The sequence below is a fragment of the Vitis vinifera genome, chromosome 13 (assembly GCF_030704535.1).
Source record: "Vitis vinifera cultivar Pinot Noir 40024 chromosome 13, ASM3070453v1".
In the NCBI taxonomy this organism is placed as follows: domain Eukaryota; kingdom Viridiplantae; phylum Streptophyta; class Magnoliopsida; order Vitales; family Vitaceae; genus Vitis; species Vitis vinifera.
In genome coordinates, this window is record NC_081817.1 from 10437329 (window position 1) to 10509417 (window position 72089).

The window sequence follows — 72089 nt, forward strand, 5'->3', positions numbered from 1 at the left end:
AGCTTTGTAAATACCTATTTTACCCTTGTAATCAACCAATGAATAGGTTGCTTTTGTAATAGCTCTTGTAATTTAGCTTGTTATTGTCTTTAAATAGAGGTGAAGAGCCTCAGACAAGGATCATCGAATCTTGTAACCTGTAACTTTATAAGTTATAAGAGCTTTTGTTCATCCGTTTCTTTTCTCTTTTCTTTCTCATTTTCTTAGTAGCCAAACATCCTTGGAGGATGAAATCCCCAAGGATGAGAGGCTAAAACCTTTTAGTTTCTTGAAGTAATGGATGTCATGTGAAGCTCCCGTGTCAGGATGGAGATTTCCAAGCCATGAATGTAAGTAGCTGAGCGTCATAAATGTTTTCATTCAAAGTAAAGCTTTTAATCCCTCTGACTTGCTTTGAATGGCCAATACTTGATAACCTTTTGGTCTCACTGGATTCTTATTGTTAGATCCACTGATGTTCATTAGTTATCTCCTACGAGCCATTGTATTGCAAGTCGAGGAGATGGCCTATATCAATAAAAGAGCATTTATGAGGTTCAACTACCCTTTTTGTAAGTTTTCAAGGACTAAAACTCAGTTGTTAAACTCATACCGGTTCGGGAAGTAAGCATCACCTTAGTTGCTTCCCCAACTCGAGGTGAAAAGTCCCAAAATCTCCATTTTTACACAGTGAGTTAAGCATGGCTATCCAAAGCTTTGAGAAACTTCTTTTTCCATCTTTTAACCTATTTTCATGTTAGTTTAGTTTACACACCTTCATCTTTATATGTTTTCATCTTAACTTAATTTTTATTAAGAAAAGTTCACTCCATCCTCCGAACTTCACCAGTTAAAGTAAAAACCCTTCCCAGTGTTCGATCCTAGAGCCACTATGCTATAGTAGCTTTGCTACTTTAGTGTAAGGACGTTAGGTATAAATTTTGTTGATACCCTTACATGCCAAGCTACCAAGAGTCGGGTTATCAGTTTTCCATCAACATGTCCCGTATGACCCTGAAATGAACCAGCAATCAATCTCGCTTTACTATATTGTGACAATGGAGGAGTAATCCGAACGATGTTATTCTTAATTGCATCTATAATAAAGAGTTCACCATCCTCAGACACCCAGATTGAGTGAGAAACAACCCCAAGCTCATTTCCTTCCACAACAGTTTTGACCAAGTACCCATCTTCAAATTGGATAACATGACCATTACCTAAATAGGGTGCTTTGGAGGAAGACCACCAAACCTAAGCTTTAGAAAGAGACTATAGCAGAACCCCGGACTGGACTTTCAAGATGATCTCATCCTTGCTGAGACATCTTGTATTGGGGTTTTCAAGTTATGGCACTGTGCTATGCTCTCACCGCTTCCCTGAATATGACAATCCCCATTCTAAGCAGAATATTCCAGCGATTCCATGAGCAATGCAACGACATCTTCCCAGATTCACAAAATGTGCCCATACCCAAACCAGGAGCAGTACTAGCCAAGACTCTTCTCCTCGGGCGTACCAGTGACCACCGAGAATAGAGAGTAAACAACAATGAAGCAAGGACCAAAACATAGTATAAAATGAACCCCCCGGAAAACAATGGCCCGAGCCTAGTCTTATATTGAAGTCATAGGGCTTATGTATGGGTGGAAAAAGAAACCAGATGGAAACGAGATTCAAACCAAATGGAGACTAGATTCAAGGATATCACTCAAACACACAAAGAAGAGCAAAAGATGAATTCTCATTCTAAATCAAACTTCACATGAAGAACAGGGAGCGGATATATTACAACACAGTCACAACAACAACAAAAAAAACATCAATGGCAATCAAAATATGGTCTAGCAAACTTACCTGAGAACGTTCCCTCTCTTTCTTCTGTTTTAGCTTTCAGTTGTTTTTCCTCTCAAGCCACCAGTCACAAGAATCACATTCCTTCAAGCAACCTGCAACTCCCAGTTTCTCCCCCTCCTCTCTGATTTTTCTCTGTAACTTGTTTGCCTCTCTAGAGTCCGAACCTCTTTGCTTCCTCAAAACTCAAGAACACCTCTCATCTAAAAACAATATCCTCCTAAACGGTCAGAAAAATCACCTTTTCTCCTCTCAAGCTAAACTCCACTCCTCTGCAGCTCCTCGGAATCTCTCTTCTTCTCTCGCTCCCTCTGCTTTCTTTTTTTTTCTCTCTCTAGTGTCCCTCTGTAACCAGCCTGCCCAGAGAGCTCCTACCAGCAGCCCAAGTACCTCCCTCCACTATGCCAGACGACACCACCTCTCCTGCAGCTGGCAACCTCTCCAAAAGCACCTCACCTCCAGCTGCCAACATCTGCTCCTCTAACGGCCAGTATATTCCCATGTACGCGTCACCTCCTGATTGGCTCCCCAAACCACTATTATGATTCTCTCATGGCTTCTCAGGTGCTGACACGTGGCTGACCAAGGCTCTTTCGCGTGGTAAAATTGGGTTGCAAGGTAGGAATGACTTAAAAAGAGGTCTACAAATATCTAATGTTTACAAAAAATAATAAATCAAAATTGAATTATTATAAGTCATAACTTTATTATTTCTTTTATAACTTACAACTATATTTTATCAAGGTAAATATATTTTAAATTAAGTGAGATATAATCAATAATTTAAATTCTTTAATAATTCTTCTAATTTTAAGAACAATTTAAAATTAAAAAAAAAACCAATCCAACTAATTGCATATTAAATCAAAAGCATTTTATAATAATTTGTTTATAATTGGGTACTAAATGTGTAAATGTAACAAAAAATTTGACCCATTTATATGTTAAAAAAGTTAAATATTATTTTTTTTAAATTCATTTTGAATAAAAATATTATTAACAATTATTATTATTTATTGTTAACAAAAAATAAATTATCATTTTTGAATATATTAATATCCATATTTTCATAGCATATATTAAAATGTTTTTCTTTTAAATTTTTTTATTTTGTAAAAATGCAATATAAATTTATGATTTTATTATAATATTACTAGTTATAAATTACTAAAAACTATTTCATTTTTAATTATAAAATTATTTTTATTCTTATTAAGCCTTAAATTAAATTTTGATTAATATTATATAAATTGAATTTACAATTTTTATAAAATCAAAATAGAAAAATTATTTTTAAAAATAATTTATCAATTTTTTTCTTTTTTATTTTTAAAAAATAACTGAAAAACACTCTTGTCTTTATTTTTATTTTATAAAATACTAAAACAATATTTTTTATTATTTAACTTAAAAATAATTTTTAAAAATAAGTATAATAAAAATAATTTTTTATTTTTTACTTTTATTTTTTCATCAGTAATAAAATGCAACATTATTTTTAATATATATATATATAAATATATATTTCTCCTTAAGAATAAAATAAGACCTTTTTCTCCTTAATTTTTTTCCTTTAGACTTTGAACCAAATATAGCTTCAAAGCAAGGATTGAAATGTCTGGTTTTTTTATGTCGAGATATCGGCGAAATATCGATGGTGTCCGAAATGATATTGAGCATTGACCGATTATCGGCAAAATCGTCAATATATCAATGAAAAAATTGAGTGCAACGGTAAGTAAGAGAGAACACAAAAAATTGCTAATAATTTTTCGAAAAGATCGTCGATTGTTTGAATTTTTTTTTAAATTATATATATATATATTGAGAAAATAAAGGTTATGCTTAATTAAGAAAAACACCCAAAGGGGGGGGGGGGTTGAATTGGGTTTTTTTTAAATCTTTTCAAAACACAACAAGTTCAAGCACAATATAGACAAAAATAAAAAGATAGAGTTAGAGAATTCAAACTCGGGTTTATAGTGGTTCGACACTTCCTTGCCTACGTCCACTCTCCTCAATCTCCTAACCGAGTGAGGGTTCCACTAACTTGAAGCTTCAACCAAGCTTCCAATCTTCTTACACTTGGATTTCGATTCCAATATGCTCTTACACAATCTCTTCAAGATTCAAACCTCTTGAAGGCTTTAACACTCAGTTTTTATAAGAATGAATCCCTCAACCTAGCTTAAGGATAGTTTAAATACATGACAAAGCTAGGATGACATACAAGAGTGCACTAAAGGATATGCAAGTGATGATTTAATGCACTAAAAAGAAAAGAGAGCTTTTTGGTCAAGAACAAGTAGGTCGATAATTGATTGCAAGTGTTCTCTTGTTCATAAATGAAGTGGAGCTCTCAATTTATAGGTTTCTAAGCTTGGGGGTCAAAAACAACAAAAGGGAGCCTCGACCGGTCAAGCTAAGGGTCGACTGGTTCACTAGCCATTGGAGAATTTAATGCTTGACAGGTTACCGTTGCCTCGACCAGACATCGACCGGGAAGGGGTGAACCTCAATCAGGAAAAGGAAGCTACTGGATGAGAAAGAGTTTTTTTGGCACTCCTCGATCGGACAAGGGCAACCAATCGACCGGTTCCCCAATCGGTTGAGCCGATTGGCTAGAGCCTCGACCGGTTCAGCCTTTTGGCCCCGAAAACCTATCTTTTTCAATTTCTTTCTTTTCTAACACTTAGGCAAGGTCTTTAGGTGAAATAATATGTCAATTTTAAAAGGTTTTGCCTAAGGTACATTTGATAAAACTCGGGTTTTAATGAAATCGAAGTTTTAAAGGATAAACCGAGTTTTCTAAGATGCATGAAACGGTATGAAAATCCTAAGTGCACCTATGCATTCATCTTATATTCGTTTCCTATGATCAAAAGTCTTCCCAAAGTCTTGATCTTGTATCCATTTAGTCATTTGATGAATTTCCAAATTTATACTTGAAATTCTTTACCATTTAAAACAATAAGTCCCTTAACCATAGTTTGTTATCATCAAAACCCGATTAAGAGAACCCTTGGGCTAACAATCTCCCTCTTTTTTATGATGACAAATCTCGGTTATCTAGGAGAAAAAGAAATCTCCCCCTCAAACCAATCATGGATCAATCAATTCAAAATTTATGAATTTAAAACCGAGATAAACAAGACATGCAAATTTTCAATAGGAAACAATGTAAAACATGAAAATAGCATATCATATATAGTAAAATCAAATGTACACGAGACAAAGCTAAACCAAGCAGATGCTATGATAATGATATGCAAGTATAGGTCTCCTAGATCCTAAAAATCTCTCTCTCTTTGGCAACATAAAAAAGAAATGAAGGGGGTCTCGATGCTGAATCAAGGCTGAGGAGGTGGAAACATGGAGCGGAGGTAAGCCATCATCTCCTCATGCTGACTCTCCTGGTGACTCTCAATGAGCTCAATACTTTGCTGGAAATGCTCGAATATAGCCTACTGCTGATCCATACGCTCAAATCTCTGCTGGAAATGCTCAAACTGAGAAGTGAAGCCAGACTGATACTGATCTATGTGATCCTCTATAGAGTAGAATCGAGTATCACTAACTACAGCAAGCTCCTCTATATGAGTGCCAAGTGAGCTGATCTGAGTAGATAAATCCATCCAAGGCGCATGATCAGGAGCGTGAGGTGCCTAAGATGGTATCTCTGTGTGAGAAAGCTTGATGAATGATGGCTGAGAGGATGGTCCCGCTGTGTAAGATGACTCAGTTATCATAGGCTCTAAGAATGTGGCCTCAAAATGAATACCCTCTAATTGAGGTGGAGAAAGAATGTCAAGCTCAGGCCCTCCCTGCTCAAAGTCCCTCCAAGGGTCTAACCCACCCTCCATCTCTCTGATATCGGCCTTCTCCTCTACTCCAGGATGCATCTGTCCCTATCCCCGGGCCTGTGCTAGAGGTCGCTCAACTCTCCTAATCCAGGAGCCATCGGGGCCTTCTCAAACTTCATCCGCCCTAGGGACTGCTCATCATAAGTGTCATAAACGGTAGGGGCCTCGAAGTTTGTCTCTCTACTCAAATCAACCCTGGAATCCTTGAATACTCTGGTAAGAAAGCGGCCGTAGGGGAGTACTCGGATTGTGCTCTCACAACAAGAGAGCATGTGCATCATCATCAGATACCCCACATGAATCCATCTCCCTGTCAGAATCGAGTCCACAATGAATGCCTCAAGGTAGGAGACCTCGTCTCGATGTTCGCCTCGTGGCAATAAGATGGAGCAAATCATGTGATGAAGGACTCAGTTGGTCACGGTCAAGCTGTGTGTCGATGGTTTGCAAATCCCCTGGGCGTCTGCAAGGCTGTACAACCTCTGAATAGCCTCTCTAGGCTCGAAACCTGACATAGTGGGCCAAACCTTGGACTCATACACCCGGAGTCCAACTGAAGAGATGTCGAAAATGCGGCAAATGCTCTTTGGGCTCAGTCTGATCTCAACACCTCTAACAGTGGACATGATTGGTCCTCCAACTCCATAGGTCACCCGTGAATAAAATGCACGCACTAGAGTCAGGAAAGTTGGCTCGAAAATCGTCACAACTGGCAATCATCCCATCTGACTAAAGAGTTTCTCAAACCCGAAGTATTGAAGTTGGGAGAAATTGATACTTCTCCCTGGAACGACTTTCCTTTCGGCGAATTTTTGCTTATATCTCTGATACTCTTCGACAAAACTGAATAGGGTCATGTCATACCTTACCTTTCGGCGAGCCTCCGTCTGATCAGGTTGAGATGGCTCAGTAGGGCGTTTGCCCTGAGCCCTAGAGGCAGCTATCTCTCTCCTAAGCGCCATTAGAAAAGCAGAAAATGAAGAAATGAAGTTAGAAGAGAGAACAAACCCAAACAAGAGAGAATGAAACCCAACCAGAAGCCCTAAGCGCACGGAAATGGAGCTGAACCTGGATGAGGCGCGCGATCAGAGAGGAATCATTCCCAAAACGGAAACCCTAGGTTCTAGATCAAAATCCTAGCCTAAAAAATGTCCCAAAATCAACTCTAAGGCTTGAAAATGGTCCAAGATCTTGCCCAAACTAGCCTCTAGAAGCGGGAATGTGAAGAGTCTTCAAGAAAGTGAGGAGAATAGTGGAGAAAATGAAGCGCAAGAGGCTCTTTAAATTCCCAGCCCCGACAAACTGGTCGACCGGTCCATGATCCGATCGACCGCTTGGTCAACTATTAACGCTCCATTTTTTGTGCTTTTTCTTATCTCGTGATCATCCCCCTGACATTTTCAATTGAAATCCACAATTTTTTATATCCAATGCCAAGAGAATTTTGATTTTTGGTAAAAAAATTTGACCTTTTTCCTAAGAGTATTTGATATGATGCATATGATATGAAATTCATGCAATCATAAGGTATATTCAACAAGAATTCATCAAGCAATCATTTGATCAGAAAGAAATTACCCCTAATTGTCTTCTAATATCAATAAATTGCTCTTCACTTAGAGGTTTTGTAAAAATATCGCTAAGTTGATCTTTTGTGCTTACAAATTCAAGTGTAATGTCACCTTTTTGTGCATGGTCTGTAAGAAAATGGTGTCTAATTTCTCTATGCTTAGTCCTAGAGTGTTGCACGGGATTTTTTGAAATGTTTATTGCACTAGTGTTCTCACATTTAATAGTAACATGCTCAAAAAAAATTTTGAAATCACTAAGTGTTTGTTTCATCCAAAGAATTTATGCACAATACAAACCAACTACTATGTATTTGGCTTTCGCCATTGACAAGGCTACCGAATTTTGCTTCTTGCTATACCATGAAACAAGTGAGTGTCCTAGGAAATGACAAGTGCCACTAGTGTTTTTCCTTTCAACTTTACAACCGACAAAGTTAGCATCCAAGAATCCAATTAATTCAAAGTTATCACCCTTAGGATACCATAAGCCTATGTCCATTGTCCCTTTCAAATATATAAGAATTCGTTTTCCGGCACTTAAGTGAGATTCTTTAGGACAAGATTGAAATCTAGCACACAAGCATACTCTACACATGATGTCGGGTCTACTAGCGGTCAAATATAGCAAGGAACCTATCATGCCTTTACACATAGTTGAGTTGATGGACTTACCTTTCTCATCTTTGTTAAGCTTGATGGATAAGCTCATTGGAGTCTTCATTGTTTTGGCTTCTTCCATGTTGAACCTTTTGAGAAGATTTCTTATATACTTTGCTTGATTGATGAAGGTTCTTTCCTTTAGCTGCTTGATTTGAAGTCCAAGGAAGAAGTTAAATTCTCCCATCATGCTCATTTCTAACTCACTATGCATGCATTTAGAAAATTCTTCACAAAGAGAGACATTAGTAGCTCCAAAAATGATATCATCAACGTATATTTGCACTAAGAGCATGTCATTTTCTTTAGTTTTTATGAAAAGAGTTGTGTCAATTTTTCCCATTTTAAAACCATTTTTCAAAAGAAATTTACTCAATCTTTCATACCATGCTCTAGGTGCTTGTTTCAAACTATAAAGTGTCTTTTAAGTTTAAAAACATGATTAGGAAAGTTAAAACTTTGAAAACCGGGTGGTTCTTCAACATATACCTCTTCATTTATAAAGCCATTTAAGAAAGCACTTTTTACATCCATTTGATATAAAACAAAGTCTTTAAAACATGCAAAGGCAAGTAGCATCCTAATGGCTTCCAATCTAGCTACGGGAGCAAAGGTTTCTTCATAATCTATCCCTTCTTCTTGATTAAAACATTGGGCTACCAATCTTGCTTTATTTCTAACAATTATGCCATTTTCATCCATTTTATTTCTAAAGACCCATCTAGTTCTAATAACACTCTAATTTGAAGGTCTTGGCACTAATTCCCATACTTCATTTCTTTCAAATTGATTTAATTCTTCTTGCATAGCAATCATCCAATTTTCATCAACTAGAGCATCATTTATATTTTTAGGTTCAATTTGAGAAATAAAAGCAAGATTATTGTAAGTATTTCTAAGAGATGATTTAGTTCTTACCCCACTAGATGGATTACCTGTAATTTGATCTTGTGGATGGTTGATGACAAACTTCCAATCTTTAGGAAGGTATTGGCTTGATTCACTTTGCACTTGTTGAGGAGGGGGTAGTGCCAATGGTGATTCTTCTTTCTTAGGATCCTCTCCAATTTCTTCTTATTATCTTCTATCATCAATTTGTAATTTTCCCATGGAGGTCTCCAAGCCTAGATCATCATCAAAACTCTCTCTTTCTTGGAAAGAATTGTTATATTCATAAAAAATAACATGGATGGACTTCTCTACAACCATGGTTCTTTTGTTAAAAACTCTAAAGGCTTTACTTGAAGTTGAGTATCCAAGAAAAATTCCAACATCCGATTTTGCATCAAATTTTCCAAGATTGTCTTTGGTCTTTAATATAAAGCATTTGCACCCAAAGACTTTGAAATAGCTAATGTTGGGTTTTTTGTTTTTCCAAAGCTCATAGGGAGTTTTCTTAAGAATGAGTCTCAATAATATTCTATTTAAAACATAACAAGAAGTGTTAACCACCTCAGCCCAAAAATATTTTGGTAAATTGTTTTCATTTAGCATGGTTCTAGCCATTTCTTGAAGAGTTCTATTTTTCCTTTCAACTACCCCATTTTGTTGAGGAGTTCTAGGAGCCAAAAAATTGTGGTTACTACCATGCTCATTGCAATAGTCTTCAAAATCAATATTTTCAAATTCTCTCCCATGATCACTTCTTATACAAGTAATTGTAAAACCTTTTTCATTTTGAACCTTGTTGTAAAACTTTGAAAACTCATAAAAGGCTTCATTCTTTTGACTTAAAAACAAAACCCAAGTATATCAAGAGAAGTCATCCACAATAACATATGCATAAGATTTTCCTCCAAGGCTTGGTGTCCTAGAGGGACCAAATAAATCCATATGTAACAATTCAAGAGGCCTAGTTGTTGAAATGAAGTTTTTGTTTTTAAAAGAATTTTTTATTTGCTTTCCCATTTGACAAGCTTCACAAACTTTGTCTTTTTGAAAATTTATTTTGGGAAGGCCTCTAACAAGTTCATCTTTGTTGAGTTAGGAAATGAGGTCCATGTTAGCATGTCCCAACCTCCTATGCCACAACCAACTTTGATCATGCATGCTTGAAAAGCATCCATCATGGCCATCATATTTTGAAATATTTATAACATAAACATTATCACATCTATGGCCCATGAAGATGGTTTTATCATTTTGAATATTTTTGATGATGTAATGAGATGCTTAAAAAATTACTTTAAAACCTTTGTCACAAAGTTGACTAATGCTTAAAAGATTATGTTTTAAACCATCCACTAATAAAACACTTTCAATAAGAGAGGATGTGTCATTACCAATGTTACCTTGACCAATGATCCTTCCTTTTGCATTGTCTCCAAAGGTAACGTATCCTCCCTTTCTCTTTATAAGGAAAGCAAACTTGGATTCATCCCCGGTCATGTCTCTTGAGCATCCACTATCCAAGAACCACATTTCCTTCTTTTAACCCTACAAAATAAAATTCAAGTTGATTTAGGTACCCATATCTTTTTGGGTTCTTGAGGGTTAGTGATCTTGGATTTCTCAATCCAAACATTTTTAACCTTAGCATTTGAATTCTTTTGAGATCCATTTCTTAAGGGACATGCGCTACTAATGTGCCCTCATCTTCCACAAAAGTTGCAAGTAGTAGAAGGACTTGCACTTAAGGATTCTTTTACAAAATAATTTTTAAAATACTTTTGATTCTTTGAGGATTTGAATCCTAGTCCTTGTTTATCAAAAACACATTTTGGCTAGCTAAGATCATTTCAAAAGATTTTTGTCCACAAGAGAAAATTGAAAGAGAGGAGGTCAACCATTCATTTTTCTTTTTCAAAATCTCATTTTCACTTCTCAAATCTCATTTTCTTTTTCAAGATGAGTTTTAGATATTTCAACAATTGAAAATTTTTCTTTCACTTCTTCAAGTTCTTGAATTTTCTTTTTAAGAGAATTATTTTTAAACTAAGTTTTTCAAAATCCTCACATAAGTCTTCAAAAACATCATGCATATTTTCATCACTAAAGTTAGAGTTTACCTCATCAAGATCATCTATTGCCATGAAGCACATGTTTGCCACTTCTTTCTCATTTTCTTCTTCAGAGGATTCTTCACTTTCACTCCAAGTAGCCATCATTGCCTTTTTCATTCTTCTCTTGGCTTCACTTTTGTAGAGATGACAATCACATTTGATATGTCCCAGTTTTTTGCATTTGAAACACACCAAATCTCTTTTCTCTTCCCATTTTTCCTTATCACCATGAGATGAGGATTCCTTTTTAGAAAGGTCTCTTCTAGAGGTGAATTTTCTTCCTTTAAACCTTTCAGTCCTCATGTATTTGTTAAGTTTTCTTGTGATGAGGGCTAAATTGTCATATTCCTCACTTGGTTTTTCTTCTTCAACATCTTCTTCTTCCTTGGTTGTAGCTTTGAGAGCTATGTACTTCTTCTTTTTGTCTTCACCCTCTTGTAGCTTCTTTGCCAAGTTAATCTCATATGTCATCAATGACCCTATGAGCTCTTCCATAGGTAGCTTAGTCAAGTCTTTTGCTTCTTGAATTGTGGTGACCTTGGTATGCCACTTTGATGGGAGAGACCTCAATATCTTCATCACCTTCTCAGATTCCCTGTAGGTTTTTCCCAAAGCTTCAAGACCATTGACAATGTCGGTGAACCTAGTAATCATCTCAACAATAGTCTCATTTTGTTTCATTGAAAACAATTCATAGTTATGAACAAGTAAATTAATTTTTTACTCTTTCACTTGATTTGTTCCTTCATGAGTTATCTCAAGTAATCTCCAAATTTCTTTAGCTGATTTGCATTAACATATTTTATTATATTCATTTCTATCCATAGCACATTGCAAAGTAAAACAACCTTAGCATTTAATTGAAAATTTCTTCTATCAAACTCATTTTATTCTTGCTTGGGTTTTGGAACCAAGACTCCATCAACTAGTTTAGTAGGAAAAGTTGGGTCATCTTCAATGTCATCCTATACGTCTAAATCGATTGATTGTAAAAACCAAGTCATTTTAGTTTTCCAATAGGGATAGTCGGTTCCCATAAAAAATGGAGCTTTATGTTTTGCAAAAATTTCAGTCTGAGATGAGCTTGATGGAATAGACGTTTCCTCTTAGACTGTTAGGTCTCAAACAAGAGGTCTAGCTTTGATACCAATTAAGAAAATAAAGGTTATCCTTAATTAAAAAAACACCCAAAAGAGGGGGGGGGTGAATTGGGTTTTTTAAAATCTTTTCAAAACACAACAAGTTCAAGCACAATATAGACAAAAATAAAGAGATAGAGTTAGAGAATTCAAACTCAAGTTTTATAGTGGTTCGATACTTCCTTGCCTACGTCCACTCTCCTCAATCTCCTAATCGAGTGAGGGTTCCATTAACTTGAAGCTTCAACCAAGCTTCCAATCTTCTTACACTTGGATTCCGGCTCCAATGGACTCTTACACAATTTCTTCAAGATTCAAACCTTTTGAAGGCTTTAACACTCAGTTTTTACAAGAATGAATCCCTCAACCTAGCTTAAGGATAGTTCAAATACAAGACAAACCTAGGATGACACACAAGAGTGCACTAAAGGATATGCAAGTAATGATTTAATGCATTAAGAAAGAAAAGAGAGTTTTTTGGTCAAGAACAGGTAGGTAGACAATTGATTCCAAGTGTTTTCTTGTTCATAAATGAAGTGGATCTCTCAATTTATAGGTTTTTAAGATCGGGAATCAAAAACAGCAAAAGGGAGTCTCGATCGATCGAGCTAAGGGTCGATCGGTTCACTAGCCGTTGGAGCATTTAATGCTTGATAGGTTACCGTTGCCTCAACTGGACATTGACCAGAACTCAACCGGGAAGGGGTGAACCTCAACCGGGAAGAGGAAGCTACTAGATGAGAGAGAGTGTTTTTGGCACTCCTCGATTGGACCTCGATCAAACAAGGGTAACTGGTCGACCGGTTCCCAAACCGGTTGAGCCGGTTGGCCAGAGCCTCGACCGGTTGAGCCGGTTGGCCAGAGCCTCGACCGGTTAAGCCTTTTGGCCCCGAAAACCTATCTTTTTCAATTTCTTTCTTTTCCAACACTTAGGCAAGGTCTTTAGGTGAAATAATATGCCAATTTTAAAAGGTTTTGCCTAAGGTACATTTGATAAAATCGGGTTTTAATGAAATCGAAGTTTTAAAGGATAAACCGAGTTTTCTAAGATGCATGAAACGGTATGAAAATCCTAAGTGCGCCCATGCATTCATCTTACATTTGTTTCCTATGATCAAAAGTCTTCCCAAAGTCTTGATCTTATATCCATTTGGTCATTTGATGAATTTCCGAATTTATACATGAAATTCTTTACCATTTAAAACAATTAGTCACTTAACCATAATTTGTTATCATCAAAATCCGATTAAGAGAACCCTTGGGTTAACATATATATATATATTATTTTTTTATTTTAAAATTATTCATTTTTAATTCATCTTTTATTTTAAATTTATATTATCTTTTTTTTATATTATCCTATTATTTTTAACCACTTTCATATTTATCTCATTAATTCTATTTTAAAAAATTACTATCACTTCACTTTTTATTTTTTTATTTATCCTTTTAATTTTAAATGTTTTTATTTTAAAATATTAAAAATATAATTTTACAAAAAAATTGCTACAATATAAAAAAATAATAATAAAGTCCTAATATTTTATAAATTTAATTTAATTTGATAAGATAAATTATTAATAATTTTAATTATTTAAATAAATTAATGTTAATAGAAAAAGTTGACACCACAAATTTATAATAAAATTTTAGAAATTAAATCTCAAATAAAATATTTTATATAAATTAATTAATTTATTTTATTTAAAATGTAATAAAACATATTTTAATAGAAATACATTTTAATTTTTAAAATAAATGAATATAAATATATTAAAGGAATTTAAGTTAATTTTTTTTATTATAAAAATTTGATAAATATTATTTTAAATCATATTTAGGTTAATTATATTTATAAAATAACTTTAATATGTATATTTTTACTTATTTTATAATTTTTAAAAAATTTTATAAATGTTTTTATGAATTTTGAACTATTTTTTTTATCGGTATTTTTTTTTATATTTTTGATATATTTGTAAAATTTAAGTATAGACCGTGTTTACTAATATTTAAAATCTTATTTGAAAGTATATTTGCTGCCACACGAAAATAGGCGTACTCGCTTTAACGGGAGGATCTAGCTGATCTACAGATTCTACACAGAATAAAATATCTACTTCATATATTATCATTATAAAACCCTGATATAAAACATTATTTTATTCATTAGCTCCCCCTCAGCCGCCAAATGTGAAATCAAATAGGTGATCAGGCACTTTCCTCTCTACAATACTCTCCCAAATTTCACAATTCGTTCTTTTCCCACAAAAAGAAAAAAAAAAAAAAGACCAAAAAAAACCAAAAAGAAGATCCTTTTGGACCCATTGGTTTTTCCATAGACCAATATCTGTTCTTTGATTTCCGGTTTGAAATTTCTTCAAAATTTTAATTTGGAGGGTTTTACATTTTTGAGGTTTCAGAATCCGACAAGCATCGCGTGAATGATCCTTTTGGGTTTGATTTGTTTATCATTCTGAGTATTGGGTTTCTCGATTTGATTGAAGCCAAGGTGTTTCAAGGGTTGGGTGGGTACGATCTCGTTTGAGATGTTTTAAATTTTTTGGTTATCTTTTTTTTTTTTTTTTGTGCGTTTGATCCAATCGATGAGCTCTTAGAATCGGATTGTATTCGAAGTATTAGAATTCTCAGGAAAACAATGGAAATGATGATTTCTGAGTATTGGGTTTTTGGATTTCGATTTAGTTGGACTGTTTAAGGCATTCTGCTTATTCATAAAAATTTTCTATCAATAATTAACAATTTTGATTATGGGTCTGATCGTGCAAAGCTGTTTCAGGTTTGATTTCCATGCATTTAATCTAATTGGAAGATGTATAGCAATTTTAAGGAGCAAGCTATAGAGTATGTTAAGCAGGCAGTTCAGGAAGATAATGCTGGCAATTATAGTAAGGCGTTTCCGCTTTATATGAATGCCTTAGAGTACTTCAAGACGCATTTGAAATACGAGAAGAATCCTAAGATTAAGGAAGCTATTACTCAGAAATTCACTGAATATTTGAGGCGGGCAGAGGAGATCAGGGCTGTTCTTGATGATGGGGGGACTGGTCCAGCCTCAAACGGGGGGAATGCATCAGTGGCTGCAAAACCGAAAACGAAGCCCAAGAATGGAGATGGGGGGGATGGGGATGATGCGGAGCAAGCCAAGCTTAGGGCTGGGCTTAATTCTGCTATAATCACTGAGAAGCCAAATGTGCAGTGGAGTGATGTGGCTGGGCTTGAGAGCGCCAAGCAGGCACTGCAAGAGGCTGTCATATTACCTGTTAAGTTCCCACAGTTCTTTACTGGTTAGTTCCTCAATCCTGATATCTGCCTTTTTGTCGGTCTGTTCTATATACTCGTTTTCCCCATGTGGCTATCTGAGAAGGGGATATCAGTTTGGTACATGCGTGCACAGTCACATGTGTATAACAATATCAGGGAGCACCATTGGCAGAATAAGTACAACTAGTGGTAATTTTCCTTTTTCAGAACTGGGTGCCATATGGTTTTCTTGTGTGGTTCGAGTTGAAGTGTGAAATAGCCATTGGGTTTATAGCACACTCCGACCAGAAACTCGTGGATTATAATGGGAGAATTCAAAATTAAATTTCCTTTCTCTTACTTGTAAAATGTTAAAATCTGATTTCTATACTGTTCTTAATTACTTGGGATCATGGATTATTAAGATGGGTTATTTAGGTGAAATTAGATGTCGTTTTAGTTCATGTAGTTGCTATGCATTTATGTTATTGGGCATATTGGTTAGTTAAAGGGATAATGCAAAATGCTGGCTTAAAAATAATGACTGAGAAAGTGAAATTTAAAATTGTTTTATTTACAAAGAAAAAACAAAGAAGCAAAACAAATTTAAACTGGATCCGCAGATGATAATGATTATGTTGTAGTGTGGTGTTGTAGCAAGACTATTTGCTTGCTATCATCTGTATAATTGGCTTTATTGTGTATACTGGAAGGAGCATATACTGCATGTAAGTGGCCATTGCAACAAAATTCATGGCAATGGAAGTTCTATAAATTTTTATGCTGACAATTGTGAAATATGAGTAGGTCGAAAACCATAGTGAGGAGCCAATTCAAATTGTCAGAGACATGGGATTATTAGAGGTTTCCAAGTTTTTTCAATTTGAATTGAAAACCTATTTATCAGATTATAGTTTCAATCTCAGTTCAGTTAATCACATGAAAGATCCCTTATTGATATGGGTGTATGCTATGACACTTTCCTAAAAAGACAATCATAGATATGATTGATTCATAATAAGAAGGTATTTACTACCCTCCATGTTGACACTGCTAGTGAAGAAATGTTTCATTCATCAGCTATGCATTTTAAGTTCTTCACAAGCAAACGCTTCTCAGGTTTTTCTCCCCTTTCAATCCAGTCTCTGGGCCTTGTTTTTCTAAGTATAATCTTTATGCAAAGAAGAGGATCTGCTTCACCTATGACCTTAGGGCATGCTATCTTTGCTGACATTTGTACAATGAAATTTGAAAGAGACAAGATACCCATTTTTTGCATTGTTATGCTATCATTTAAGCTATCGCCTGGTTTCAGTTGCTTCATCTTTATCATCTGTTAAACTTAAAATGCTAAATGGTTATTATTTTTCCTTTTCGTGTTCAACAATTTGCTTGATCTCTTACTCAAGTTTAGGGAAGAGACGGCCCTGGAGGGCTTTTCTATTGTATGGTCCACCTGGAACAGGAAAGTCATACTTAGCCAAGGCTGTTGCAACAGAAGCAGACTCAACATTCTTCAGGTAGCATATTCATAATCATCTAAAATTAGCCGTTTACTTTACTATAGCAGATACAAAGCTAGTAAGCATCTATTTCATAAGCAATCCTGGACTCCAGTTAACATTTTCACCTCATTGTCATTGTATTTTTGTTGCTTCATTCAATTATCCAGCTCACTTCTCCATCTTATGTTCTATTTTTTAATTTGGTATCTTTTCCATGCTTCTCTTTCAAGTTCCTTTCTTTTATGGAATTCTTTAGCTTGTCTTTCAGTTATGGTTCATAATGTCAATATCATAAGGAAATTAGATTATGAGGGTTCTTATTGATAGTTTCAATTTAAAACTGCATTGAGGATGGTGTGGATGAAAAATTAGAATTAAACCTGATTGTTTATTCATGATTTTCATGCCTATTGGCATCTCATGATAACCATATAGCATGGTAGTGTGTTCTAAATAGTGCATTTCATCCTCGACATGAAAGGGAAACTATTGCATGCCTATTGACATCTCATAATAACCATATAGCATAATGTGTTATAAATAGTACATTTCATCCTTGAGGAGCATTTGCTCATGGAAGTAAAACTATTCCAGAATGTTTGCGATGTATTTAAATTCACAAGTTGTTCAATTGGAGGAGTAATCAGCTTATTTTTCTTTTTGTTTTTGATAGATAGGATTAATCAGCTTAATGATAATAACAAAATAAAAATGAGGTTGATTTTTGAAATATTGAAGTAGCAAATAAAAAAGTTTAAGTGCCCTAGAAGGCACAGAATGACACCTTTGGTTTTGATTAAAAATCCTTAGATCTGAAATTTTAAATTCAGAAGGGTTTAGTGCATTAAAGTGCTACTAGAGTTTCTTGTCCAGAATTTTTTTTTTTTTTTTTTGGTTTTTGTTTTTAAAGGTACTTGAGTTTTAAGTTTCTCTGTGTTGTTTTCACTTTGTGAGAAATTGTACTAGACTGACCAATGGGAATAGGACTTTGCCAAGTGATTGAAGAACTTGAGTTATCAAATAGGTAAGTTTGACAAAGAAAAACAAATTGAAATGTAATTGTATTATATTTGTTATTTGTTAACAGCCAGCAGGCTGACAGGTTGTACTGGTTTTGGCTGAGATCTAGTGGTGGTGAAAGCCTTAACATTTTCCCTTCTTTTTTCTCCTTCTTATTTGATCAATTAATACTTCATTGGTGGTTGGATTTGTGAAACTTTAAGAACAAGTATAGTTTTCTGGTAGATATTCAATGTTTTCCTCTTTTCAATATAGAATTTTTTAAAAACATGGGGAGTTGCTTTTCTTTTCTTATCTATTCCCTTTTTAATTCCTTTTTCTTTGTGGTAAAGAGAAAGAATATTATTAAAAGTAAAGATTAGTTACACTTTCTCGATACCATAGTACCTCAGCTTCTTCACATGTATTACCTATAAAATTATTCCTTGGAAAAATGTCAGCTGCAATAATATCATGATCTGCTCTAGCTGTACTATCAGGTAGTTTATTAGCTTCTTTGAAAACATGCCTACAAGTTATTTATTTATTTTTTATAGGAAAATGAGAATATACTAAAAGTTCTAGTCAGACAAAAGGGTGCACATCCAGTACACAAAATGTATACATCTAAAAAGAAAAAAGATACAACCAACAATCACAACCACAACCATGTTTTAATTACTTAAGAGCACAACCACTGAATGAAGTCTAGCGGGAATGGGAACCAGCTTGAACATCATCTTGAAGAGACCCTCATGACCACAGGTATAGGTTACTTATAAGGGAATCCTTAAGAGATTGATTCGAGTGTTGCACCTTTTTAAAGGTTGGTTGATTATGCTCCTGCCAAACTGTCTAGAATGGGCAAAAAGCAGTTGTTCTTCAGGCCTTTCTTCTCTTATCCACAAAACTCACATGCCAACCTACTAGCAATTCCTTCACTGAAGAAGGAAGAATCTGTAAGGTGCCAAATGAAGAGAATAAAAAGTGCCACGGTATCCTAGCTTTCTGCATATTGGATAAGGAGATGGCCAATTCTTCTGCATTTTTATACATATGTCAATAACTCGCCAAGAACCATCCCCTTTTTTGAGTTGGTCTATGGTTAGGATCCTTCTCCATGCAGCCTCCACATGAAGAAACTCACTTTGGTTGGAGCCCAAGAGCCTTACACTATCTTTGAGGTAAAAGAGTTTTCCCCCACTAACTCCAAGGTAGAGTAAAAGACTTAATGGAGAATTCTCACTCTCCCTAGCCTTTAAATGCTATTCTATCCTCCTCCCTACTCTTCCTTCCTAACACATGAAGCTTTCAAAGGGGCATTTAAAAATGTTATCCATCTCTCAATCTTGGAAATGTCTTAAAAAACATGGGTTCCACAAGACCAGCCTGCCCTCTATAGCTTGAACATCATCCACCCAAGCCTCCTTGGAAGTTGCAAAAGAGAATAGAATAGAGATGGAAAAGAGTCCTTTAAAGGAACATTACAACACCACACATCTTGCCAATATTTGATTCTTTTCCTATTGCCTACCTCAAACCTTGTCCTAGCCTTAAAAACTTCTCATCTTTTTCTTATTACCTTCAACAAGCCAACACCATACCCTTTCCCCTCAATCTAAAAGTGCCATCTTCTTGGCTTTTCCCCAAGCTTTCCCACTCAATCTAAAAGTGCCATCTTCTTGGCTCTTCCCCAAACTTTCCCATTATGACCTTTCTCCATAGGACATCCCTTTCCAAAGCAAATCTCCCGCACCATTTTCCTGGTAAGGCTTTATTGAGAATGGATAACTCCTTGATACCTAGACCCCCCTTCTTTTTATCTTTGCAAATCAACAACCAATTCAGTAAATGTGGTTTCTTATCAAGTTATGAACTCAAATGATTTAGAATGTTCCAGATGTTGTACACTAAAATAGAGATGCTATCAGGGACCTTTAATTGAAGCATTTATAACTATCCTGAGGAAACATTTTACAAGAAATCTCTTAATCCCATAGCAGACTGCCCAAAAGAAGACCATCTCTAAAAGTCACAGTCAGTAACACCACTGAAGCATCTCCCATATATTTAACTCCTGCACTGCAAATACAGCAATCAGAATTTCCAACGACCTAACATTACAGCATGCAAATTACTTATGGAGCCATCAATATTGAGCTTAAAGCTGTCTATATCTAGAGGAATATATCAAATCTATGATATAGCTGGTCATGACCGAAGAAAAAACTTCTAACTACACTTGAACTATAAATTAAAGATAAAGAGAAGAAAACCCCAGTAGTTTACTTTCAATAAATGAACAATGGTTCAGTGCAGTAGCCTGATATAGTAGCAAACTGTTGCAGTAACTACTTGCTAAACCTTAAAACTTGTCTAGCGTGCTCTTCTATTGACTTGCTAATTTGTGACTAATTAATTTATGCCTACTATTTATATATGTAATATTTTTTTTGATAGGAATATTTATATATGTAATATAAATGACAAAACTTTACTGGCAAACTTATTTGCTAGTCATAGAAAAAGATTTCCATGGGAAATCTTATTGAAGCTATTCATCCATTTGATTTTGTTTTCCTGGAAAATGCATTTGCATGTTATTTATGTCTTTAAATGCATAAATTGGTGAAATGCATATGATATATTGGCATTGTACAAAACAAACATGTTTGGCAGTCTTTTCATGCATGCAGCGATTGTATAATAACTTTAAACCCATATCCTGCATATTTGTGCTTTGCACCTTCTGTAGAGACAAATCCATAAATACAAACGAAAGAAGGGTTGGCTTAATATCATAGATACAGGTTTATTTTGATAGACTTGAGCCTACAAAGTCACAAATGCCAAATATTGTCTTTCCACAGTGTGTCTTCATCTGATCTAGTTTCAAAATGGATGGGTGAAAGTGAAAAGCTAGTCTCAAATCTGTTTCAAATGGCTCGTGAAAGTGCTCCTTCCATCATTTTCATTGATGAAATTGATTCCTTATGTGGCCAACGAGGTGAAGGCAATGAGAGCGAAGCCTCCCGACGTATTAAAACAGAGCTTCTTGTTCAGATGCAGGTACTCTTATAATGGATAAGAACAGCCTTAATCTTCCTTCTGTTTACAAGTATTATGCTTAGACCTCATTGATATAATTTGTATGTAAATGCATACTCATTTGCATGTGGAGATTGTGGAGTGCATTTGAGGGTTGGGGTGTTGAGATGTAGTTGTTTGGAGATATATTTGCAATCAGTTTCACTGAATTTTATTTCATGGACTGGTACAATGAGAAATTTTTATTGTATCTTAAAAATCATGTATATGTATTACTGATGGGTAGCGAAGTAAGGGCTGCTGATTTCATCTTCCAACTTTGTGCAGTCCATGACAATGTCCACTTAGGTTTCTGAACTCTTTGGTTTGCTACATATGAGTTAGGTTAATGTTGGTTATTTTTGTTATGCATCTTTAACTTAGAAGAGCTCAGAAACCTCTTCTTGATTAATCAGAAACTCATCTATGGTCCAAGTGTCTCTTAAAATCTGGTTTATGACCCTACTGAAGAAGCCAGGATTGAAAAGATCTTGTTGATGGAGTCTTTTTTTTTTCATTTTACAGACATTAATGATTATGAAACTGCAAAGGATCTATTACAGTAGCTTATGATACCACATATACTAAATTTCTAGCATAACGTGATCCCTTGACTTATGTCTTCTTAAGATTTGGTTTCTGACCTAACAGGGAACTGGGATTGTGAAGGTTTGGTTAATGGATTATTTGTTTTCTTCTCACTGGGATGTGCAAACTGCAAAGGATGTACTACAGAAGTTTTGATATAAGTGTACCAACTTAAATTTTATGCTCTCTACTTCACACATGCCACATGTGCATGAACACATGCGCACATGTGTGCATGGCACACACACAGATATGCAAACTGCAAAGGATCTATTATCTCAGCTCCTGATTTCAGTATACCACATATTCTAAATTTATAGCATATCAAATGAATGACTTAAATTTTAGGCTTGCTCTCTCTCTTTTCACACACTTCTATGCTTACTTCACCCTCCTCCCCCCAACCCTCCTTTCTCTCTCTCTCTCTCTCTCTCTCTTACACACACACACACACCCATGCATACTCATGTAAAGATTGATCAGGCTCTTTGCTTCTCATTTACACACACACCTATGCATACTCATGTAGAGATTTTTCGGGCTCTTCGCTTCTCATTTTCAAATGGGGTTTTATCTATTTACATTTTAGGGTGTAGGGCACAATGATCAGAAAGTTCTTGTTCTTGCAGCCACAAACACTCCCTATTCCCTGGATCAGGTGAGAAAAATCTTATCTTGTAGAACTAACTTTACCTATCTGAGATTGTCAGAATTGCTACTTTTGGGCTAAAGTTAAAGTGACTTGCAGGCCATCCGACGGCGATTTGACAAGCGAATCTACATTCCTCTTCCAGATTTGAAAGCAAGGCAGCACATGTTTAAGGTAATGGGATTTTATTAATGCATTCTTCTTAGACAACCAGAGCAATAATTTCATCATGACATAGTTCTGTATTATGTTACTGTATGTTTCTACAGAACATTATTTGTTTGACCGGTTGCCTTATGGATCTTGATGGCTATGTGTAGGTTCATCTGGGAGACACCCCTCATAACTTGACTGAACATGATTTTGAACACCTGGCTTATAGAACTGATGGATTCTCTGGTTCAGATATTTCTGTTTGTGTAAGTTTCAGGTTTTGTATCAGATGCAAACCCTTTTTCTTGCTTAGCAGTTTCTTACTGAGTTATGTGGCTGAAAGTAGTTGGCTGATCCTCTTTTCTTTATTCGATAGGTCAATGATGTACTATTTGAACCTGTTCGGAAAACTAAGGATGCTTCTTACTTTGTAAAAACTTCCAATGGCATCTGGGTCCCTTGTGGCCCTACTCAACGCGGAGCTGTTCAGGTTACTTTGCAGGAACTTGAAGCACAAGGCCTTGCTTCAAAGGTATGGATTGGTGGAAAACTGAAACTACATTCACCTCATGTTGGGTTATTGGAAAATTGGAAATTTTGAGGGAAAATGCAGAGAAAATGAAATATAGAGAAAAATAGGGGGAAAAAAAAGTGAAAGAAAATTAAATACAGATTTAAAGCTAATAAATTATTTTTACATGTTTCCTCAAACTCCAAACTTATTTTACTTATTTTTCTTATTTTTCTTCTTGTATATAAAGATTAATTAAATTTGATTTTCTTTCGTATTTTCCATTGTAAGCCAAACAAAAGAACGTCTTTTGGCTTAACATTTTTTTTTCCTTTTCTTAGTACTTTCCTAGAATGAAACTTAGCATTGGAGCTTCAAAAAATCCAGTGCCAGATATTATTCCCGAAAAAATCACATTGTTCTTTCTGTTGATTAATTTCACAATTTCTTAGGATGACAGGAAAATGACATTTTTTGCAGTAAGTAGTTGTAGAAAGGTCTGCATAATATGCCTTACAATCATTGAGCACACATTATTCACTACTTTGACAGCAATAGCATGCCTGAATAAATAAATAAAAATGAAATATATACATTTTCTTTCCTCATTATTTTTCTCAGGAAAGGGATTTCTAAAGAACTGCAATTTCTAGCTTCAGCTAATTGCTTGGGTTCTTTCATCCTGAAAGGTGACTGAATTTATCCTTGTTGGTTACTGATGACTTGGCAGATCCTCCCTCCGCCCATCTCAAGGACTGATTTTGAAAAAGTACTAGCAAGACAGAGACCAACAGTGAGCAAAGCAGATCTGGAGGTGCACAATAGATTCACAAAGGAGTTCGGGGAGGAGGGATGATGCCCCTTTTGGATCTTAGTCACAGGACTCCTCATTGATTGAGCCCTTTGGCTGCCATCTGGGTGGCATTGTAAATCCTGCCAGCCCTTCCAAGAGGGGGAAAATACTTGTGTGTTAATGTTAATTTTTGCCTGTTTCAAATCAGGTGGATGTTGTAAAGTGGTGATACTGATTTCAGCATGATTAATAATGCCAACAACTTTGGCTTTTGTCAATGTCCTGGAAACTACTGCTGGATTATTTGATCATTATCTGTCACATATAATGAAGATGAGTCAGTCCATGGACTATTCCTTCCCCACCAATACCATTGGAATATTTTTGAATGCTTGGTCCACAAAACAGAGCTATGGGTTTCATCATGCAGGAGCTTCTGACACAAAAGGGCATCAGTTGAACAGTTCTATTGTCATCAAAGACAGTAGGAAATTACTTCATTTTTTTCTTCTTTTGCAGGGAATTGTCAGGAAAATAGGCCCGGTACGCTATAGCATTACTGTACCATATTACACTCATTTCCCGTCAAAACAGACTGTCATAGACGAACAGACAAGTAGAGAGTCCAACCTCTAGGTTTATTTCGTGGCCAAGAGGTGACTGAATGTGTCAAACCAAACAGATTATTATATAACTGGTAACAGTAACAGTAAGTAGCATTTTCTAGCTTTAGTCAACCTATACCTTTTTTGCATTCCTTCAAAGCAAAGCTGTAGGTGCATGAAAGATTCATGAATATGGGGAAGAAGACTGATTCCAAAATCCAAGACCCAGTTTTCTTAGATAGTGAGCACTTTAAAATAAGAATGTATTAGCAATAGAAATGCTATGGAATCTAAACTGATGAATCTTCAATTAGACATGTGAAAGGCAATGGACAGGTAGGCTTTAATAAAGTGCACAAAATTCTCCACCAAGGTATGAAGTTCAAATCTTCAATAAAATATGTGAAGGCTTAAGGCAGATGAAGGTTTTTCCAACTACTCAATTCACAATTAATCTGGTGAACAGCCAACAGTCCTGCAAAACCAGCAGCCAATTCAAAGTTAAAAATCATGTATAGCCAGCACCCCCCAACCCAAAAGAAGAAAAAAAAATTCCAGTTCTCACTCATCACTGAACCTAGCAATCTTAAGATTTTCCTCATGCTTTGGTTCTTTAATTCTGCTTACTACAGGATTAGTATGTTCTGAAAAATCCGTACAGCTGATGATACTGACCTTTTATCAGATTGCCTATACTAGTAGAACCCTCTTGTTTTGGCAGGGATTCGCATGTCAGACTGCTGGTCTTGGACGGCTCCTGCTGTACTTTTGTGGGGTTGGCTTGGCAACATCAACAACTATCATCCACCCATTAATAATCTGAAAGCACCACCAACAGAAAGTTGGAGTCAAGTCTTTCTCTATCTTGAAGAATCAGATTTGAGTTTACAATCACACAAGGGCTCATCTCTGAACCTACCTTGCCATTCATTTCTTTGAGAGCTGCACTAGCAGCCTCTTCAGTTGTATACTCTATAAATGCATAACCTTTGGACCTTTTAGAAATTTTATCCATTATAATCTTAACTGTCAAGAAAAGAAATCCATCAGCTCATTTTTGCTACATGAATCAATAATTTATTTTGATGGGTGGAAAAAGGTGAAAAATACCTTCAACAAGTTCACCGAATCCTTCAAATGCTCCGCGTAAGGTTTTCTCAGATGTATAGAAAGATAGCCCTGTCCAAAAATAAGTATTTCCAGCACTGCTTTAAGTGGAAAGGAAAAAAGGAAAAAAAAAACAAAGAAGGGGGGGGGGGTGGTTTGTTCGTCTAAGCCTTAAATTCCAACTTCAATCAAGGGCTTACTTTCTAGGATTTAAAACTTTGGAAGATACTAATAGTTCTGATGTTTCAGAGCTTTTATTTTTTGGTCCACCCACGCTAAACATCATTCACATTATTCAAAATATAGACTTGTCAAAACATCACAAGTACATGCAGATATAATTCATATTTAGAAGACTAAAAGACAAATACCAACAAAGAGCAAGGAGAAGTAAAATAAACCAGCAGAAAATGTCTTAAACTAGATACTTGCAACTTACCAGTTACAAAAAGTTTCTTAGTTTTTATATTTGTCGGTTGATTTGCTTCCATAGAATCCAGTGAATCTGTAGAATTCTGTAAACTACCACCTGGAAAATGCATATTTTGTTACTCTACAAGGTAAAATTCATGGAATGGTATAATATTAAATTAAACTAAGATCCCATTTACGAGTGATTTTAAAAGGGGTTAAAAGTGCTTTCTAATACATGGAAGCACTTTCTTACAAAAATTAGGTGTTTGACAAATTTTTTAAAATCACTTCCAAAAATCTAGAGAATCACTTGAATTGATTCCTAGACAATCACTTGGAAGATGATTCTTCCAAAAATGACTTTTTTTATTATATAATACATCATCAAAAACACTATCAAAGCACTTTTTTTTTGTTCATCTCCAAGCACTAAGCAATTCTCTCTAGAAGTGTTTCTCATGGAAGTGTTGCTAACCAAAGTGCTACAAAAGAAAAATGCATTAACTAGAATCACTCTCACACGGCCTCTAAAGGTTATTGAAATGAAATACATGACAATTTGCATGTACAAATAAAATAAAAATAAGAATAGTAATTCAGAATATTGAAACACACAAATTTTCCACTAAGAACTCAGATATTAAATGCAACTTTTTACAAGGTACTAGAACAAACTTCGTCTCCCTTAAAATAAAATAAAAAAGCTTAAACAAAAAAAGTTGCAATAAAAAAATATAAATAAACAAGTACTTATGCTGGCTATACTATTTAGCTGAACATGGCTGAACAGTTGAATCCATATTAATTAACAAAAAGATTATCCTTGTGTTAAACATGTCTAGATCTTTTTCCTCAACAACTTAATGATCATGGCCTCTTTCTAGAAGCAGTCAAGTTCTATAGAACTTAATTGAACCTCATCATAATTTCTGGGGTTGACAACACAAGTTCTGTTTTCAACTTTCCAGGGTTTATATAGATGACAGTTTGACGGATGGATTTACATTGGCTGTCAACCTAAGACAACCTCCACTTTATTGAGTCCCGTGCCAACCACATAAAAAAGATGATCCGCTATGTCCAATACTGCAGCAACCAAAGGACGAATCTTTATTGAGTCTTGTTCATCATCCTACTTTATGTCCAATACTGCAGCAACATACTCATGAATTCATATAGATAATCTCAGCTACTGAGAAAATGTAGCTGATGGCTTCTTGTATGCAATTATGGCAGGTAAATATAGCCGGTGGATTTGTTCCACTTTGACAGCCTGAAAATCAGGCTTTCAGGGGACTTTAATTAATGAGTTAAAAGTTATATTCAGGTTCATCAAACTTATGACTTTCTAAAAGTCCTCGTGAAGAAACTCTAGAGCCTTAATGTTGTGAAAAACCACAACAAATAATAATAATATGGAGAAGAAAATAAGAAAATGAAAAAAAAAAAAAAAAGAGCAAAGCACACAACGATTTACGTGGTTCAGCCTACAACCTACATCCATAGGCAAAGATAAAGAAGAACTTCCACTATTATATAAGGAAATTACAACCTAGGGCTCTCAAATCTCAAAGTCCCAATTACACCCAAAAAGAGACTTTCTCTCCAAGTCAAAATCTCTTCCACATATTTTCCTAATTACACAGGAAGATTCCATATGAGAAACTAATTGTATAATTGTTAAAGATACCTATTTCTAAAAGCAGATCTCACAATAGGATATTTCCTTTATGATAATAGGAAACTCCCTTACAAGAATATGTCCTATTAGGAAACTATTAATGATTTTCCAATTGACTCATAAACAAAATCTCAGACCCTTTCCAACACTTGATATGTTAGATCACTTATAAGGCATTCTAACTCAGATCAACACTTAAAGCAATCATGAATTGAACCAAGTCACTTATCAGTGTTGTGCATAATGTGCGCTCCACATATTCATTGCCTATAGAAATATCTTTTCTTTAAACAGATGCATTCTCAGTAAAAATGGTGATGAATCAACTGATCATATCTTGAGCCATTAAAATGTTCAGGTTTCTATTAGCAATCATTTGGTCTGAATCAGATGCTTCTAGTTTCAGTGAAAGATCTTCTCCTCGGGTGGAAGTTTAAGGGCTTGGATAAGAAGAGAAGTAAGGTTTGGTACATGTCTCACTTATTCCTGTTTTGATGCATGTGGAAAGAGCGTATTCAAAGGATTTTCAATGAAGAAGAGCTGTCAAATCACAAATTGAGGGAAATCTTTATTAAATCCCCATTAGAGTGGTCCCATGCTTTGTTGGGAATGGATAATTATGCATTGTTTAAGGGCATTCCTCTCAATGTTATTCAACTTGACTGGCTTTCAATGTTTAAGTCATAAGGGTTAGTTTAGAGAGGAGAGGGGATTTGTTTCGATTTCTGTTTGAAGGAGCTGTGTTAATCTTGATGGAGGGGTGGGAGGTTTTTGTTGTATATTCTCATATGGTTCTATATAGATGTATAGGTCTTTTTATTTATTTTTTATTTTTTGGAGAAGGCTTAATCTTCCATTTCTTTTATTAGTTTTTTTTAAATTTGGGGAGGATTTCTCATCCTTCTCAAATACTTGCTTTACCCAATTTCTAATACATTTTGTTTAGGATAAAAAACAACAACAATAGTATTAGTAGTAGTAGTAGTAGTAGTAGTAGTAGTAGTAGTAGTAGTAGTAGTAGTAGTAGTAGTAGTAGTAGTAGTAGTAGTAGTAGTAATAATAATAATTACACATTGTTGGACAACAACAACAACAACAACAATAATAATAATAATAATAATAATAATTACACATTATTGGATTTTTTAAATAGCCTCAATTGTGGATAGTTATGTCTTTATGAAGGTTGTTTTGGGTAGATGCATTTTATTTTGCTTCATTCAGTGCCTTCTGTATGCTATCTGTGTACTTTTGCACAGCCATACTATCTCCCAATCCTCCCTTACTCATCAACAAGTTGGATACTCTTGCTGGCTTGCTTCAAAACTTTTGGATTCAAAGCATCACTTTATTTTTTTTGGTATCCATCTGCAACTCCATTTTTGTGCGACATTCCTCATCTGACTCCAAGGGCATGTAAATGAACCATAAGCTAGAAATAATACAACAAACGTAGCACAAAGTGAATATTTCATATGAACCAACTTTTATAAAAAATAACCTACCCTTCACCAAATGTTACCATACTAGGTAAACCCTTAGTGTGTGTGAACAATCTCTCTTTCTCTCTCACTCACACACACACACACATACACACATACATCATAACCAAATATCCATTATCAAAGTCTCTTGGCATCATAAAAGCAGTGTGAACAATACTTCCTTCCTATTAAACCTCTCTATAACAATTATTTCATTCCACTTTTAGAATGGCATTTGTATCCTCTAATCCCCTAAAACCTAATTGCCTGTACCTGAACTTGGTCTCCCTTGGATGGTATTATTTAAGAATATTATGAAATTGGACCCAATCTATAATCTTGCATCCCTTACAAAGATACACTGCATATTCCTCAGGGGCAACTACAAAAGATTAATGCATCCACTGCTATTCTTCTCTCATTCCAGAAACTTTTCCAGCATTTTATTACATTCTCTTGCGTTGTCAGTGGTGATTAACATGCTAATCCTATAGATCCCAGTGTAACCCTTATGATTGCCTTGATTTACCACTTCCTTATCTTGGTGCTCCACCGGCCATCAGAAATTCTCTCTTTGTAAAAACTGCATACTAAGCCACATAGCAGGAATTCTTTTAACCCCTCCAACAGTCTACAGAATTTTTGAAGAACACTATAATACTTTACTTTGAGAGTCTCGCCTTAAATAAATAGCTTAAAAGGTTTTGAATTTTTTCAACCATTCAAAGCTTTTCACAAATTCAAAGTGCACTGTGGAAGTTTGGCACACACCTGTAATAATTCATCTTGTCATTTGAAACTTTGACAAATTAAGACCAGTTATAGATTGCTCAACACATAATCCAATGTTTAACCTGAAGTTATGAAGGTTTTACCTCTATGGCTGCTCTTAAGTACAAGTATTGACCTTAGAACTGGTCATGAGACTAGTGGCTTATGGGGGTGGGGGCTTGGAGTTTTGATCATTGGATATGGAGAAGTTTCAGAAATGTTAGATGCAAAGAGAAGCTTAGAATATGAAGCCTTGGGTGCAAGGGACTTCAACATAGCTGGTCTAAAAACAAATTGGTACATACTGACACATGCTGAGACTTGCAGATAAGTTGGTCAGATTTCTTTACACATAAAAATAAGTAATGAAACTCATCCAGGAGCTTGCACCAAAATTTGATGTCATGGATATTTTAGTGGTCTGGAGAATCAGGGTTATTGTCTTTAAAACCATACACTTTCTATGATATTAACAGGCATTTGTGTGTATGTTTAGACCCATATGACAACAAAAGACCATTAAGCTGTGATAGCCTAACAACATAGGAAACGAACTGTTTCAGATTTGAAATTATCAATGACAACAGAATACCCAGAAGATATCATCTAGAAACTTCTAAACTAAGATTTGAAGTTCCAAGCCGGAAAAAAGAGCAGAGAAATAGAAGACATAATTTTTGCTGGATTGCTACCACAAACAGATGACATGTCAATTCACAGCTAAGGAAATAAAACCAAAGGACAAACCTCCATAATCCTTATTATTGGACTCAAAGTTCTCATCTGGGCGAACTGATAAAACACCAGGCACACCTGCAGTCATAGGAGCATCTCTTCAAGTGACAGTATCTACCTATAATAAATTGGAAATACAAAAAAAAAATGATAGCATAAACTAACCTGCCAGTTCTCTTGCACACTCCTCATCAAGTTCACAACAAAACCCAAAATCAGATTGCCAGGAAATGTGATATATACACATTTGGGCATCCTTCTCACTACAGAAGAAACTCTAACTTCTCAGGAAAACACATATAAAATGGCACAGAAAAACAGAGTAAACAGATCTTCAAACAATCAATACTTACTTTCCCAAAACCTTGGTTAGTATTTGAGCATAAAAATCAACCATCTGCGCCTTGGTAACAACTCCAACTGTTGGTCTGTCCATTTGAACAAGCCAGTACTTGGAATTCCCCGCAGGAAATAATTGAGGACTTCCAATGTCTGAGTTTGACACACTACCCAGTTGAATATTCGAAAAGGTATAGTCCTTTTTCACAGAGTTAAAATTGGGGTCGGGTTTAACAGATAAAACCCCCTGTAAACCTGCAATGCACAAATCCAAACAAATTAATTAAAGCCATTTGGCATAAAAGCAAAGCATTTGAGCACTCCCTATGCTGTAATTGAATGATTGAGGGTCCTATACAGAAGCTGTGGAAGAAAAGAACAGTGAACAAGAACTAGAAACAAACCAGAAAGCTCGCGAGAAGTTTCTGCATCGATATCGCAACAGAAACCAAAAGGGGCATCCCAAGAAGCATCATATATACACATCTGAGCATCCTTCTCGCTGTTCAAACCACAATTGAAGCACAATTCAGGCCCAAAACAGAAGAGAAACGAAATGGGTTCGATTAATTTCACAAAGAAGAACACAAACCCACCTGCCCAGAACCGTTTCAAGGGTTCTGACATAGTAATCAATAATCTCAGCTTTGGAACGAAGCACTTGTGGAGGAGCCTCCATTTGCACCATCCAGTGGCGCTGCCGCTCGCCAGCTGAAGCAGAGAAAGCAAGGGAAGTGGAAGTTGTAGATGCTGATACTGCGTTTGTTGCTGTTGATGAAGATGAAGAAACACAAGAAATGGAACAAGAAGAAGAATAAGATAGATTCAAGAGATTGTTGTTGTAGTTGTTTTTGAATGGACTGGGAAATGCAAGGGTTGTGTGGAAGAGAGAGGAAGCTTGAGACTGAATTTTGTGGGAGAATTTTCTGGTGATGTTGAAGGTGGTGGCTGAGGGACAGAGAGTTTCCATAGCAGACTTCAATGTTTCATTTGACAGCCCACACTCACCCCTCACAATCTACTCCACGCTCTAAATATCTAAACGCCCTATGGTTTTGGAGGGGTTGAGTTTTGCCTCCATCTCACGACCTTCTTTATTTCTTTCTCTTTTATTTTTTATATTTATTGTTGGTAATAAAATAAAATATAATTTATCCATATTTATCAAAACTAGCTTAAATAACATAATTTTTTTAATTATTTAATAAAATTTATAAAAAAATAATAATTTAGTAAAAAATAAAACAAAATTTAAATTTTTTTTAAGTATATGTATTTAAAAAGATTCTTATCATCGTAAAATTAATATGTATTTCGTAATAAAAAAAATCTATCATTAAATTAAAAGTAATTAATACCATAGGTTTAAATCCAATATTACATTAAATCAAAGATTAAAAATAAGTTACAATCAAAGAAAATAAATTTAAGACATTACAAAACAACTAAAATGTGCAAAACAATAGGTAAAAGAGTGTGACAATCTAAACTCCAACTACAATAAGTTTTTCTTCCCTAAAACTCTCTTAAGGAAGAAGAAGATGCTCATGAGGCATAGAAAAAGGTAAGAGATCCAATGGTGGCTAAGTAATTTTATTTTATTTTTTTAAAATACGGTCCCTGCATGTTCTCGGAGCTCTAGAGCAAAATGACAACAAATTTAGGCAATGACATGAGACTATAGGGTGACACCATCCTAGTGCTAATTTTTCTAGCAAGGGGGTCTTCCACATCTCAAAATGGTGGCACCACTAGGGAGAATGGTGCCAAGCAATAAGGTGGCACCATTATCTCTAGGATGCTCCAAAACTCCTTCAACATTTCTCTTATTTTTTACCAATCTTGCCTAATTTTTCCATATAGAAAAATGATGTCCAAATCTTATAAAACTTAGTGAGCTTGATTTTCAATAAATCTAGAATTTTTTTTAAAAAAATTATTTGAGCATAGTTGAAAATATGTGACTCCCTTAGCCAACCTAAAACTTTTTGTTTGAAATAGGTAGCTATGGATCTTCATGTGACTTTGATCATTTGGCTTCACTCATACCCACCCTTGCATTCTACATGTTCCAAGATATTTCTAAGATCATAATTATTCAAGAAAATAGTTGTAAACATAAGAAATAATGGAAATGTGAGAAAATTGAGCATACACAAGGTAGTATACAATTGACTAGCTAGGGAGTGCTTTCAATGTTAAAATCTAGCTTAACATGTGATTTTTTTTATCCTCATTATCATGCGATATATGACATCTATCAATCGGTATGATGAATTAATCTATAAATTAATATAGTAGGGTAAGACAATACTTCTAATGGTATTGGGTTTGTTCCAAGATGTAGATATAACAATGTAGACCCCAAAGTTTGACCAAAGTCCTTTCCACTTTTTTTATTTTATCATTTCATTTTATTTTCTTTTTGTTTTATTTATTTATTATTATTATTATTATTTCCTTCCTTATCATCCCTTCATTTGGGAAAGTTGTGTTTGGAGCCACCCATTTGAAGGTAATATGGAAATCAAACCCAAAGAAACTAGAATATGAGATTTAACCGTTAATGAGAAACCTATTATTATTCTTGTGCACTATATACTGTTTAGGTAAGCATTTCCAAAATTGCCCTTTAATTTTCTTTGTCAGCAGCCACTGATGGTCAATAGGCAGGTGCGCAATTTAATAAACATTAAAATTTGAATCTTGAAGTTATGAAATCTGAAACTCGCAAAACACCCGATCCGATAAACATTTGAAAGTTGGGAACTCTCTCTATCACTCGCTCTCGTTTTGCCCTAACCCGATCTCAGAAAACAACCATTTTCATAGCTCGTTTGAAATAGCTGATCTGTTTATTAAGGTCTCGAGCAGGCGATTTGTTTATTGAGGTCTTGAGCAGCCAAAAGCCGTCTTCATCTGATTTTGCCCTAACCTTAGCGTGTCTCTTCATGAGTTGACTACCCAAACCTGATAGGTTTCTTCCGAAAACCTTCTACAAAGCCAAAGTTGAGGCAAATCTTCATATTTCTTCATCAAAGGTTGATTTTTTAAAGGTTTCTGGAAACCGAAGTGGAGCTTATTCAATTAATCATGGGTGAGTTTTCCATTTAAGGATTCGTTTGGGTGTTGAGAAAATATTGGGGCCGAAGGTGTTATATTTTGGGGTTTATTGTATTTTGATTAATTTTCGCATGAATGAAGATGAGGGAAAATTTGTTTTGGTTAAAGAAATTTTCAGATGGACCCACTTGTTTTTTAATCGGTTTCTTTATGAATTGAAACCCACCCCGTTTTCCTTTTTGTTTTTTTGGAATTTTTTTTTCAATTTATTTTGCTTATTTTATTTTGGAAAACTATCTCACTGTACTAAGAACATATTCTAAGCCTTAAACGTCTTATACTTTGTTGGAAAGCGTTTTAAGCTTATAGGTAATAAAAAGCTGGCACCAGCAGGACTATGGCCATTAAAGTGCTTTATAGTTTGCTTGGTTAGCAACCAATCACTTTAAGCTACAAGGGTTTTGGCTCAATGTGATCCAATAATATGTTTTTGAACCTTTTTGTTAGCCCAAGGGTTCTCCTAATTGGGTTTTGATGATAACAAACCATGGTTAAGTGACTAATTGGTTTTAATGTTTAAGAACCTCAGGTATAAACTCGAAAATTCATCAAAGGACCAAATGGATACAAGATTGAGATGCTTGGAAGACTTGAGATCACAGGAAACTAATGTAAGATGAATGCATGAGTGCACTTAGGACTTTCATACGTTTCATGCATCTTAGAAAACTCGGTTTATTCTTTAAAACGTCTATTTCATTAAAACCCGAGTTTTTAACTAATTTACCTTAGGCAAAATGTTTCAAAATTGGCTTAATAATTTACCTAAAGACTTTGCCTAAGTTTTAGAAAAGAAAGGAATAAAAAAATAGGTTTTTCGGGGCCCAAAAGGCTCAATCGGTCGAGGCTATGGCCAACCGGTCAACCGATTGAGGAACTGGTCGACCGGTTGTGGTTGTCCGGTCGAGTATCGGTCGAGGGAGGTCAAAAATCTTCTATCTCTCCCAATAGCTTTCTCTTCCTGGTCGAGGTGATTCCCTTACCGGTCGAGGACCGATCGAGGTCCGGTCGAAGCAACGGTAACCTGTCATGCATTAAATGCTCCAACAGCTAGTGAACTGATCAACCCCTAGCTCGACCGACGAGGTTGCCTTTAGCTATTTTTGACTCTCGAGCTTAAAAACCTATAAATTGAGAGCTCTACTTCATTTATTAACAAGAGAACACTTGCATTCAAAGCCCACCTACCTGTTCTTGATAAAAAAGCTCTCATTTCTTTCATAGTGCATTAAATCACCACTTGCATATCCTTTAGTGCACTCTTGCTTGTCATCCTAGCTTTGTCTTGTATTTGAGCCATCTTTAAGCTAGGTTGAGTGATTATATCTTGTAACAATCTAAGTGTTAAAGCCTTTAAGAGGGTTAAATCTTGAAGAGGTTGTGTAAGAGCCCATTGGAGTCGGAATCCAAGTATAAGAAGATTGGAAGCTTGGTTGAAGCTTCAAGTTAGTGGAACCCTCACTCAGTTAGGAGGTTGAGGAGAGTGGACGTAGGCAAGGAAGTGCCAAACCACTATAAACTCGAGTTTGAATTCTCTAAACTCTATCTCTTTACTTTGCTTATATTTTGTTTAAATTTGTTGTGATTGAAAAGATTTTAAAAACCCAATTCACCCCCCATTTTGGGTTTTTTTCTTAACTAAGCATAGCCTTTGTTTTCTCACTTTTGAAAGGACCTTTCCTGTTTCTTCTGAATTAATATTTAATTAAAACTTGATGAAATCTCTCTAATGCTTATGTGAATGTCTCACATTGCCCTTGCTTTGTAATTTCACTACAGGAGAACAGAAAATGGATAAACTTCCAGCTATCAGATTGACTTGGTATGCTGCATATTGACTAATTTTATCCTTGGAAATTGAATTCTAATACCTTTAGCAAGATATTTTGGAACATTTGAATATGTGAAGTATTTGGAGCCTTTAACTAGGGCCCTCTGATCGCTGATATTGTATCTTGCAACTTCAATTGATTAAAACCCGAGTTCATAAAACAGGCTTGGATTTGGCAACTTCGGTTGAGTTGGGTTTTAGACAAATGAGCTTCCTGTTTAGATTGAGCTTGGATTGATTGCCAACTTGATCTGACCCACCAGAATTGCAGCCTAAATTTTATGCCATCTTATTAGTAGAGTTGTCATTCATTTTCTTAAATCAGTTCCAACTTTTTCTATCAACTGATAAACGAATTGATCAAGAATTCCTATCATTAAAAAAAAAAAAAATGAATTGATTGAGAACAAGACTATTTATTGGCCGTTTATGTTGTAGTTAGTTATCTTGGAAGTTTAGAGCTTTCCTAATCTTCTCGTTGAAGAGGATTGATTGGTGTGATATATTGATTAGTATTAGGAATTATAGTTGTTTAAGGATAAGTGTAAGACCTTGAGTGGGGATTTTAGAATCAGTCAATGCCTTTGAAAATGCTTTATCTTTGACTTCTTTTTTTTCCTAATAGGTTATGCTTGACTATAAAGTTAATGCCCATCCAATATGAAATCAGTTTACACATATAAACAATGTAAGCTTCTTAGTTTCTTAAAATAAAAAAAAACTCATTGACCAATTATTAATCACTCAAGGAAAAGAAAAATAAACCTAAATAACCAACTTTTCAATTGTTTAAACAAACATAGTTTTATTTATTTATTTTTTGTTTGATAGATTTAAACAAGCATAGTTATAAATTTGTAGTTATTCTGAGAGGATATGGACTTGTATGGTTCTGCTGGCCTTGAAAGCGTCTTTCTGCTGAAGTCTGAAGGTTGTGTTTCACTTCAATGGTTGTTTCTAATCCACTTTGCTTTTGTAAACTTGAGCCCAACTAAACTTTGTTAAGACTTGAGTCAATTTTCCTTAGTAATTAGAATGGCTATTTTATTTTTTAGTGGAAAAAAACCTAAAACCTGCATAAGATTTTTCAGTAGGAAGCCTCCTAAAATATCCTTCTACCTGAAAATGTATTTGAGAATTACTCTTGAGTTGGGGAAACAGGAATGGAAAAGAAAAACCACAATCATCATCAAAATTTATTCATTTAATTATTTTGCCAACTTTAAAATTTCCCATGCCCTCAAGTTCCTTACAAAATGCAGTGAGGAGGCTTCTGATATAGCTATGATCACTGTTCTAGTTCATTACCATAATCTATAAGCTGAAGATTGTAACAAAACATTGATTGAGGTTGGCAGACTCCGGAGAAAGTACTAATCTGCAAAGTGATATGCATGGGTGTCGCTTATTTTTATTTTTTTTATGAGTAAAGCAACCGTATTACAAACAAAAAGTGCCAAAACAGTGCTCTGAATTACACATGGGTCATACAACAAATGCTTAAAAGCGCGATACTATCATCTTGGTTGTTGTATTACCTTCTTTTTATCCTCACTTTGTATTGGTAGAATTTGATACCATAGGCTGAAGATTTCTTGAGATTGCAATTTGTTTTCTTGAAAAAGAAAAATTTACTAATATTATCATATGAATTTGTAGTTGGAAGTGGTAAAAAGCAAAATCAAGGCCAGCAAATCCAAAGAGGAGGTTGATTCACTACAATTTTCTGAAAAACATCTTATTAATAAGGTATATACATAACTTTTATCCATAACTTTTCATATGTGTGTGTTTATTTATATATTTATATTCTATATGATGTGTGCTTGCTGGAGATGTTTATATTTTGTGACATGTCATAGAATTTTTTAGGAAAAAGAAAAAGACTTGTTTGTTGCACTTCAATGCTATAAGGCTACATTTGGTTGTTCCCTATAGGACTCTATTTGAAATTCTGTTCCATGGGCATTTATTTATTTATGTATTTTAATATGATGCTGGAGATAAAGGGGCTAGTTGAATTGAATTGAAGTCTACTCCCATGTTTTTTACAATTCTGTAATCACTCTCAAATTAAAATGCCTGCCAACTACTCCTGATGTCGACAGTAGTTGTTGAAAAGAACCACTTAAGATAGTTAGGGTCCATTTATCATGCTTGTAGAAACATCTATTCTTGTGCACTCTATGATTAAGCTTGTCTACATCACTCAACAATATTACTATGGTAGGTGGTTAAGAAAAAGTATTTACTAAATCATTGGTTCCAGAACTTAAACATTATAGTGTTGTATAATTGAGGGGCCGCAAGGAGGAACTATTAGTTGAAACTTTCCACAATACGTTACATGCCTACCATGTGTGTCTAAACCTTATCTAATTTCCTTGGTTGAAAGATGATGTTACTGAAGCGGGCAATATATTTCATTCTCTATTAAGAGTTTTGTTTCCACATTTAGAAGTTCTGGTTTTAGATTGCCTGAGTTTATCATGAGCATCAGAAGAGAAACTAGTCTAATAACAAATTGAAACTAAATATTCTTTTTTGTGATGATTAAATATCAACCTTTTTACTATTTGCATCTATGATCCTTATGATTCTATATTCGGATACACCTTCAAGGAAGAAAGACTTCCTTCTTAACTTTTATGAGCAATTTCTATGAACTTGATAATTGCACGTTCTAGTTTAGTAATATCCACAAATTTCACTTATAAAATGAAGCCTAATTAACAAATTTTCTAATTTTTTTTAGGCAACTATGAATGGTCTTAGGGGTTGAGGTTGCTCAAAAGATAGTTAATCTGTTCAGTTCCCATGCCCAGGGACAGTCCATTTGTACTCTTTTTTTCCTTGAATGATTAGTGGAAAGAGGGGTCATTAGCCTGCATTCTTCCTTCAATAGCTTAATATAGCAAAGTATTTACCTCTACATAGTATATAGGTTCCATAAGTCGTGGAGTTTCCATAAAGAATGCAGAGTAGGCCCACCTGCTGAACTGTAGGAATGATCTGACCAGTTCCTTGATGCAAGGGCTTAGGTGTAATCCTTGCATCGACTATTTTGGACTTAACATTTTAGATGGGCTCATCACATAGGGGTCCTTCTCGGGCACCCCATTGAAATCTATCCAGAACAACACACACCCTTAATAAAAGGCAAAAACAATAATAAATGACAAAAGAATTTAATGACAACATAGTTTACCCTTGAACAATGGAATCTTTGATAGCATTTCGTAAGTTCTTATCAACTTCACTAGAGAGAGTATCATCTAACAAAATGTTAGGCCCCTGCAAGTAGCTCATTGGTTAGACATAAACATGGCAATCATACATATAAGAGCTAGATTGGAAAAAGATCTGCAAGAAGTTAGGAATATATCAAAGGAAGCAGATGGGATAACAAGCTGAAGTTAATTTTTTTAAAAGGGAGATATTGATTAAACAACGGTTGGGTTGTATCACTATTAGAAGTTGAAACTTTTTCCAAGTACATTACTTGCTTATCTAACCCAAATACTCATATGGACCTTGCAGCAAGCAAATCCCAGTCATATTTTGTTTGTAAAAAGTCACCAAGTTTCTTTCGATGCCAATCAATGCTTACAACACCACTCTCAATATCCTCTGCAAGTCCTTTCTCCAATGGCTCTGCAATCTAGCAAAGAAAAAAAAAAACAGAAAAAAAGTTGTTTAAATAGTTAATATACTGCATAAAATTGAATCATATATGATTACTACCAAAAAGTGCTATTTTGTAGACCTAATTATAATGGTTTTAAGCACCTTTGAGTAGTAATCATATTCATTTAACCCAATTAATTCATTAAGGTCCTTAGTAATTGGTTTTAACCATTTTGTGGCAAGTTTACATGTTTTTATCAGCTTATGAATCAATTCAAGCATGCCAAATGATGGAGGAGCTACTTGGACAAGTTATGGAAAAGCTTTTGGAATCTCAAATTCATGAAGAACCAAGCTTTGGAGCTCCATAGCCCTTTGCCAAAGTCGTTCAAAGTATGCAAGGAAAGAACAATGGAGAAGAGGAAAATAGAGTGAAGAAAACAGAGGACAGCAGCTGCAGTCTTTTTTCCCACTTTTGGAGCACTTCCCGAAGTCCATTTTCTACATGCTATATACCATTTCAAAGCTCAGGAAGTCAAGAATCCAACGCTTCAAACCGTGTCGATTTGGAGCTGAAATGAGGAAGATATGGCCTTCGGAAGACAACTACTCCAGGCTTGTACGAAAATTTCGCACAACACCTTCCAAATTCGCACAGCCCATGCGTGGTGCGAATTTTCCTCTGTTTTTGCCGACTCCACTTTAGATATTTTCCTATGTATTTTTTGATGTAATTTCCTTTCTTATCCTTGTAACTAACCAATCACAAGCTTTTGCTTTTGTAAAGACTATATAAGGGGTGGAAATCACCTCTTGGAAAATATAGAACATGCGTGTTACGTTTTACACTGAGTGATATACAGAGCTCTCTCGTTTCTCTTTTCTCTTTACTATTTTATTTTCTTGGAAGCCAAACAGCCTCTGAGGGCTTTTCGTCAGAGGATGATTGGCTAAAACTTTTAGTTTCTCAAAGTATGGATGTTATGTGATGACTTGGATGCAATCCCATGGAAATTTCTCGCACCTGGAAGGTAAGGTAGTCGTTTTTCATTAAAGGTTCATTAATGCATAGTTTGGTTTTTATTTCCTTTGGACAACTTCCAACGGCCAATACTTGATAAGCTTTTGGATTTCTATCCATTAGTTATCTCCTACGAGCTATTGGAAGGTGAGGTTTTCAATTCCAAGTTTTGCATTAATCCGTTAGAACCAATTTCAATGGCCATTGAAAGGTGAGTTTATCACCTGGAATGACTTTGAGTTGCCAATATTTGGTAAGCTTTTGGCTTTAGACCATTAGTTATCTCTTACGAGTCATTCAAAGGAAGTCTAAGGTGAATAACCATTGATGAAATTCACTACCATCTGTTTTGCCATTTTAAAGGATTAAAACTTGATTTGCTAAATCCATACTGGTTCGGGAAGCAAGCATCACCATAGTTGCAACCCCAACGTGAGGAGCCTATCCTGAGATTTCCAATTTGCATAAGAGTCAGAGCATAACTATCCTATCTTTGAGAAACTTGTTTTTACACCCTTTCATTTTAGTCTTTAATGTTAGCTTAGATTAGTTTAAATCTTTCTAAAACATTTACATCTTCTTTTAAAGCTAACATCCATAATAAAATCACCTATTTTCCTAATTTCAATATCACTTGTGTTTGTGAAAACCCTTCCCAGTGAACGATCCTAGAACCACTATGCTATAGTAGCTTGGCTACTTTAGTAATAGTATTCAAGGTATAAATTTTGTTGATACGCCTTTAAAGCCAAGCTACCATGAGTCGAATCAATATATGATTCTTAATAGCCACAACATCAAGGGAAGGGGAAAAAAAGGCAATAGATGACTTCCCTACCATGGTTATTTTATTCTTCTTGTTCGGTGTTTCAAAAAAAACATTTCATTCATAAAGACTCCACCACAGTTTCACAAAATGATTCAACATGATTTGCCACCTATATTTTAAGTAAAACACAAGAAGCGAAAGCATGCTCATCAACAAAAGGCACATCCCTCCATTGAAAAGGCAAAAAGGTTACTCACATGAAAGTTAAAATCAACCATAAATCAAATAAGAGATCAATCTGAAATAGATACCTTGACATCAACTTCAAAATACAACTCTCTAAGGTCCTTCATGATAGAATCTAAATACAACTCCCCATTACCTAAAATAGTGTGTTATCCAGACTCCTCAACTTTAGTAATTGCTAAAGAATAGCTCTGACTGATCTTCCTAAGTCCCTCTACCATTTTGGGCAACTTACTTGGATTTAAAGCCTCAATAGCTGTTTTAACTACTGGAAGAGTATTAAACTGAAAGGGTTGGAATATGTATACATCCTCATCATAATCCAAATTACAAAGTGTGGCAGTCTTCATAATTGAAACATCCACACCTTGAATGAGAACCCAAGAACTAGGAGGAGTCTTGCTTATGGGTATTCTATAACGAGATTGATAAACCCATAATTTTCTAACTTCCTTCACTATCATATCCTTTTCGTCTTCTGCTGAATAGCCTTATCCCAGCACACGTAAGGTTTGCCCTGTTTGGATTTCACCACTATAAACCCTACCAAAAGCATAAAAAACACTACAATTAGACATTGGATACAGTTTATTCATATTTACCATTAAGTTGTATTCACTTTGACTTGCATAACTCACTAAGTTAAGAATTAATATGGCATCTCTATGATCCACTTAACCTCTTTAAAATTACAAAAATTACAATCTAACTTGTTTTTCCAAATGATTATAGACAAATAAAAAACAGAATAATATAAATTATTGATAAAAGTTACCATTTTTTTTATACTTTAAAAATAGACAAGTTGCAATCCTTTCTAACATGACACCATAATTAAACAGAACACAAACATAGTGAAATCCCATTCCAAACATGACCTTTTTTTTGGGACAGGTAAAAATGACTGTATTAAAAGCAACCCAAAGTATACATGATGAAACACGACCTATTTAAGACATAGGTTAAGTGGGTACAAGTCAACCCAATTTTTTAATTTAATGTCATCTTTGAGTTGTGATTGTAGGCTATGTTGAGAGTTACAACTCCAGTAAATGCAGATAATCCAATTTATTCTTCTAACATATAGCTTATTGTTAAACAATTTGGTTTACCTGTTCAATTGTTTAGTTTTAATTTGTAAGGTGTTTCCTAGTGAAAACCCAATTAATTTGTTCAATACTTTTGTTCTAAATTGGGCTTTTTATTCATTTTGGCTTATTGTTGTCATATATATATATATATATATATATATATATATATATATATATTCGAATTATTTTTTAATTCATTTAATTTTAGTAGTTGTTGCTTATGTATTTGGATTTGTAGCTTATTTGAGAACATTCACGACTTCTCTTATATATTCATAGATTCACCATGTTCATTCGGTTTGCTCAAAACATTGTGCCATTACTCCTCTTTAACTTTTTCATTATGTATTGGATCTAAGATTTTAAAATCCTGCCCTATCTCTTCTTCTCTTCCCATTCTCTCCTTCTCCTTTTTGGACTACAGATATATACGGACTTTGCAGAAGCCAAGATTCCAGCATTCAAAGATTACCTGGGAACTGTTGTTGAGGTATTCTCTTTTTCCTATGTTGCTTCTTCTTTGTTCTCTGTGTGTGTGTCTGTGTCTCTCTCTCCTTTTTATGCTAGAACATAATGTGAATCTAGGGAAAAACTACTAACAAATCCATGTGAAAACATCCTTGATAAATGATGTATTTTGGATCTCATTCTGGTTGAACAAACTAAGGTATCATTGGTTTCCATGATTCTACAAGATACATGTTTGCACAATGTGCACTACAAGAAAAAAGAGATATGGTGACATTTATAATGAGTCACTATAAACATAGGGTGTCGCTACAACATAGCATCACCTTATCCACTGACACCATAGAGGGTACCAATTGATGACGTATTTGGAAGCGACATCAAAGCAGATAAATGGTGACATATTCAGAAGTGACACCATATATTTTTAGTTATACTTAATTTGATATAGAGTTGCATGAGATATATAAGGTGTCATATTAAATGCATCCCTTTTTAGTTATGGTGTCACGTTAAATGCATCACCTTTGAGTTATGGTATCACATCATTGTAAATGATTATGGAAGATATGGTTGTTTTTTATTAATTAGCCTGTTGAATTTTGTAATGCTTATTAACAAATAAGATCAACTTGTGTATATTTTGTCCATAAATATAATAATCATATCACATTTAACTTATATTTTCGTAATGCTTATGGATTAACCTGTAATACATTACATCATCCAGTAATATTTGTATATCAAATGTTTACAAAATGATAGTACATCAAACCCACCAAAACTAAAAAAGAAAAGTGAATACATATTAAAATATGATTTAAAAATGTTAAGCATTCCAACATTCATGTATACCTGCATTTCATATGCATAAAATCGGCTAATCATAAAATGACACAAGAGTTGCATCCAAAAACCCAAAATTCTCAATACCAAATAAAGTAACATTGATGTCCTATAATGTATGGCATAAGAGTCACATCTAACAACCCAAAATGTTGTTGTTTTTTTCTCCTTTCTTTTTATTCTTCATAATGTCTTCCCAAGAGTGTATACCTGCATTTCATAGTTTAATGAGATTTAGAGTTTTATTGAAAATAATAATTAATTGATGTTATAAAAAATAAACAAATCTAAGTACTAATGTTTTCTTTTTTCTTTTTCCCATTTTGATATAAAAATAGTTTGTAAAGAATAAGTAATGTTATACAATACCAATGGAAAATTCATATAACAACTAAGGGACTCACCATGCATGATCATGATTTATCAATATGATTCATGATTAGTTATAACACAAAAGAAGTTAATTCTCCTCTAATTTCATCAAATTCTACCTGATAATATGTTTTTTTTTAAATCATAAAACTGAAATCAAATGAGAATAATATTAATATCATAATAATTGGAAGTATGAAACTAAGTACAATTCATTAAATGAGTAAAACCTTTAATACAATAATTGTAGAATCAGCAATTATCTCTTTAATGAATCTCATAACAAAGCAATCACATTTGAACTCAAATAAAAACAATTCAAGAAAATAAAAAATAAAGCAAAACTAGAAAATCAAAAAATAAATCTAAAATTTTAGAAAATAGTAATCTTCCACTTAAAATCTGCACTTTTTAAATTTATTTTTTTTATAATTCATTGTGCTTTTAAAAATCATTTTTAACATTTAATTCTTTTTATATATTTTTTTATTTATTGGAAGGATTTTTTTTATTTCAATATTTTTTTAATGTTCATTTTGTGAAGTAACAATTTCCATTAAATTTCATCTCAATTATATAAAATAAAATTTTAGTAACAAAATATAAAAATGTTTTCAACTACTAATATGAGAGGACATGATATTATAACAAGCTTGAAGATTGTGTATATAAGACAAAAAAACCTAATTCATTATTAAAAAATGTTAAGAAAAAAATTAGTATGAGAAAGAATTAAAGAACCTTTCATAAAAATTATTAATTTTTCAGTCATAACTCCAATTAATATTTATTTTTTCTAATTAAAATAATTAATAAAAAAATCAGGATATGAAAAATATGTTCAAATAAAAATAATAAAAGATTAAAAACATCAAAGGAAAAGATATTCAATATTTTAAATTTTACTTTTGATATTCTTTAGATCAATAAATTATCAAATATCATTTTCAGAAAAAAGAAAAATGAAGAAAATGAAGAGTTTTATGGAAGGGATTGGAAAATTTTTTGTAATAAAAGGATTTTATAGAAATTTCCTAACCTTGAAAGGAAAATTTCATCATCAATCTCAAATTATTCCAAAATTTGGTCAATGCATATAAAAACAATAAGAAAAGAAGACAAAAATAAAACATATTTTTAGAATCCTTTTGAGGGAGATGACAATATTGAGAATAATTTTCTCAAAAATTATTTTCCAAATATTACCAACCAATATCTTCATCACAACATATTATAATATTCTTAGAAAATAAACAAATTAAAGGAAATTTCATAGAAAATCAAAAGAAAATTATAAAATATCTTTTTCAAAAATAAACTAGTGTATCTCAATGGATGGAGACCACTTGCCTTATCAAGTGTTGGCCCAGGTGAATTAAAGGCATTTTAAGTTAACTAAAAAGATAAAAACCATTAACAGGTCACACTTTCTCTTCATTAAAAACTAAAACAACAAAACTTCCAATTTATGCATGTGGAAATTTACCCAGCTTTCTTCATTCCAAGAGACGAAGAGTCTAGCCTCTCATCCTCTAAGGAAAAATCCTCAGAGTTTGATTGGCTAGAAAGTAAAATAACAAGAAAACAAAAATATGAAAAGTAGAGCAAGTGCTCTGTATTTTACTTCCTTACAAAATTGTACAAAGGATGCGTCTTTGAGAACAAGCTCCCAAATTACATCTATGATTGATATATGATCGATCTCCCTCTGTAAAGGAAATTACAAAGCTATATATAAAGGGTTATTCACCCTTTTCCCAAACTTAATAACTAAGGAATCCTATAATTGGTGGGTTACAAGGAGAGTTTGGGGATTTCGACATCAAATATCTAAAGCAAAATATCTCCAAATGTCGGTCGCAAATATCTGGAAGCTTCAGGAGAACACCGCAACACTATGCAAAATATTTGCGAAACTCTCCGGGTAAGCGCTATCAGATGATCCGGATATGTGTGACCGAGGAAGTTGAAACGCTCTCCTCTCCCATCCGGCGTCAAAATTCCAGATGTGAAACATCCGGGTGGAATGGCGGCGCAACAGAATTCCGGATGTGATACATCCGGGTGGAATGGCGGCGACAATAGAATTCCGGATGTGATACATCCGGGGTGGAAAGTGGCGGCAGTCGGATGGAATTCCTACCCGGGTGGAATGAGCTATGATTCCCGTCCGGGTAGAATGAGCAGGATCCCATACTCCTTGTATTCTGGATTTGCTTATGGATTCCAAAGAACTCTCCTCAATCTCGAATTGCTTTGGTGATAAAAAAGCTATCAAAACACCAAAACTTAACACAATTTGATTAGAATTGATTGCAAGGGCCCTTAATATGTTAATTGGGTTAAAAGGTAATAACTACTACTCAAAAGTGTTTAAAAGAGTTAATTACAAGCTATGAAATAGCACTTTTTGAGTAGTAATCACCATCGTAACTTGATTTTCAAGTATGGATAGTTTGGTTGAAAGCATGAGTGAAGAATTGTTCAACTCGAACTCTGTCTTTGCCTCATTTTTTTGTATTCTCATTATCGCTCTATCAAATTGTTTTACAAACTCATACAATCACAAATGAATTTTTAAGAATTTATTTAGATATGCATTCATACTCTCACACCTTTGTGTGCTTCTCATCCCTCCAAAGAAATTTCCACTTAAATACGCCTCGGCCCATCTTTTACTTTTCCCATAAATCTCGGTGACCCAACGATTCTCATTAAGACCAAACTTTTCAACCATTTCATGCCAAACCTTTTCAAATTCTTCTGCATTCCCATACATGAAGTCCTTAATATGCACATTCGTGAATGCATTTCGTTCACAGTTTGGTGGTGATGATTAACACCAACCAACACTACTAGAGGCTTTTTATAAGCATTTGTCCTATAGGTTGTATCAAATGCTAGGACATTTCCAAAACACGCATAATCCATTCGAGCAGTTAAATCATCCCAAAACAAGTTTGCTAGTCAAGTTTCTTCATCGACATTGAATTTATAAAAAAATGAAGAATCCATTTCTGTCTTTCCACACAAGTAAGCCAATGCGGCTTCTGCATCACCGTCTTTAATTTCAATTCTACACATTGCATCGACGTGATTGTATATATCTTTTTTTGTGAAACCAACATGCTAATGTCCCCTTGATTGTTTGACCATATAGTCCATAATTTGTGTGGTTTTAACACCTACTTTATGCAAAACATCAACTTATGCCTTATCTGAATTACTTACTGTCCGATGAGATCGAAGGAATTATATGCTAATAGCATCGCCCAAATTATGATTATGTTATCCTATAAATTCCTTTACAATCCACTTTCCATCTTTTCTATTCAAGCCTATACGAAATGCAGCTTCACATCCAACTCTAGTCAACGATCGTGGCTCACACTGTCACTTGTCATTTTCAATATACTTTGTCGCTCGATGTCCTTCTTTGGAACACACCCACTTTCAAGATATTATATCTCCATTCTTGTCTCGCTTCAAATCATCTTTTCAAATACTAAATCTGGTTACTTTTGCTAACATGTTGTAAAATGTTTCAGCCTCATCTATGTAATTGAATTGCAATTTGTATACTTCTTCAACTGAAATACCCTTCAACACCTTCTCTTTCAAACCGTTTCCACCCAACTAGTAAGTGCCACCAGTATATGCATCATCATTGACAACATCCTCCTCTTTCACTTCAAACTCCTGCTTGATTGTTTTCTCCATCACCGATTGCATCACCTACATTTCATAAATAACGTAAAAAAATAGTTGCAATAATACCTTAACAAATTATCCTATCACTTTTGTATCAATTGATTGCATACTTGAAGAGAAACCAAAATTGGATACATCATCCATTCTCGAGTTTGTTAGTACAGGTTGCCATCAGCAATTCGACTAGTTTCAATTTGGTCGACCTATTGGTCTTTATTTTGAAAATGCTCCCACTTTGTAGTGTCTACCGGCTGAAGAAACAATTAAACCAATTGAGAAAAAATTCAATCGGTTGAGAATATTTTCCCAATCCATTTGAAAGTTGAGGGCATTCCGTTTCAAAAATGTATTATGGATTTTGTTAACAAATCTTTATGGAGTTCAGAATCATACCTTGAAAACGGAAAGTGCAAGTGTGATGCAGCTTCACCTGAAGATTTGTCTTCTGGATGTTTTTTGTAAGCTATGCTCCAAAATATAGAAGACCTCGTTCACTCTCCAGCCTCCTTAGAATATGTTGCCTCCCAAATATATACTAACATATCTATGTGGTTGGTTCAATTAGTTATTACATATTTTAATAGGTTGCCACATGTAGAAAACCAACCACCACAATGGTACATTTGGTGGTTGAAAGTTACCTTTTTTGCATCATTTTTTTAGGTGACATTAAATACAACATTTATAGGCAGGAGGGAAAGTATACCTAATGTGGATAATTACACCCATTTCAATGGATATATGTTTAACTTAACAAAATATAAAGTGGAGATATGGACTTGATTGATAATATTTACATTTCTTAATGTTGTTTACCCTATTTATTGTAATTATGTTTTCATACCATTTCATACTTAGTATAGATTTTCATCAGTTAACATGCTTTATATGTAATTAAGGCATCATACTATATCTTAGATATGAGAAAGGTTAGTTAATTAAACTTAATTACTTAAATGAGTAATGTTACGATATCATACTTATGACAATTTTTAATAAATTCAGTTTCATTAATTTATTTAACTTATCATGCTATATCCTACTTATTCAAAATGTTTGTCAAACAACCATACTTAATTTAAATGCCACTATCATAGTATATGGTTGTTATTCTAAAATTTAATCTATTAACCTGACTATATTTTAATAAAATCATCACACTATATCCTAGATATGAGAAAGGTTAGTTAATTAAACTTAGTTGATTCGTCCCCAATTGGTGTACTATTTGATTCAGTCCTCAGACGGGAGTTATCAACAAAATTTATAAACCTAATTCACCATACACTAGGGTAGCATAGCTAGCATAGTATAGTGGTTCTAGGATCATCCACAGGGATAGGTTTTCATATTACAAGTTGAAATGGCTCTTTTTCTTTTATGAGTTAGCTTTAAAAGAAAACATAATTTTGGTTGAAAAGGGGTTGGTTTTAAGTTAACCAAAAATAGTAACTGAGAATAATTACAAAGAAAAGGTTTCTTGGAGTTTTAGGTCACTAGGTTCAAGTTCCTTAGACAAAAGGGGGAGATTCCGGATCTTTTTCTCACGTTGGGGATAATAACATAAAGAATGGTTATCTCCCGAATCGGTCTGTATTTAGCAACCAAGATTTGATCCCACTGGTCCATGTAAAATTGCAGTTGCTTCCCATTAATGGTTTCAAACACTAAAGATCTCTGACTGTGAATCATCTTTCAATGGCTCGTACATGATAACTAATAGACATCCATGGATTCCATGGAGCCCAAAAAACTTACCAAGTATTGGCCATTCTAGGTAATCCTACCTTTAAACCACCTCCCAGAGGCTCGTAAGAGATAACTAATGGATCTCCAAGGAGTCCAAAAAGCTTACCAAGTATTGGCCCAGGTGATTTTAAGGGATTTTAAGTTAAACCTTAAAATAAAAACCATTAACGGGTAACAACTCTCCTCATTTAAAGCAAGGAAAACTCCCACCTTTGTATCCGGATCCCTTACCTAGCTTTCTTTAGTCCAAGAAACGAAAAGCTTAGCCACTCATCCTCTGAGAAAACATCCTCATAGGTTGTTTGGCTAGAAAGAAAAAAAAAATAAAATGAATAGGTAAGGCAGAGCAATGCTCTGTGTATTTATTACTAAAAGAATTTACAAGTCTCTCTGGAATTTCTTCCGAGATAAATTTACAAGTGTGATATTTTAAGACATATAGAGAGATATTTTTAACCCCTCATTTAGATATCCTAAATATCTAAAGATATATTTAGCTGATTACAAGGAGAAAATAGGTAATTACACAAAATATCTCGAGATAAAAATCTAACGGAATGGGTGCAAAAATATCTTAAAATTGCACAGGAGGATTTTCACATAGCTTGCGAAATTCATTTTCCTTAGTTTTGCAAGGCTTGCGAAATTTCGCACAGGGTGCGAAATTCATTTTTCACAGTCTTGCTCTCTATCCTACAGCTTGTACTCCTTTTGGCATTGCTGGATGTTAGATTTCTTCTCTGATTCTCTTCCTTGCATACTTGATTGATTTGGAAAAGGTTACGAAGCTCTCCAAAACTTGGATTCTTCATGTGTTTGAGCTTCAACTTGCTTTGCCATGGACTATACAAAATTATCCCTCATTCTTGACTCGTTTTAATGATAAAAAAGCTATCAAAAACACCAAAACTTGCCAAAAACTTATTAGAAACATTTGCAAGGGTCTTTAATGTGCCAATTGAGTTAAAAAGCAATAAATACTACTCAAAAGTGTTTAAAAGAGTTTATAACAAGCTATAAAAGAACACTTTTTGAGTAGTAATCACTCCCCCAAACCGACATATTGCTAGTCCCTTAGCAATGAAGGAGAGAAAAAAAAAAGAGATAGTAAAATAATTCACAAAATCATGCTGATCACTCTAAACAATTTTCAAGTGGCATGATGTAGAGCATATTCTCTCATGGGACATTAAAAAAGCAAAACTCAACCTTCAACAAGAGTTTATCAAAAATCTTGCTTGATCATAATTCATAAAGAGTAGGCATTATGCATATTTAAGTATTAAAAGGATTTTCACTCTCATAGGCTCAATCATTACTCTTCCACAAAAATCTGTGTTAAGCTTATTAGTTTCCAAATATAGTATGTTGAATTAATCTCCCCCCCTAACCTAGTTCTTTCTCAAACTTTAGCAAACTGACTAACCCCCAATAGGCTAAGAACACACCTCTTTTATTTCATAATTTTTTTTTCATTGTAGGTGTGCAATGCTAAAGGTATTGTTTCCTAAAGTGTCCATGTAATGGGGATCCATCGATGACTCCCAACCAATCAAGGTTTAGGGCATCAAGCTTTAAGGATCTTTTGACCACTAACTCCTCAGATTTTACCCCGGACTTTTGAGATTGAAATTTAATACCCAAGCACCTACAATATGTTAAACTCCACCTATTCACCCTTTTAACGAGCATTGAGGTCGGTGACTCCCAACCAATAAAGGTTTAGGACACCGGGTTTTAAAGACTTTCGCCATATACCTCTCGGACCTTGCTCGAGTTCCAAGGCAAGCGTAGCACTTTGTTCTTTCTTATTATTTTTTTTCAAAGGCTCATTGGCCTTTTATAAGGTGTCCCAACACTATTAAAATGAGGTCAAAGGTACCAAGTCGAAAGTTTCCTAAGTTTAAGGGGTGAGATAGTTTTTCATCTTATAATCGAAACTTAATGTGCATAGTGTGTGGTAAGATTAAAGTGGAAGAAATAAGGTTGAATTCAATAAGAGTTTCAATAATTCATCAACCTCAATACGCATAATACAAACTCTAAAATTCAAGTAAAAATGTAAGAATTCAATTTCTCTCATTTCATTTTGAGAATTTTTCCTTAATAATCATGGAGAGTAGAGTAAAAAAATTTTAAATTAAGCAAAAAGTACTAAATTAACAAAATAACCTAGCATTATTAACAAAACTTCCTTCCTTAACTCTCCCCCCCAACCAAGATCAACATTGCCCTCAATGTGGCAAGAACGATTACAAATAAAGGGAGAAAGTGGTACCTCCTGAGTGAAATGGAGTCAGAGTCGTATAGGAGAAACCACATGATTCAAAAAACAAAAGAATAATGAGTAGAGGAAATAGAAGAATGGAAAATATAAGAAAAAATGATGTGTATATATTACTCTGAGAAAGTACAATGTGAGATATGATCATGTAATACATCCAATCACAGAATATAAAACATCAAAACAAGTAATTATGTCTACTAATATAATAAGTAAATACAATATAAAAAGATGATCAAGTAGTGGTATGATCATGTGAAGATGATGCCCCTGTGGTGGCCTCCTGAGTAGGTTAGATTAGGACATCGGCTCTGGTGGTCTCCTCAGTTGGAATAGTCTCCTCGGCTGGAATAGTCTTCTCAGCTAGAATAGTCTCCTCAGGTGGAGCTATGGGCTTTGATGGTCCAGGAATGTCAGGCTGAGGTGGTGGCAAAAGTCCCAGATGCTGCTGAATCTAACGAATGATAGCAGTATGCTAGTCCAGCTGAGTACGCATGGCGGCCATCTTCCGGAATAAAGCAGTGTGTGTAGTGGTCAGTGTCTGGAATGCATGTACCATGGCACGAAACTCTGTGGCAGAAATGGTGATGGAGGCCTCAGATGTAGAAGGTGCATCCAGTGGAACAACATGAGTGCTAAGAGGAGCAGTATAAGTGGCCTCAGGCATAGGTGCTCCAGGGGCATGTGGTACAGACTCCGTGGGAAGCTCATCCTGCTGTGCCTTCTCAGCTTGTGGTGGCATTGGAGGTACTAGCCTGGGTGGGGCTCTTAGAGGTGCCGAATAGTCTGCCAACTGTGTCCATTTGTCGAGAGTGAATTGTTCTCGACAATGGTGGCAGCGCTCAAGGTGGGGCTTAGTAGGATAGCCCATATACTCCAATATGTGACAAAGCAATCTTAGAAACAGTAGTGGAATAGTGTTGGCCCTCTGGAGCTTCTTCTTGTGAACCTTCTCCTCAAAGTGGAGGAGAGAGGCCATAATCAAGTGATGTGGCCCGAAATAGAAGCCCTTTGATATCCGAAATAAAGCGTCCAGGATAGCTCATCGGTGGTCTCCGCATCTCATATCTGCGTTGAGGGGGATTAGAGGGCACTCCACTATCAAAAGATGGAATGGTCGGGGCCTTGGGGGCCTGAGATGTTGAATCATGTGAAGAGAAGGCTCTTGGCCTCCGATTGCGAGACAATGAAGAGTCAGTATGGCCTTCTCTAATCCACGCCATGTCAGAAATGGAGTGAGCAGTGTGGGTCGCCTCTTCAAATTGTTGGTTGCGGGGCGTCCAATAGAGAAAAACGATGGAAGCTTGGGCGTCGCAAGGGGATGGAGGCTTTCGCAATGGACAGATGGGGTGTGCGAAATGAAAACAAGGTCGGAGGGCTTTAAATAGACTTTTAAGTGACTATTGGTTTTCGCACAGGCTGTTGGAATTCACATAGGGTTGCGAAATGGGTTCTAGGGTTGAGAAATGGGTTCGCACACCCTTTCTAATTTCGCACTAGTTTTCGCAAAGTATCTTCGCAAAGCAAAGCTGGGTGTGCGAATTTTTTGCATGCCCTGCGAATTTTTCGCAGGGTGTGCGAAATGCTCTGTTTTTTCTCCATCAGAAATTTTTTTAAGGTTTTTCCTATCTGTTTTGGAATCCACCTGCAATTTATCATCAAAAATTAAATTAAATCACAACAAAATAAAATTAAAGCAAGAAATCACAATTTAAAACAAGTACTAAATCAATAGAACTTTGAATCAACATTAAAACAAAAAATTATGGACTTAATGTTTTCCGACAGACTAAGTTCATCTAACTACTTGTCTTGTTAAACTTGATGTGGCTCAAGGAGGATGATTTCCTCCTTGTCTCGAGAAAAATGCTCCATGAATGGCTTGAGACAATGGCCATTGACTTTGAAACTCCCGGTGCTATTGGAATTGAGTAGTTCCACTACTCCATTTGAATGCACTTGTTGAATAGTAAAAGGCCCTATCCATCTTGACTTCAACTTTCCCGAGAAGATGTGGAGCTTAGAGTTATACAACAAGACTCTTTGTCCCTTTTGGAATTCTTTGTGGGAGACTAACTGATCATGCCACCTCTTTAATCTTTGTTTTGCAATGTTTGAATTATTGTAGGCGCAATTTCTCAGTTCCTCCATTTCATTAAGGTCTAAGAACCTCTTCATGCCGGCTCGGCTCAAATCCATGTTGAGCTTCTTGATTGCCCACCAAGCTTTGTATTCCACTTCCATGGGGAAATGACACGCTTTGCCGTAGACTAAGCGATAAGGAGACATTCCAAGAATGGTCTTATAAGTTGTTCTATATGCCCACAGTGAATCATGAAGCTTAACAAACCAATCTCTTCTGCTTGTATTCACCACATTCATTAGTATGTTTTTGATCTCCGGATTTGCTAACTCAACTTGCCTAGAAGTCTGAGGGTGGTAAGGTGTAGCTACCTTATGCTTCACCCCGTACTTGGCTAAGAGAGTTTTGAACGACTTGTTACAAAAATGAGTACCCCCATCACTGATTATGGCTTTGGGTACTCCAAATCTAGAGAAAATGTTCTCTTTGAGAAATTTGAGAACAACTCTGTGATCATTGCTTTTGCATGAGATCGCTTCAACCCATTTAGAAACATAATCTACTCCCACCAAGATGTAGGAGTAGCCAAAGGACATAGCAAAAGGTCCCATGAAGTCAATGCCCCAGACATAAAAAATATCAACTATTAAAATGGGGTTCAAAGGCATCATGTTCCTGCGTGTTAACTTCCCAAGCCTTTGACATCTATCACAGCTCCTGCACATGGTGTGGGTGTAGACCCTCAATTTTGTCCCTTTAGCACATGTCTTTAATTTTGTTTTCAGTGTTCCATAGTAGTTCCTTGGTGGCCCATTAGTACTCGTACAATTTACCTTTTTCTGAGTCACCTTGGAGATTTTGGTTGAGGGATTATTTGATCCCTTATTGTGACCCTTGGCAGCCCTAACTTAGACTTAGGCTTTTCTTGTTTTTTTTAGGATAGCTTTTAGATACACTTGGCCCATTAGGCACCACCCTAGGCCCACTTAGTCTCACCTTAGGCCCGTTTAGGCACACTAGGCCTACGAAGACTTTTATTTTATTTTATTTATTTATTTATTTATTTTGTTTTTAGTTTTAATTTTATGATTATCATTCACTTTTTATTGGTTATCTTCCCCTTTATATTATTTTCCTTAATTAATTAATTTATTTATTATTTTTACCATTTTCTAATTTATTTACTTATTTATCTATTCATGCAATTGTTTAACTTAAAAAATTTCATGTTTTTGCAAGGAAACTTACCATTGGAGTTTAAGGAAGGTGGGACTCTCCTTGGAAGGTTTTGGAGGGGAATTTGAAATTGGGAAGATTGCTTTTGATTGGAAGATTTAAAAAAAGAAGAGAAGAAGAAAGGAAATAGGAGATTTTTCCTTTTTGGAAACAAATTTAGGTCTTGAGGGGTGAGATATATAGGTGAGAAAAAGGAAAAGAACAGAAGGGGGGACACGCATTGGGGCAGACGCATTGGAGGATTGTGAGAAATTCTGAGGATTTTTGAGGAGAAAGCACAAAGGAGCAGGAAAGGAGCAAGTGCAACCGAGATCATCCAGGTATTTTTCTCGTTACTTTTGGAATTCTTACCCATATCTGATTTTTCTTCTGTATGTTCGTTTTAATGTTTAATATACTGTTCTTTGGTGTGGACGAAGAGGGCCACAAAATTGTTTGTTGATATTGGCTATTTGCTAGTTTGCCTCGAATCTGTTCCTGATCATCCTCCCACCGATCCGAGCCTGTTGAATGAAATTTGAAATAAGGCTTTCATGAGTTCCTCAATTTTATATCTCTGTTTTGTTTTCGTTCTTTATACTCTGTTTTCTCGGTTGCATCCCTCTGTTCTTCATGAGGGATTTTGGCTGCATAATCGCATGTGCTCCACCGAATGATAATGCCTGCTGAAACTTTGATATCAAAGCCCGGAATGCCTTACATTGATTGAGACGCGGATTACTAGAAAAGTGGCGAATATGTGGTCCGAATTTCTTCAGCTTTGGGTCCCGCTGACATTCCATAACTGGAGCTTATTTTATGAATCTGGGCCAATCATGCGAGGAGTGTGTGGAAACGGAACAAGTAACCAGATGACACGCTGAAGTTCTATGGAGAGAATATCCCATTGCTTGTGAACCCCGCTTGAAGTGGTCCTGTCAGAGTGATTTAAGATATGCAGCCTCATCAATCCTAAAAAAATTGGTAGAAGACCTTCAGTTATGAAGAAGACCACTAAGACATCTAGGTAGGAGTCAATATTGTCGAGAGGTTTATGGAGTTTTGTCCATCATTGCGTTTCCTGACACCTCAGTTGCTGAGAACTCTGTTGATTCGGCGGAAACGTGGATTTAGGGATAGGAATGCAATGATATTGACACTTGAATATTGCTTACTTGACTTGAAAATGCCAGTTCGACCTGATAGTTTGTATGGTTTACCTTTGGTACCCCTTGCCAATGGTTTATTTACAGCATTTGACAAGATGGGAGTGGGTGAAAGGATTTATATTGCACGTGGAGATGAGTATGGTCTTCTTAAGGATTCAATTCCACATCAACTTGTAGACTCTGGAATTCCGGAAGGAATTCATATGAAGCTATGTGATATTGCCCAAACAGAAGACTTAAATATTTCTTTTCTGACATGCTATTTGCTTGAAAAACTTTTCCTAAGATTACTCCCAGCAGAGTGGCAGCATGCCAAACAGGTAATTTGGAACCCTGGTCACCAGGGCCAACCAAGTTTAGAATGGTTAAGCCTGCTATGGACTTATTTGAAGTCATGTTGTGATGATCTCTCAGAATTTTCGAAGTGGCCTATTTTACCCGTTGGGAATAATTATCTCTTGAAGCTGGTTGAAAATTCAAATGTGATAAAAGATGATGGGTGGAATGAGAACATATGTTCTTTGTTATTGAAAGTAGGATGCCTATTTTTGAGGAATGACCTGCCTATAGAGCATCCACAGTTGAAAAATTATGTGCAGCTGCCAACAGCAACTGGCATTTTGAATGCCTTACTGGCACTTGCTCATAATCAGGAGAATGCTCAGAAACTTTTCTGTGATGCATCAGAAGGGGAGCTTCATGAACTCAGGAGTTTTATTCTTCAGTCAAAGTGGTTCTCCGAAGGTCAGATGGATGACACACATATTGATGTCATCAAACACCTTCCCATGTTTGAATCGTTCAGAAGTAGAAAACTAGTATGTTTGAGTAAACCCACTAAATTGCTTAAACCAAATGGTGTGTCTGAAGATCTTTTGAATGATGACTTTGTACGCACGGATTCAGAAAAAGAAAGAATCATTCCGAGAAGGTATTTAGAGGTTAAGGAACCTTCAAGGGCAGAATTCTACAAAGATTATGTAGTCACTTGCACGCCAGAATTTCTTTCACAGCAGGGAGCACTTTCAGCCATTTTACATGATGTGAAACTTTTGATTGAAGAAGATACCTCAATTAAACTTACACTTTCCATCACACCCTTTGTTTTGGCTGCCAATGGGTCATGGCAACAACCATCCAGGCTATATGATCCTCGAGTTCCCGAATTGCAAGACATGCTTCACAGAGAAATTTTCTTCCCCTCTGACAAGTTCTCAGATCCTGAAACTTTGGAGACTTTAGTTAGCCTTGGCCTTAGACAAAGCTTGGGTTTTACTGGTTTACTTGATTTTGCTAGGTCAGTTTCTATTTTTCATGATTCGAGGGACTCAAAAACACTGGCTCAGGGGAGGAGGTTGCTCACCTGTTTAGATGCTGTAGCGTTGAAGCTCTCAACTGAGAACGGAGAAGGTGATTGCAATAAGTGTGAGAATGCCACATTAGGTCAGAACAGCAATGTCTTCTTTAAGGAATCTGGAGATCTTAACCTTGGGGAAAGGAACATTAGGAGATGCAACTTTGTTTTTTTGTTAAGCCTTGGCTGATTGTTATATACTAAAGAGACTTGAAGCAGTTGAATTCTCGAATACCCTGTACAAGAGCTTTTTGGACAAAGACCTGATTTGACCAGAGAAGCTTTACTCCAGGACATGTTTTCAAATGCAAAAAGACCACAGCAAGACGATTGCATCTGGCCAAAGAGTTACTGACTTTTCTTGTTGAAGCTCTAAAGTCTTTTGCTGGGACCAAAGAAGGGACTTCTGAAAAGGTGCTCCAGTTCTATGGAAAAAGTGCAGATCCTAATGTCCAAACCTCTCAGTTTGTTTCCATGAGATAAAGGAAGAGGTGCAAGTCAAGATTTAGTCTTGCTGCAATTTCTGATGTCGAAATTGCCAATAATTCTGCCAGCCTACAGAAAATTCCAATGTCTGTTTCGAATGTTGATGAAAAATACATTGCATCAAGGTTTTGCCGTAATCTGGAGAAGTCATTATCACCATTATTTAAGGATGCAGCATACAGAGATTTTGACCTCAATTTATCACTCCATTGGCAAGAGATTGTAAGGTGCCTTTGATAACTGATCAGTGGCTGTTTCAGGCGCCAAGTATGTAACTAATGGTTATGTATCAATGACAGAACTGACTTCATAGGCTGCCTACAGAATTTAACGAAGAAAAGATAGCCTTGTCTTTTATAGAGCATGGAATTTACAACTTGTCAAAGCTCGCTTAATCTATCGTACTGGATGCCAAAAGGATATTTAAATTCTAGATCATTCTTCCTTTATACAAGTTGTATTCTCAACTTTGAAAGGTTTGTGGTTTGAAGGTTAATAAAGTGTCGTTGCGCATTATGTTGCCATGATCATAATGAGCTTTGCAGATTGTTTTTGTCTTGTCAGAGGACCTTGAAACATCTAACAATGGCATGTTCATTCAACCTTTATCACTTCTGTCTATGAAGGAGCTTTGGTTCCAGTTATTCTTTTGTGTCAAGTTCTCTTCCATAGGCTGCAGATGGGCATTAATTACTGAATTGCTTGGGTAACTAAAAAAAAAGAAAACAGGCAGTGATGATGTTTTAGCACTTGATCTATCTGCTGTACAGAAAACCTATTGGGGAAATTTAGAGCTTCTACAAAGGCAATATCATCTATGTTTGTTTTGACAGCGGCTCAATCAAAGGTCTCCAATTCTTCTGATCACAAGAAGATACGAAAGTTTTCAGGTCATCCTGAAGTTGTTCGTCGTATGATCTCTACTGATGATGGGGAGTACATCGTATCATCCGTTATTGGTGAGAAATGTATTGTAGTTTGGAGAATTGATGGTATCGAAATAAAACAGTCAGCCAGCTGTGTTTTTAGCTATTTCTGAATGGAGCACCCTGTTGTCTTCTTAGATAGCAGGTGCATTGACAATGGGGATGCGGATAAGTCGGGCTTACATGTCTTGGCTACTTCTGAAATTGGCGTTTGTTATTTTTGGTATGCAAAGAATATGGAGGACTTATATGATATAAAAACTTAATAAAAGCCACTCTTCTCGTCTTTGGAAGCGAGAACACTGCAGGTATTCTATGCCCAAAGTTGTCAACTGATTGGGGAAAATTCCAGAAGAAGCCTCTAAGTTAACCTGTTTGACTTGCTTAAACACAACGCCTAGTAGTTTAGAGGATGGAATTAGAATTTTTATACTCCGGGTTGCAGTAGTAGTTTTGATAATACTCAAACTCGAAGCATCAGAGGAGGTGACAAAATCGCTAATAATGGAGATCTTGGAAGGCATTGGAGACATACTAAAAAGATCAATTTCTGCCACCTTGATTAAATGTCCAGAATAGTGAATGACTAAATATGTTTCAAGAGAAGATTAAGAAGAAATTCGAACCAGTAATAGGTTTATTCTCTCATTCAGACCAAGGGCTCACTCATTGGATACTTAACCAGACCGTACCTGGAAGCTCTTGCAAAGATGAAATTCAGATATAATTGCGAACGAGTAGTTGGCCTTGACAAACATGAAGGAATGCGAAGATGAACTCTCTGTTATTGATCAAGCTTTGGGAGCAAAGAAGGTGTTAACGGTGGAAGGATCTAGGACCATACAGCCTAGACAACAGACCTTATCTCCACTACCAGCACGACAAAGACATCAAGGGTTTCTTGATGACAGGCATAAAACATCTGCATCCTTGATTAATTATGGGAGACCAATTCTACCTCCCATTGGTCATGCTTCAAACGTTTCCACAAGTGATGCACTTGGCAGTCAATAGTTAGTTGTCTCAATCCTTACAAATGGCATCGTCACAGACTGCTACTGGTGTTTCTGCAGCTGTGCCTTCCCCAACTGGTTTACTTCGTCCTTCCCAAAGCATCGCCATCAACTAGCATGCTTAGACAACCTTCACATAATACAGGGTTTGTTTCTGTTTTCAATATTGAAACGCTTGTTGCGGCAGAGAAGAGAGAAGAAACCTTCAGGAGGAACAAGAGGATAGAGGAGCTTGGTGTATTCTTGGCAGCCACTTTCAAAAGTCCAGAAATGCAAGACCCATCAGAAAATCTCTAGCTTACTGCCCATTTGCCTTCACACACGCGACTAAGTTGCTGAATCTTTTTGATTGAGGATTAATTTCTTATTATGGGCAATTTGATACGCCTGAAGAACGAGGAGTCATCCGAGGAACTGGACATCTGAAAATCAATTAAGACCGCGAGCTTTCAGTTGAAGAAAATTGTTTGTGAGCAAGTTGACAATAGAAACAGAATTCAGATGTTAAGAGAAGAGAATCTATTTCCACACATTCCCAAACCAGATGTGGACCCAGAATTCATAGAAAGTTATTACATGTTGGAGTCAGGCCATCCGTCAGGACATATCTTCAGCCAATGAATCTTCGCATGAGATTTTGGAATTTAAACTCAGAAATATGGAGAATGAAGATCTTGAAAGAAGAAGCAGGACCAGATTTTTAAGGGGGACAATACAGTTTCTTGAAGAGGAGCTTTGCCAGATTTTTGAAAGGACTCACAACTGATTTTCACAACATCATGGCTGTAGATAAATCAGAGAATACCTTGGCTGCATCTTGAAAGAGATAAAGTGATTGTCAAATGATGCTTTAGTTTAGATGAAGATGTCTTTCTATTGCATTTAAAGGATGGTTTCTCCCCTGAAACAGAGTTTATTTATGTGGGGTCTCTCAAGGTTAAAATAGATGCAAGTGAACGGGAAAAAGTTGCACAGAAACTGTTGGAGGATTTCAATTGTGCACCAACACTTTTTACCTCATGACCTGCATAAAAGTTTTATCAGGGTTTCTCAAGCGAGCACATGCTTTGAAATGAATATGGCCAGCTCTACTCCAGACATGCTAGCAATGCACGAAGGCCTCTTCATACAACCATCAGCAATCCAGCAACAGCTAAACCTCCCAAGCTCCAGTCCACCATGGCTATCTTGCTGCACACACCTCTTCCTCTCTTTGCTTCTTTGATTGGAACTTTACTATTTTCAATTGAATTTTTGAATCCTTTTATGACTAAGCGTTTCCAGCTTTTAAAAATCTATCTTTAGAACCCTTCTAGTCACTAAAATCCGGATTTTAATAAATTTGCTGCCACTTTCCTCCAGGCATGCATTTTCACTATTTTCTTTTATTTTCAACTATTTTCATGGTTTTCTCGATTTTCAAAAAGCATGAATAAACTTCAAGGTTCCAAGTAATGGGACTGATTGAAATCAATTCGTGCAAAAGCAATTTGGACCTTGGTGGGGGGTCCTACATTCTTGATATCTTCACTAATATTGATTTTAAAGATGATTGTTTGGTATTTAATTGAATTTGATTCCTCTTGGAGATATGCTTGAATTTGTTTCATATTCATTGTTGAGTCAACCTTGCTTCCCAATAAAGTGCTCAAGTTGCTATCCAGGTACGTTCTCTACCCTCTAATTCCAAAATTCTATGAAAATGCATGCTATCATGAGCTATATCCATGCTTTGATTTAATCCTTGGGTGCTTAAACGTATGTTTGACTTGCTTGGATAAAATGCATGTTGCGTGCTATATCTCTATACTAACTTTGATGTCTTGTGATAGCGCTTGAAAAGTCGTTCAGGTACGCACTTCGATTCCCTCTCATGGTTTGTTTTCTTATTAGGCATGCAATATTTGAAATCACCCAGTCTACTTAGATATCCATGATCAACCATTTAATTGTCACGCTTCCCTTAACTTAGTCAGTAGAGACCTTTTTAGGGCTTAGAGGGGTGCTACCTTCTAGAGGTACCTTCCCAATAAGTAACCTGATCTCCGGACTTAGACTCAGGTTTTTCAAAGACACGCTTTTCCAAAAATTATGGAGTCATTTTTTTTTAGGGTTTTATTTCTTGTTTTATTTTCCCTTCAAAAATAAAAATAAAATAAGTGGCGACTCCAACCTTTTTTTCAAAAATCAAATTTTCACAAATTAATAAAAAGCGGGTCTCGTCGATCGAGTGGGGATGCACGTGAAAAATGCGGGTCCACAGTGGGCATATTTGAAAAGTGATGGCTAGCAGAAACCCGATTGCAATACCTTCATAAATGTCTTCTGAGAAGCAAAATGGCCTCCACATGCGCTTTCGTGGCAATGACCGAGGATCCCCTATTGCTCTTGTTCAAGGACGCACTTCCTTATTATTTGATCCACACAAATACTTGAATAGAAATGGCTCTTCCCAATAGTAGGCATGAATTTTTGCAAAGAAGTGTTTCTTATCTTGTGTTTTCCACTCACTTGGAACTTCTCCGATAACTAGATAGTTAGAAATATGAGCATACCAAGGAGCAACTTCCATCAATATGAGTGACTCCTCTAGAAAATCATCATTAATGGGCAAACTATGGGAATTATGTGCAATGGCTAGCCTTGATAGATGGTCGACTACCACATTCTCCACTCCTTTCTTGTCTTTGATCTGAAGATTGAACTCTTGAAGTAAGAGAATCCATCCAATCAGCCTCGCTTTTGCATCCTGCTTAGTCAGCAGATATTTAAAGGCCGAGTGATAAGTGAAAGCCACAATGAAAGACCCCACCAAGTAAGCGCGAAATTTGTCTAAGGCAAAAACTACAACCAACAATTCTTTCTCTGTGGTTGTGTAGTTTATTTGTGCTTCATTCAACATTTTGCTCGCATAGTAGATCACATAGGGCTCTCCATCTTCTCTTTGCCTAAGAACAGCTCCTATAGCAAAATCACTGGCATCGCACATCACTTCAAAGGGAAATTGCCAGTTGGGAGCTCTCACTATTGGAGCGGTCGTCAGAAATAGCTTCAGTTCTTCAAAACTCCATTGACATCGATCATCCCATACGAATTTAGCATCCTTCACCAATAGTTCACAAAGAGGTCTTGCAAGTTTAGAGAAATCTTTGATAAACCTCCTATAGAACCCAGCATGGCCAATGAATTACCTTACTTCTTTGACATTTGTTGGCTATGGCAACTTGACAATAAGTTCAACCTTTGCTTTGTCCACTTCAATGCCTTGCTTTGAGATAATATGCCCAAGGACAATCCCTTGGTGTACCATGAAATGACATTTTTCCCAGTTAAGCACCAAGTATTTCTCAATGCATCGGTTCAGAACAACTTCCAAGTTGACTAAATATTCATCAAACGCACTTCTATATATGGTGATATCGTCCATAAAGACTTCCATAATACGCTCCACCATATCACTGAAAATTCTTAACGTGTATCTTTGGAATGTTGCGGGTGCATTGCATAAGTCGAAAAACATTCTTCTGTATGCGTAGATTCCGAATGGACATGTGAAAGTGGTCTTCTCCTGGTCTTCAACATCAATTTCTATTTGAAAATACCCGGAGTAGCCATCCAAGAAATAGTAGAATGGATGGCCAGAGACCCTCTTAAGTACTTGACCAATAAATGGCAACGGGAAGTGGTCCTTCCTTGTAACAGCATTCAACTTTCTATAATCAATACACACCCTCCAACCTGAAGTGAAGCGTGTAGAAACTTCTTCTCCCTTATCATTTTGCACCACTGTGATCCCTGATTTCTTTGTCACGGCTTGTGTAGGACTCACCCATGGGCTATCTGATATGGGGTAGATAATATCGGCCTGAAGTAGCTTAAGCACTTCAGCTCGCACCACCTCTTGCATGTGAGGGTTCAACCTTCTCTGAGGTTGACGAACTAGCTTAGCTTCTTCTTCCATGTATATATGATGGGTACAGACTAAAGGGTTGATCCCTTTTAGATCAGAAATTTTCCACTCTATCGCCTTCTTACATCTCCTGAGGACTTCAAGTAGACAATCCTCTTGAGGAGTGGTAAGAGATGAAGAAATAACAATAGGGTTCTGCTTGTTTTCTTCCAGGTATGCATACTTTAACTCTATGGGTAATGGCTTCAGAATAAGCTTTGGGGGCTCCTCCTTAACGACTTCTTATGTCTCCTCCCTATTGAATAAAGACAGAATTTCTTCATTCCTTTTCCAAAGGGGTAGAGTAGCAAGCAAATTTGAGGGTTCATGTAACCTTTCATCAAGATCCCCAAGACTCTTGTTCAAATCTTCAAGCATTTTCTGATCACAATGCTCCTCCACTAAGTTGTCAATCATGCACACCTCTTCTGGTCTTTCTTCTTCTTCTGGATGGAATTGTTTCTTGCACAAATAAAAGATGTTGAGCTCTAACGTCATGTTGCCAAACGTAAGTTGCATGACTCCATTCCTACAATTGATGATAGCATTTGATGTAGCTAGGAATGCTCTTCCAAGTATGATAGGAACATAGTTAGTTCCTTTGGCAACTGGATCTGTGTCAAGAACAACAAAATCCACTGGATAGTAGAATTTGTCAACTTAAACTAGGACATCTTCAATCATGCCTCTTGGAATCTTCACAGATCCATTTGCTAGAGATAGAGTGATTGATGTTGGCTTCAACTCTCCAAGTCCCAATTGCTTGTAAACAAAGTATGGTAGCAAATTCACACTTGCCCCCAAGTCCAACAAAGCTTTCTCCACACACGTCCCTCAAATCATCACTGAGATGGTAAGACAGCCGGATCTTTGTATTTCACTAGAGACTTGCACTGTATAATGGAACTTACTTGCTCAGTCAAGAAGGCTTTCTTATTCACATTCAACCCTCTTTTTATAGTGCATAAGTCATTCAGGAATTTTGCATAAGTCGAAACTTGTTTAATCATGTCTAGCAAAGGGATGTTAACTTTCACTTGCCTTAACACTTCAAGAATTTCTTATGCATTATTGATTCCCTTTTTGCCATTCAAAGCTTAGGGGAAAGGTGGAGGCATGTGTTTCTTCATCATATCTTCCTGGTTGATGGTCCTCTCCGATTCTTCATTCATAGTAGATTCAAGGTCCTGCTTCTTTGCACTGTTCCTTTTTCTCTTTCCTTTGATTTCCCCCCTCTTCTCTTTCTCTGCTTCACTCTCTGGTTCATGCTCTGGCTTGGATGTAGGCAGATCAACCTCTTTACCACTCCTTAGAGTGATCATTGCTTTGACTTCCCTCACCTATGAAGATTCTCCCTCTTGAGCCTCCACTTCATGGATACCATTGGGATTCTGATGAGGTTGAGAAGGAAACTTTCCTTTCTCTTGCATTGTGTTGAGGTTGGTGAGCCTTGAGATTGAGTACTAGAGATTATCTATCTTCTGAGATAGATCATTTTGTATTACATCCATCATTTTGTTCAACGTACTCTCTACACTGTCAATTCTTTGACTGAGCTGAGCATTGATGGATTTCTGGTCTCCAACAAAGTCTCCCATGACCTTGCTAAGATTCATAATGGCTTGTTCAAGATTTGAGGCTTGCGGAGGTGCTTGGCCAGGTTGCGTGTACTGAGGTGCCCTTGGCTTCCATGAGAAATTTGGATGGTTCCTCCAATTTGAATTGTAGGTGTTGCCATATGAAGCATTGTTATTAGGCTTAAATTGTCCAATAGCATTTGCTTGATCCCCAAACATTTCTCTCACAGCTGGAATCGTAGGACACTCTTCCACCAAGTGCTCAAAAGATTGACAAATGGAACATGACATAGCTTGCACTGGTGTTTCAGAATTGGCCTGCACTTCTCATATCTTCTTCATTTCTAGCTCCTCCAACTTCTTGCCATAGCTGCAACTTTTGCTTTCATATTGATGTCTTCATTCAAAGTATACATCCCAGCCTTAGCATTAGGAGCATTAGGTTGAGACTTCATTCTTCCCACTTCTCTAGCATTCGGCTCATCCCATCATCTTGAAACTTCAGCCACATAACTCAAGAAATCCATGGCTTCCTTTGGATTCTTACTCATGAAGTCTTCTCCGCACATCGTTTCTAAGAGTTGTTTCATTGAGGAAGACATGCCGTCATAAAAATAGCTCACTAATAGCCATGTATCAAAGCCATGGTGATTACTACTCAAAACATGCTATTTTGTAGCTTGTAATTAGCTCTTTTAAACACCCTTGAGTAGTAATTATTACCTTTTAACCCAATTAACATGTTAGGGACCCTTGCAATCGTTTCTAACAATTGTGTTAAGTTTTGGTGCTTTTTGATAGCTTTATGCTCACCAAAGCAATTTAAGAATGAGGGAGAGCTATTTATAGTTCATGGCAAAGCTTTTTAAAGCTTAAATTTATGAAGAAATCAAGCTATGGAGCCTCATAATCCTTTGCCTTAGTAGTTCAAAGTATGCAAGGAGAGAATAATGGAGAAGAGGAAAACAGGGTGATGAAAACAGAGGACACAGCTGCAGTCTTTCATTGCACTTTTGGAGCACTTCCCGAAGTCCATTTTTTACGTTCTACATACCATTTCAAAGCTCAGAAAGTCAAGAATCCAACGATTCAAACCATGTACGATTTGGAGCTGAAATGAGGAAGATAGGGCCTTCGGAAGACAACTGCATCAAGCTGAGGGACAATTTCGCACGATGGAAATCAAGGTGCGAATTCCACAGTCCAAAGTGTGGGAATTTCGCACACCTGAAACCAAAGTGCGAAATTGGAACTGCAACGTGCGAAAATTGGATATTTTTGCCGACTCTTTTTCTTCTGATTAATTTGTGTTTAAATTTCCATTTTCTCCTTGTATTCAGCCACTCATGTAATTCCTTAGCTAGGAAGTATCCAAGGAAAGGTAAAATTACCTTCCTATATAAATTCTCTTGTAATCACTGAAAATGGATCTTTTCGGGGAGCTTTCTCCAGGAGACCAACTTATGTAAATTTGTTACTTAGTGAAATACAGAGATCTCTTTTGCTTTCTTTTTCTCTCTACTATTTTCTATTTTCTTGGAAGCCAAACACCCTCTGAGGATGTTTTCCTAGAGGATGAGAGGCTAAACCAATAGTTTCTTGGAGTAAAGGAAGATAGGTGAAAAGTCCAGATTAAAAGGTGGAAAGTTTCCGTGCATTAAATTCAGGTAGTTGGAATCCATAAATGGCTTCTAAACCCAAAGTTTTGCTTTAAATCCCTTAGAATCACTTTGACTGGCCAATACATGGTAAGCTTAAGGTCTCTGTGGATGCTTATTACTAGATCCATATCAGTCCATTAGTTATCATATACGAGCCATTGGAAAGTGATTCAAGGTGATAGTCCATAGTGTCTTAAGCTATTAATGGACCTTGACTACCATCTCTATTGACTTATATGGATTAAATTTTCATTGTCAAACCTATACCGGTTCGGGAAATAACTATAGGTTAAATCCCCAATGCGAGGAGAAAAATCCGGAATTTTCCACTTTGCATCCTGAACTTGAACCTAGCAACCTTTAGCTCCGGGAGACTTTCTTTCTTCCACTTTTTACTTAGTTTTATGTGAGTTTAGTTTTAATCACCACTTTCAAAACAATTTTATTTTCTTTTAAATTTCAAGTTTGTGCTAAAGGAAATCATCAGAATCAATTTCTAAATTAGAGTCTGTCACTGATAGAGTGAAAACCCATCCCTGAGTTCGACCCTAGAACTGCTATACTATAGTAGCTTTGCTACGCCAGTATAAGGTCATAGGTTTTATAAATGTTTTTGATTAAAAGACCCGGCTGGGCAACGAATCACATGGTAAGGACAAGCATTGATAGCTTCCATGTATCTCTCCCAACACTCATAGAATTTCTTATTCTCTTTAGTTGAGAAGTTTGAAATTTGGCTTTTCAAGCCATTGGTCCTATGAGTCGGGAAAAATTTCTTGAGAAATTTAGCTTGCAAATCAGTCCAAGTTCGGATACTCCTTGGCCTTAAATAATTAAGCCAGATCTTGGCCCTATCCTTCAAGGTGAAAGGAAATAGCTTAAGTCTTATCAAGTCGATTGAAGCTCCTCCTTCTTGGAAAGTATTACAAACCTCCTCATATTCCTTGATATGCGCGTAGGGATTCTCACTTTCCATCCTATGGAAAGTAGGTAGAAGTGGCATAATATGTGGTCGGATCACTAGTTGCTCTATAGGTGGCACTATTCATGACAGTACACTCATACGAGGTGGATGCATGTGGTCCCTCATGGATCGGTATGCGTTGAAATTCTCCTCCTGAGCATGTTGACTATGCTGATCTTCAGGTGTAGCTTCCATGACTTTCACACACAATTCCAACTCTATTTCGTTCGGAGTTTCGATTTTCTCAAGTCTTCTGATTCATGCCCAATTGGTGTCTCAGCTGATTCGTGTCCAGCTGGTGCTCCTTGATTGAGGGAGTAATCAACAAAATTTATAACCTATAACACCATATACTAGGGTAGCAAAGAAAAAGCTACTATAGTATAGTGGCTCTAGGATCGTTCACTGGGAAGGATTAACAAGCTATCAATGATACCAATTCAAAGTGAATTGGTTTTGTTTCATTTCAAGGTTAGCTTAAGAAATAAAACACAAACTTTGATTGGTAAAGATTTAGACTTAAACTAACTAACACAATAAGTAATGGGAATAACTTGGGAAGAAAAGCATTCCTTGGAGAGTTAGGTTCACTGGGGTGGTTCCTCATGCAAAAGACACGGCTCCGGTCAGATGGTTCGTTTCCTCGCGTTAGAGATTCAACATATAGTCAATTCTCTAACCGGTGTTGTACAGATACATCCTTCAATTAGATTTCACTTTAATTCTCTCACTGATGCAACTTGCAATGGTTTAAGCCTCTCACTAAGCCTTAACCATTCAAGGTGATCTTTAACCTTGGATTACCCGTCAAAAGCTCGCAAGAGATAACTAATGGATGTCTCCTTGGAGTCCAAAAGCTTACCAAGTGTTGGCTATTCTATAAAATCCTACCCTAAAGTCACCTCCCAGAGGCTCGCAAGGGGTAAACTAGTGTCTTTCCATGGTTGGAAATCACTTGCCTTACCAAGTGTTGGCCCAGGTGACTCCAAGGTATTTTAAGTTAACTAAAAACATAGAAATCACTAAAGGATTTCACTTCCTTTTCATTATTACCTAAAACCATAAAGCCTTGCATTCTTGCACTTGGAACCTTCCCCGGCAACCTTAGCTCCAAGGAATTAGAGGTTTAGTTACTCATTCTCTGGGGAAAACTCCTCAGAGAGTTCATAACTTAGTAAGAAAAATGAAAATACAAAGTGATAAGGTAAGGCAATACAAAGAACTGCACTTTACTTGCTTACCCAAAACTTTACAAAAAGATCTCCTCCCCTGAGAACAGGCTCTCGAGAGGTATATATATGAACATAATATAAAACTAATTATTACATAGATATTTTCTCTTTTTACTAACTTAAAAGCTAAGGAATCTTGTAATTGGTGGTTTACAAGGAGCATTTTGGGATTTAGACAACAAAAATCTAATGGAAAATATCTCCCAATGTCGGTAGCAAATATCGGGATGCTCCAGGAACCATTTCGCAAGAGAAAATGGTGTTTGCGAGATTTCGCAGACACTCAAGAGGGCTGCGAAATCATTTCGCAACAACATGCTATCTTCGCAGGGCTGCGAAGTTGGCTTCCACCTTGAGGTTCCCAGCTTCCCTCTCGTGGTATATGTCGGGCAACTTCAGAAGGAAATACACCCTACTGTACAAAAAGGATGCGGAATCACTTCGCAACAAAAGGGTGATTTCGCAGCACTTTGCAAAATGCTTCCTTCAGCTCGGAGTGATTGGCTTGAAAAGGCTGTAACTTCTTCGTTTCAACTCTGAATTGAGCACCGTTTGAAGCATTGGATTGTTGAATTCTTGAGCTTTGAAATGGTATATAATATGCATCAATTGGACTTCAGAAAGTGCTCCAAAAGTGGCTGCTACGACTGTCATCAAGAATATGCTTCATGGCAGATTCTCTTTACTTTTTCTCCTTGCAATCCGGATTTACTCTTGGCAAATGACTTCCAAGCTTTGCCCAAGATTCCTCATAACTCTCCTCAGTCTTGACTTGCTTTGGTGATCAAATTACTAACAAAAACACCAAAACTTACACAAAGTGATTAAAATTCCTTTCAAGGGTCCTTAACATGCCAATTGAGTTAAAAGGGCAAAACTACTACTCAAAAGTGTTTAAAAGGATTAATTATAAGTTATCAAATAGCACTTTTTGAGTAGTAATCATCTTTTCTCACTGTCTCGTATCCAATAGGGCATGCACAACTAGCAATAACTGAAACAAAAACAAAGAAAAAAAACAAAACAAAAGAAAAACAATTCTAGAAAAAAAAAAAAAAAGGTTGACTAAAAACTAAATAAAAGATAAACTAAAATAAAAACAAATAAAAAGAGTTAGTAAAAGAAAAGAAAAATCACCAAACTTGTGATGAAGATCACAAGTATTCTGTAAAGGTTATATCACTATGAAGTGGCACCATCCCTAGCAACGATGACATTTGATTCGTCCCCAATTAGTATACTATTTGATTCAGTCCTCAGACGAGAGTTATCAATAAAATTTATAAACCTAATTCACCATACACTAGGGTAGCATAGCTAGCATAGTATAGTGGTTCTAGGATCACACAAGGATGTGTTTTCATATTACAAGTGATATTAGTTAAAGTACTGAAATGGCTCTTTTTCTTTTACGAGTTAGCTTTAAAAGAAAACATAACTTTGGTTGAAAAGTGGTTGGTTTTAAGTTAACCAAAAATAGTAACTGAGATTGATCACAAAGAAAAGGTTTCGTGGAGTTTTAGGTCACCAGGTTCAAGTTCCTTAGACAAAAAGAGGAGATTCCGGATCTTTTCCTCGCATTAGGGATAATAACATAAAGAATGGTTATCTCCCAAACCGGTGTATATTTAGCAACCAAGATTTGATCCCATTGGTCCATGTAAAACTGCAATTGCTTCCCATTAATGGTTTCAAACACTAAAGACCTCTCACTGTGAATCATCTTTCAATAGCTCGTACATGATAACTAATAGACATCCATGGATTCCATGGAGCCCAAAAAGCTTACCAAGTATTGGCCATTCAAGGTGATCCTAACCTTGGAGTACCCTTTAAAGGCTCGTAAGAGATAACTAATGGATCTCCAGGGAGTCCAAAAATCTTACCAAGTATTGGCCATTCTAGGTAATCCTACCTTTAAACCACCTCCCAGAGGCTCGTAAGAGATAACTAATGGATCTCCAAGGAGTCCGAAAAGCTTACCAAGTATTGGCCCAGGTGATTTTAAGGGATTTTAAGTTAAACCTTAAAATAAAAACCATTAACGGGTAACAACTCTCCTCATTTAAAGCAAGGAAAACTCCCACTTTTGTATCCGGATCCCTTACCTAGCTTTCTTCAGTCCAAGAAACGAAAAGCCTAGCCACTCATCCTCTGAGAAAACATCCTCATAGGTTGTTTGGCTAGAAAGAAAATAAAAATAAAATGAATAGGTAAGGCAGAGCAACGCTCTGTGTATTTCTTACTAAAAGAATTTACAAGTCTCTCTGGAATTTCTTCCAAGATAAATTTACAAGTGTGATATTTTAAGACATATATAGAGAGATATTTTTAACCCCTCATTTAGATATCCTAAATATCTAAAAATATATTTAGCTGATTACAAGGAGAAAATAGGTAATTACATAAAATATCTCGAGATAAAAATCTAACGGAGTCGGTGTAAAAATATCTAAAAATTACATAGGAAGATTTTAGCACGGCTTGCAAAATTTCGCATAGGGTGCGAAATTCATTTTTCTCAGTTTTGCAAGGCTTGCGAAATTCATTTTTCACAGTCTTGCTCTTTGTC

At 35.8% G+C, this 72089-nt stretch overlaps 2 protein-coding genes and 1 pseudogene across 7 annotated transcripts; 1 reads left to right on the forward strand and 2 right to left on the reverse strand.

The window, feature by feature from the left end:
• LOC100249904 (uncharacterized) overlaps positions 1 to 2335 on the reverse strand; it is an 8918-nt pseudogene extending 6583 nt beyond the window's left edge.
• An 11820-nt stretch (positions 2336 to 14155) lies between these two features.
• On the forward strand, positions 14156 to 23892 carry LOC100243069 (vacuolar protein sorting-associated protein 4-like). Of its 6 annotated transcripts, none has more exons than XM_059741482.1 (9): positions 14156 to 14272; positions 14866 to 15373; positions 16744 to 16849; positions 20704 to 20902; positions 22098 to 22166; positions 22257 to 22331; positions 22478 to 22576; positions 22687 to 22842; positions 23443 to 23892. In XM_059741482.1, exons 2-9 carry the CDS (start codon positions 14899 to 14901, stop codon positions 23455 to 23457), a joined length of 1194 nt encoding a protein of 397 aa, XP_059597465.1. In that variant the 5' UTR covers positions 14156 to 14272; positions 14866 to 14898; the 3' UTR covers positions 23458 to 23892. The 6 variants fall into 6 exon arrangements, with proteins under 6 accessions (XP_059597465.1, XP_010658766.1, XP_010658768.1 ...); XM_010660464.3 differs by having other exon boundaries at positions 14157 to 14272; positions 23552 to 23892; XM_010660466.3 differs by having other exon boundaries at positions 14233 to 14280; positions 23552 to 23892.
• Positions 23893 to 24425: 533 nt separating this feature from the next.
• Positions 24426 to 31829, reverse strand: LOC100265361 (organelle RRM domain-containing protein 1, chloroplastic). Its single transcript, XM_002264128.4, has 10 exons — positions 31347 to 31829; positions 31155 to 31252; positions 30765 to 31005; positions 30577 to 30674; positions 30424 to 30489; positions 25766 to 25855; positions 25330 to 25398; positions 25139 to 25245; positions 24895 to 25038; positions 24426 to 24694 (listed from the first exon to the last, which is right to left on the reverse strand). Exons 1-9 carry the CDS (start codon positions 31718 to 31720, stop codon positions 24952 to 24954), a joined length of 1230 nt encoding a protein of 409 aa, XP_002264164.1. The 5' UTR covers positions 31721 to 31829; the 3' UTR covers positions 24426 to 24694; positions 24895 to 24951.
• Positions 31830 to 72089: the final 40260 nt, after the last annotated feature.

Coding starts and splice junctions, on each gene's coding strand:
- LOC100243069 (XM_010660464.3), top strand. CDS start 14,899: ATGTATAGCAATTTTAAGGAGCAAGCTATAGAGTATGTTAAGCAGGCA. Junction 15,374..16,743: donor GTTCCCACAGTTCTTTACTG/GTTAGTTCCTCA, acceptor ACTCAAGTTTAG/GGAAGAGACGGCCCTGGAGG. Junction 16,850..20,703: donor GCAGACTCAACATTCTTCAG/GTAGCATATTCA, acceptor GTCTTTCCACAG/TGTGTCTTCATCTGATCTAG.
- LOC100265361 (XM_002264128.4), bottom strand. CDS start 31,720: ATGGAAACTCTCTGTCCCTCAGCCACCACCTTCAACATCACCAGAAAA. Junction 31,006..31,154: donor AACTTCTCGCGAGCTTTCTG/GTTTGTTTCTAG, acceptor TGTGCATTGCAG/GTTTACAGGGGGTTTTATCT. Junction 25,856..30,423: donor CAATAATAAGGATTATGGAG/GTTTGTCCTTTG, acceptor TGCATTTTCCAG/GTGGTAGTTTACAGAATTCT.